We start from the raw sequence: 71,526 nt of genomic DNA, 5'->3' as shown, positions 1-71,526 counted from the left end.
AAGTGTTAGTAATTACTTTTCGTTATTTTAAAATCGATGTCGACTATATGTTTAATAGTTTGCATAAGTGCCTTCAGTATGTAATAATAGATTCATATACTGATGGTGACATGGTGCAGCTCTTTCCGGTCATCTTTTAGTGGTTATTATAATATTTGATGGATATTGATCAATAACACATCAATGTATTTGCAACTCTGTATCTTACTTTATAATTCAAGGTCAAGGTGAAATTATTTTTTTCTTTTGAAGAATTTGTTGGTCCTCTGGTATTTATGTTACTTATACATAAGAAATCAAGTGGTTACTTTTGCTAGGGGTTTCTATATAGTCATAATTGCATTTACCTTTGGTTGGTATGTATTTGTTGGAGTTGATCATCTGCTACAAGCTTGGCCAAGTGGTTGAGACTTGCTGTGAATAAATGGGACAATATCATTGCTGGTAATAAGGTGGAAGTCTGGGGCACGAGTTCTTGTTGTCGTGGACTAGTAAGCTCACTCTCTCTTTTGAAGGCGAGGTTTATGTGTTTTTTGCTGTTATGCCCCAGAAGGTCACTCTCTGTTTCTTTCTTTCTTGTATATTATAAATTGTTTAATTCTAAAATGCTTGTATATTATGTACATAGTAAGGCATTATCCCTCTTGTTCATTGCATTTGTTAATTGTGTCAGGAACTATATGGTGGAATGTTGAATAAAGAGTCTTTGGGAGATCGAGCATGGAGTACCAAGCATTAATGCAACAAGCTATATTTTGTTTCATCATGTAAAACGTAACCAGGAAACATAAATGCTTTTTAGTCTATCCAATGTATGAATGCTTTAGCAATGCTCCTTAAATTCAATATTTGATGAATTGATGTATCCCAATGACTTTGGAACAAATGTTGATCATTTGATGGTTTGTATTCAATTTGTATTCCAATTGTTCACTATTAATTTATATCCATTCAAAATTTGGGTATTCACACAACGCAATTATATATATCACACAATGGATTTTAATAACTAACGTCGTTTAGTTTTAATCTCATACAACAGAAAAGGCTAGAACTCAGTTGTCCCAGTTTAAATCACACAACGGAATAATTAAAAAAACGTTGTATGAGAATCTTAACCCACAACGGCATAAAAACAAGTTCTGTTGTGTGAACTGCTGCACATGACTGCTGCACATGGCTGCGCTTGGCATCTGTCGAGTTCTGGGACAACGGTGCAAATGAATATATGTCGACTGATTGCATCTCACACAACGGTGAATTCACCGTCGTCTGAGTTTCATCAGACAACATCGAGATAGACGACGGTGAGTCTCCAAATCACACAACTTTTTTTCGCAGTCGTGTGATGCAGTTTTTGGTGTAGTGTTCCAGGCCTTGCCAAGTTGCCTCCATAATAAGCCTTTCTACACTAGAATAGTGGGTTTGCATCCCACATTGAAGAAAATGTAAATGAGAGAGGTTCCCTTACCTATAAAAGGGACCCCTCCTCACACTTAGAAGTCATCCCATTACATCTCTTGTAATCTCTTTGGACCGCAAGGCCCAAACACAATAGTTAAGCTTTCAAGTGGACGTAGTTTCCTGCTAAGGCGGGAGACAAACCACTATACTTCTCGTGTCTCATTTACTCTCTCTCCTTCTCTAAAGCTAACTAGAGCCATTGGTTCTAACGTTAACATTGGCGCCGTATTTGGGAAGCCGATACAATGGCTTCGTCACTTACCATACGTTAAGTCAGCTTAACGGAGCTCAAAGAATTTTCTTTTCCTTTTGAGTCATCAAATTTAGTCTCTCACTGAGCACCCAACTTCTTTAATCATCATTAAATTCTCTTGGATTATCATCAGCTCCTGATGCAAACATCAATCTTCTTAGGCGGCAACTTGTGCCCAATCACTTCTTCAGCGACAATCTCTGCCGAGGCCAGCGGTGGTAAACAAAAAAAGAAGTCATAGAGAATGGCTTCTCTACATGAAAGGCTTGTACCGCTAGCCCAAAGTTCAAAACATTTCTCTTGAAACCGCTAAGCTCTAGCTCCAACATCCAAAAAAAAAAATTTAGGACACCCAGCGAGTTTGTCCACCACACTAGCCTCCAGCGATAAACATTACCCCATTTTGGCAGTAATCAAAAAAAAAAAAAAAACCCTCAGCTTCCACTCCGATCGAGTCTAGCAAAACCAACCAGCGTTGGCAAGGCTAGCGGCCAATACCCAGCAGCAGGCCTTGCACCGTCAAGCACCACTCAAGCAGCCTTACACCTAAAGTTGAAAATTACTCCGTACACCCACTGTTTCTCTCCCCGCTAGAATAGAGTGGTCAATCAACATCACAACACACCATCAAACGCTCAAAGCTCTTCCGACAACTCATTAGGCAGCCTGCTCTCCCTCTTCTTTGCTAAATCTAATCTGGACGCAGGCCTATCGGGGACTTGAGACCAATCACACAACTTCAACACCGAACATCACCACTCATCAACTCTGGGAATTCAAACACCAACGAGCTGTTTGGGCTCAGTTCCTATGTTCTCCGTCCATGTTTCACCACTGATTTCACCTGCAGTCAGACAGACCAAACAAGCTAAGTCTCGTTCTCTATTCGTTATCTGGTTATTGAACTTCATAACAACAGCATGTGTCTAGACTATGCATGACTAACCAATAACACTTGGGCAAGAAAGAACCCATTTTTACTTGATACCTGGTCCCTGTTGGGTTAAAAATTGCACAAAGTGAAAAATGTCACCCAACGTAATTTCACTCGTATTCATAACAGAATAGAGTTTTAATTATTTCGGGTTCGACCCATTCAAGACAGAATGTGTCTCTTAATTACAATCCCTTGTTACAAGGGAAACTCCCTTTGATTCCATTTATAAAGAACCCAATGTGTGGTTGTTTGTTTTTGCGGCTGCACCCAAATTTTGGAATGGGTTGCCTACGTATCCAGGAAAGGATCAAGCCACTCATAGTTCAAGAGTTCCAATGAGTGAATGACTCATTAGAAGGCTTGGATTTTTGGAATAGGAATAGTTTTTGGGATGCGGTTGCATTTAGATTATTTGATTCCAGATTGCCTACATACCCTTGCGGGATCAAACCACATGTAGTTCCAGCGCGCATTTGGGGTTTAAATGGTATTTTTGGATTTGTGTTTGAGATATTTGTGCGGGTTTAGAGCCCTTGAATTTGCTTTTGGGTGATTTGGAAATGATTTGATTTTTCTAGTGCTTGGGTGAATTTGACTGGTGGAATCAGAGATTCGGATTTGCTGAATTTGACTGGTAGAGTCAGGGATTCGATTTCAATTTGTGGTTGCATCTAGTGGGTCGCTAGATTGCCTACATACCCTATGAAGGGATCAAACCACTGTAGTTCACACATTTGAGATTTAAATGGGTAGATGACCCATTTATTTTTGGATTTGTGTTTGAGATATTTGTGAGGGTTTAGAGCCCTTGAATTTGCTTTTGGGTGATTTGGGAATGATTTGATTTTTCTGGTGTTTGGGTGAATTTGACGGGTCGAGTCAGAGATTCGGATTTGCTGAATTTGACTGTTGGAGTCAGGGATTCGATTTAAATTTGTGGTTGCATCTGGTGGGTCGCTAGATTGCCTACATACCCTGTGAAGGGATCAAACCACTGTAGTTCATACATTGTGAATTTGGGCTTTTCCTTGGTTTTGTACCAAAATTATGTACATCGCTTCTTTTCATATGAACTTATGTGTTATTTCATCGTAGACATCACTTCAAGTTTTTAAAATCGATGTTCTGTGTTTCATGGTAAATTAGTTTACTTTATAGTAAGTGATTTGTACGCTGACAATAGATTACGTTTTCGTGTTTAGAAATCGATGTTCATTGGTTTTGGGTACATCGAATTTGTGGGCACATTTCCCATTTTGGGTTTTGAAGCAATTTTCTTACGAAACCAAAGTTTGAGCATTTTGATGTAGACACCCGCACGGGGCTTCGTCGAATTCGTCAATTGGGCCCAAATTTTGAGGTGGGCTTTGCTTCCGAGTTATGTTGCTTGGTCTACACCAATTATGGCTTTTGGGCCCCAAATTTGATATGGGCACCCGTAATGACCCAGCTGCTTACAACTGCCCCTTGTTTAATCACTTTCTTTCTTCTCTTCACCAAACCCAGACGAACTTCGAAGCATGGGCAAAATGCTCCAAGAGCAAGGCGTACCCCTGGCAATCGATGAAGAAATTTGGACTTGAAGATGAAATTTAATTTGGAGATTGGAATGCACTTGGGTCTTCGACAAAACAGAATTTCCCAGCCTTTAATTGAAGCTTGCAATTTGTCTTGATTGCTTTTCTTTGTGCAAAATTGGGTAAGTAGCTTCTCCATTTTGTTCTTCCTTCTAACTCCGTAGTTCAGGAAACCAAGTGCCGACAACACTTTTATTGTACTTTACATTCATTTTGAAGAAGTGGCCACTGCTTAGGAGCTTGTTTCATTCACGTTGGGTGTTCGATTTGGCTGCCGTGTTTTATCGAACAAGTGCTTTGTGGTATCAATCTTCAGCAGCAAAATCAATTATCCTTCCTTGTAGCTTTATGCATGTTAGCTTTATTGCAGGCTTTAATTTGAAGAAGAACATGTCTTTTGCTTTGAAATTTGATCCGAAACTCTTAGCTCCAGTTTTGACTATAGAAAACCACTTTTTTTTTTTTTTTGGTCTGAGACTATAGAAAACCACTTGCACCTCCTATCATGGCCCGTTAATCATTGCCTTGGAACTCCAGTATGGTTTTCAATTTGGTGCTTAGAAACTGGTCTTTTGGAAGCTTGTTTTTTATTTGCAAAGAAACAAAACTTGCTTTAATTAGGTTTGCTTCTTTTGTCCTTACTTCATGGTGGTGCCATCATGTTCCAACACACTCTGTACAACAAGAAGACATGTTTAAATAAGCATTTCTCTTGATTATGGAAGACCACTGTCAAACTTCGCTCTTGTCTATATTTGGGTTTTGTCTTTGGTGTGTTGGAGAAAACTTGACCATGTGATTATATGCTCCATTAAGTGACTTTCCAAGAGGTGGCTCTGTCACCTTCACTGATGGAGAACGATAGGCCACACATCTCTTTTTCTTTTATTTATTTTTTTATGAACTGCACTCTTGTAACTCTTTTGGGTTTCTTCTTTGACTTTTTTTTTTAGAGCAACCACCGAGCTCATTTTGATTTGAAGAGCAGCAGAGCCAAAGCCAAAGTTTCAAAGACTCTTTGCTCGGATTTTTTGTTTGGACAGTTTGACAGGGAAGCTTTTAATTTGCTTTCTTTGTTTTTTTTTTGTTGTCAGTGAGGATGAAAGAGACAGAGCTTGTGGCTTTTGGGTTAGCTTTGCATCTGCTGGGCTTTGTTGTTATCTGAGAGCAGATTAGGTGAAGCATCGTAGCTTTGGGAGACGCTGCTCCGGTCTAGTCATCAGAGGCGCTACTCTGGCATGGATCATCGGGATGCTGCCCGGCATGAGTTCATCGGGACGCTGCCCGGCATGGTCATCGAGATGCTGCCCGGCATGGTCATCGGAACGCTGCCCGGTATGGTCATCGGAGGCGCTGCTCCGGCATGTTTCAAAGAGAAGGTGGAGCTTGAAGAGAAGGTGGAGCATGGAAAGGGAGGGAATCTCAACCTTTGTGGTGTCTTGGATATCTCTCCGAACTTCGTCTTCCAAGCTGCTTCTTGCCTTCACTGCTTTTCCACCTACTATTCTCCTTCTTTTTTCCCACGCTGATGTGCTTGCGTCCTCCTGTTGTCCTCCCCCTTTTTCTTTTCTCCACATCATGCTTATATAGTGCACTAGTGACGAGTTTGACTTGCATACAACATTGAGAGTTTTAGAGTTCAACTCGAAGTGAACTAGTTGGAAACTTTATTTCCTCAATTTCTTCTTTCTCTTCTGACGTCAAAACTGTAACTTATTTTTTAATTGCATTGTTGGCAAGACTTCTAACAAACCTAGAAGTCCAATGCTTTACAAGCTTGACAATTGTACTTCTTCACAATCTTTTGTCTTTTGCCATAGAAATGCACTAGACGTCAATCTCGTTGTAATTGGATATATGAATTTTTTTCGGTTTTAACAGTCCCCCTGTGCACTAGCCACAAATATTTATGCTGCTTGCACATCATGATCTGCTACAATCAGAAGTACAATTAAACTTGCAATATGCCTGTACCCATACACACATACATACATGCCTTCATTTCTCACGTCTCAAAAGTATATGTAAACTTTATGTTATATATGCAGCAGTAACTAAGCCTTATGCTTGTGCTTGTCCTATATCATGACAACTTGCAAGCATGCAACATGTACACTACCATGCACATTTATACCTAGACACGCGTCCCATGTGAAAAATATTATTCAATTGATATCACTCGTTTCATAATGTATGAATGTGACATCTAGACTAAGCATGCAAGTGCAATTGATGCCGGATCATTGTCATCTAGACTAAGCACCTCATGATATACTTGTCTGTGCACAAATATGCATCATGTAAACCAGCTGTCAAAACCAGCCAAAATCCTACTGGTGCCGCTAAAGAACATACAATGCTTAGGGAATAATCCATATTGCTATGGCAAACTCATGTAACATGACCATCCTTGATTAATGGCTTTATCTCAGAAGCCTAAATTCGCATATAATGCTTGCGCTATATGGTCTTATATAGACTCCAAGGCCTAGTACTTATATGTCGACTTATTGAAAATGTTTCTTTAACATTTCATTGTCATTTTGGAATTCATGTTAGAAGCATATATTTAGTCAATCTAACATGTCCAAATTGCTAAATCATTTTTCTTATGTTAAGTAGAGACAATCACCGAACACTTCTTCGATCAATGAAGTTATTGACCATCCATTATGGTATTTCGCTGGAGCAATGGAATGTCATGCTTGGAACAACTCCTACATGATTTGGGTACTTACATTGATTTCAATTCAAACCCACTTCAATCGGCATAAGATAAGTAACTATATCTCAATACACGCTCTTGCAATTAGAGCTATTGCCATGACTTTACATGCTTTTATTACTTGTAAGCATGCCTACAATATATCACATTTTGATATACATTTACATGCTTCTATGAATTTAGGCATGCTTATCACTTGTACCAATTTTACTAGTACACCTACTATGCTCAAAAGCCGTGCTTCAAATATCCTTAAGCATGTCTACAAAAGTACAAAATGTTATTAGCAACTTCACTACAAGTACATGCTATACACATATGCCATGCTACTATTTAATTGCTACTCAATTAAATAAACTTGTGACACTCACTTAAAACAAACTATGCCATATCTAGAAGCTTGTGAAACTTATGACTTAATTAAACATGCTCGGATAATGACTTGCTTGGGCCACGCCCCGCATGCTCGCACAGCTCCTACCCGCTCAACTACACCTAACTTGCTCGAACACAACCTAACTCACTCAAACATATCCAACATGCTTTAGTTAAGCTCTAGGATCACAATGCTTCATAGCTTTCATCGAGAGCTACTCCCGAAATTTTATTTGGACACCCATCACACTTACCACTATCTATTGTGCATGTTACATGGTCATAAGATCTACATAAATATCACTTGCTATTTTGTTGCCCATACAATTGTCAAACTCTCCCTACTAGAAAAAGACCTAAACGGGTCTAGACTCCATGAGTCTATGGTCCACCACCAACGGCCAAGCGGTAAGGCAACGCCTCATAATGACTAGGGCGGGCAATTTGGGCCGAAGCAACCGAACCGGCCGAGTTTCGAACCGGCCCGAACCGTTTTGGGCCAAAACATCGACTTACTGAAATTCGGCTCGGCTACAGTATGAATATACGCATACCGTCGGTATATCATACCGACCGTATGCATATATATACCGAATATGTATACCAAAGTGTAATATGCATACTAAAATGGCTACACTTTGGTAAGAGGCAAGGCTCGAACCTTGGACCTCTAACACTCCACGTTTGCTCCTAACCACTAGAGCAACTCGTTCTCTTACTATTATAAGCACAAATTTTATATTTATTTTCTCTTAGTTCCTACTATCAAATTAAAACAAAATGGTAAGAGGCAAGGTTCGAACCTTGAACCTCTAACACACAACCTCTGATCCCAACCACAAGAGCAGCTCTTGCTCTTACCATTGTAAGCACAAATTTTTTATTTATTGTAGTTCCTACTATCAAATTAAAACAAAACATAAGCATTCATTGTTTCTCATCTTTTGAGAAACCATCGTTTTCTATGTCAGGAACTCTGGCAGATTGCGAATTCTCTCTTCCCTTTCTTCTTCTTCTTCTCTCTTCCCTTTCTTCCTCTTCTCTCTTCGTCTTCTTTCTTCTGAGACTTGGTAGACTTCATTTGTTTCTTTGTTTTCCTCCTCTCCCTCTACTTCTACTGCTTGTTTTGGATTTAAAACCCCAAAATCCCCAATTCTCAAAATCCAAGAAGTAAAAATCTTGAGTTGTTCCTCCATAGAACACCAATCAGGCTTGCATCTTCATCTTCCGATTCCAGATCCGGCTATCCTCCGGCGTACCGATCTCCAACCAAAATTTTGGTATACCTATTAATTGGCAACCACCTCCGGCGGTTCAGTTTCGGTTGCAAATTTGAGATCGGTCGGTAGCCGGTTGTTGATAATCACGCTCGGTATTCAACCGAATCCATCCCTAATAATGACAATGACCGCTACGCGGCATTGCAGTCAAGCTTTTCTCCTTCGGGAAAGAGTAAAGGGGCAGGTTAACACAGCCCACTGCAACCATTGATCCAGCAATTAACCCCCGACGCTTGGGTATCAAAGATTAGGTTCGATACCTAACACCCACTGCTTATACGCAACTCCCCTCATCAAACAATTTTCCGACCATACGGAGGTCTATAGCCACGAGTGGGGGACTCTTTGGAGGGCCTAGCAGGGGCCCACCCGAAATGGCATAAGCGTTCACTTTGACCAATTCTAGATGGATGACGCACTTGCACTAATTATGCTCACAATAAGGCATAAAGCCACGAATTGGTATCAACCCCACAAGAAAACCCTCCTTGCATGACTGGGGACTTCGGGGACTTGTACATACAGCCCAGTATAATTAGCAATGGTTACATTTACGCCTCAGGTCATCACATTCGAGCTTCCCGCTCACGAGCTCTAACTCTCATGCCTTCGCGGCAACCCTGAGCTTTCACGCTTACGCCTCCGCGGCACCCCCGAGCTTTCACGCTCATGCCTTCGCGTCACCCCCCAGCTTCCTGCTCATGCCTTCGCGGCAACGCCGAGATTTCATGCTCATGCCTTCGCGGGAACGCCGAGTTTTCACGCTCACGCCTTCGCGGCAACTCAGAGCTTTCACGCTCACGCCTTCGCGACATCCCTGAGTTTTCACGCTCATGCCTTCGCGGCAACCCCTAGCATTCACGCTCATGTCTTCACGGCAACCCCGAGCTTTCACGCTCATGCCTCTGCGGCACCTCCAAGCTTCCCGCTCACGAACTCTAACGCTCACGCCTCTGCGACACCCCTGAGCTTTCATGCTCATGCCTCATGGCATCCCTGAGCTTTACGCACACGCTTTCCTAGCATTCTCAACCTTTACACTCATGTCTCCTTGACATACTACATGTTAATTGAATATTGAATTATTCTACCATTTGTCAATTGCCTCAAATTTAATTCTTTTCGCGTTCCATTAATACAAGCGAAAACCAAACAAACACAAGCGTTCGCGTATTCATGGTTCAAAAATTATAAACGCTTGCCTCCATTGCACTCAAGCAACTTACACAGAGCGTAACCTCGTTAAACTCGCGCGCATCACGCATTTATCATATGCAATCTGTATACTCATTCTTAGTATGCTCAAACAACCATATGAGTTCTAAAGCCTATATGTCATAAACGATCATAATCGATAACATTCACATGTATACATCAACATGTATCATGCACCTCGTACATTTATATATGCCAATGCATATCAACGCAACTCACATACGTTGCCCAATACAACAAGCGTTCTACATATGTGCTCTTTTGTCTTTGTTGTGCAGGTTAACGAGTCCCTTCTTGCTTACGGAGTTCGGGGACTTGTAGGGGCTAGGCGCCTCTCGGACGTTACTTATGCTTGATGACATCATGTGTATAACTCCCCAACCAAGAATCTCCTCTTACTTGTGGACTTCGGGGACTTGTACATACCTCCAACAATATGGAGGATTTGCTACATCAACAAGCATAAGTAACACCCTTTTAGTGGGCCCACAAGACATGGTGGGACCCGTCCACGATATACATCTCGTACCTCGACACTCAAGCTACGCCACGGTAGTCAGAAACGGCCAATACCTCACCACAAAGCCACCTTCTCGGCCTTGCCAAGTTGCCTCCATAATAAGCATTTCTACACTAGAATAGTGGGTTTGCATCCCACATTGAAGAAAATGTAAATGAGAGGGGTTCCCTTACCTATAAAAGGGACCCCTCCTCACGCTTAGAAGCCATCTCATTACATCTCTTGTAATCCCTTTAGCCGCAAGGCCCAAACACACTAGTTAAGCTTTCAAGTGGACGTAGTTTCCCGCTAAGGCAGGAGACGAACCACTATACTTCTCGTGTCTCATTTACTCTCTCTCTCTCTCTCTCTCTCTCTCTCTCTCTCTCTCTCTCTCTCTCTCTCCTTCTCTAAAGCTAAGTAGAGCCATCGGTTCTAACGTTAACAATTTCAAATTACACCATTCCACTAGAGCAATTGAGCGTGAAATTGTTTGTAGCTGATCAACCTTAGTGTCTTTCATACTCCCTTGCGGATGTAATCTAACAACACCAGTTTCCGTTTCTTAACCATTTCAAGATACATTAAAAAACATGGTATGTCATTGTTGTGGAACTGTGTGTTCCTTGGCAAATCGGCTATCCGGGGGTTATGCCCATGTTGAGGTGAACAATCTTTTATTAACTATTGTTTATTCAAATGTTGGATTTTTGTTTTCTGTCTGCTTTATTTGATATCTTCACGGACATTGCACAACCAGGAACCTGCCCAACGGTTCAGAGTAGCCACACAGTTCACCAAGGTGGATATGAAGGTAGAGGTGAACAATCTTTTATTATAAGGGTAAACCTCAACATGTGGTTTACGCCCATGTTGAGGTGAACAATCTTTTCTTGACTATTGTTTATTCAAATGCTGGATTTTATGTTTTCTGTCTGTGTTATTTGATATCTTCACAGACATTGCAAAACTATGAACCCCGCCCAACTGTTCAGAGTAGCCACACTTCTCACCAGGGTGTATATGAGGGTAGAGGGTGTAAGGTGAAGTTGGGCTTGCCAGCAGAATACCTGGGTTTGCTACGATACGGATGATAACTCTGTCTCAAATTTAAAGTGCAAAATGATTGCAGATAATGAAGTTGCTGACACAGCAGATGGCCCTTTGGATGCAAAAGCAACACGGGCACGTACAAGCATATTTAAGCGTTTGCACATTGTTTCAATGGACCCTATTGCCAACTTTGTGTTGCCTGGAGCTATCCGTGAGGGGAGCGGGGACTTTAATTATGTCAACGTACATATATGAAGAAATATTTTCCCAGTCCACCTATATTCTGGATTGCAACTGTACATTCTAGCAAATACCTCAACTGCTAAACCTCGTTGGACTACCCAGGTGCCAGGTCATGGGCCGAACCCGGTGCCCAGCAGGGCAGTGCTCAAGATGGGCGACACCCTGGGTGGTACAGATCATGGTCCAGCTTCATAGGGCTAATCAAAGTTCACACCAGAACCCGACATCAGTCTATTAACTGTGGACTCGAGTACCACAACGAGGAAATGGGAAACTCTTATTCCTTGCTCAAGATATATAAACCAAGCTCAACCACCACTTCTTATCTTTTACTATTACTCTGTCAAATTACATACATAGCCTTACTTCAACATCAGATAGGCATAAACCGACCGGCTCGGTTTATACCTCTGACGTTGTGTATTTCCTTTGACAGGATCCCAGAGTTATCTTCATATCCGCCTGTGAGTACTGCATTCTGTCTGGCTACCCCAGAGAAACCAGTAGAAACATTGGTGCCGTCTGTGAGAATCCAAGTAACACTACCCACTTCATACCATGATTGAGCAAGATGAGGCAATGGTACCACCAGGAGCGTTTCCCGGGCGCTTATCTTCACTCATGGCACCTCCACAGTTGAGACACTCAACGTTGGAATTGAAACTCACGGGTAGGGAGCTATGAACCTGGAGGAAGGCAGCAATTCCTTACCAGCACTGTATCCTTTAGGTCCGGTTTCAAAAATGGAACCCATGCAGGCTGAGATTGTAGTTTTCAGGGAACAAAGTCGGCTTGACCGAGAGCAGTAAAGGATCGATCGGGAGACGAGCCTACTCTCGTAGCAAAGGTTACAAGAGTTGGAAGACGAGAACACGGCACTGGCCCGTGCACTAGATAGGCGATACCAACGAAATGAGGCTCTTACCCAGGCCCTCACCAAGGCATCACAGCTAATTGTACCAGAGGCGACTGTGACTCCAGCAACTAAGGTCATAGGGACCCTCGGAGCAGGGTCTTCCCGAGTAAATACTATGGGTCAGCGAATGATACGCATGCCAATCGAGCTGCACTCAAAGAGTCTAAGAGATCAACCGCCCCCGCCCCCGCCCAGAATGGAGCAAGCTGAGCCACCGGTAACCGACTCCAACACGGTGCTCCTTATACAAATGAGCTATTCCCCAGCGGCTCTCCAGGCAAGGGTAGAGGCAAGCGAGAATTGAGAGACAGGCGTCCTCTAACAACTTTTTTTGATCAACTGGGACCTTTCACACGAGCCATTCAGAATGCAGTCCGTTCAAAGGTCACCAAGCCACTAGAAATTGACTGTACAGGGGTGGGGGACCCGTATCAACGTGTGCAGGCTTTTCGTTCACAAATAAGCAATAAGGGATACACATACGAGGTCTGCTGCAACATGTTTCAAGATACACTCTCCGGGGAGGTGATAAGAGCATAAAATGCGACGAATTTATAGTTTAACCATTTACACTTTTGCTTAGTTATTTTGTTAAAAAGATCAAACTAATTTGTTATTTTCTTAGGAGATTTGTGGAGCAACCGTGGAGAAACAGGAGCTCAATTGAGGCAAGTTAAGGATTGATGTATACTAGTGATGTAAAAGATGAAAAACGAATATTTATATGGTCAGAAACAAGAGGGAAAGCTTGTGGAAAAATTCGTGTAAAACAGCTGCCGAGAAGCAAAATATGAAAACTGGAATCTGCCTTATTTTCTTCTGCATTTGGAAGCCATTTTGAAGACCTTTTGAGTAGACTTTGGTAGCAATTCTTGACTATATTTGAATATTAGATGTTGCACTACAATTAGAGTGAAAAAAAGTGGTCAGAATAATTAAGGATGAAGTCAGAAACCTTGCACAAATTAGTCATCTCGAGCAGTTCTCTCCAACAGTCTTATCTGCGAAGCATTTTTAGGCATCTTTTGGAAACATTATCAGAGAGCCTTCTAGAAGGTTATTGTTTGGACTTAAAGAAATGATGTCATAGGGAATTTTAGACCCAAGAACCGTTCAGAAATATTGCTACAAGGTCATTCTACAAGCCCATGAATGTGACAAGAAAATAAGTAAAATCCGGAAATTTCTAACAGACTTTATTTCGAAGACTTTTCAAGGCTGTTTTTGGGAAAATAATTGAGGAGCTTTCTAGAAGGTTTTTGCATGTTTTTGAAGATCAACATCAATACTTTTATCTGCTTAAAAATCAAATTCAATGCTAAGGTGGAATCTATTTGAAAGATGGGCTAAAATGCTACCCTAATTGAGGCAGGAAAAGGAAGTTTCGCCCAATTACCTTTCGTATCTTTTGGCACATTGTTTTGAGACTTATTTGCTGAGTTGTACACATTCTATATGAGCTTACACATTCTATATGAGCTGTGAAGGATGTAGAAGTTGAAGGATTCGGCCCAAGAAGAGGAATTCCAATTGGAGAAGGAAGAACTTAACCTAACTTTAAGAGGAAGCCTTGAACTTCTAACTCCTAAATAAAGGGCCTCCTTCCACATTTTTCTTCACCACATACACACCATCTACTGCCCTAAATCAGAGACCATGCCTCCATACTCTCCCCTCATCATAGCTCACGAAATCCCTACTCCAAGGAGAAGTCATAGATCTCCCATCAGATCATCCTCCATCATCCTGTCGTGCTCCTGCTTTGAAGACGCCTTAAGCTTCCTTGGAGAATATTCAAAGTGAGACTGTGATATCTATTGCCCTCTACGGTTTATTCCTTCTGTACTTTTCGATTTCAATATGTATATGTTTATAGATTTCCAAACTATGAGCGAGTAATTTTCTTTGTTGAGAACTAGTATGAAATCCTAGTTATGTGATGGATTTTTAGCTTTTAAATCTCTTTTTCGATTACAAGGTTTTGTGAATGCTTTGTTTGGTTTTGTTTTATAAAATATTTTATATGTTTATGTCTTAGATTGATCACCTAAAATATGAGCATGTAATTGGAGCTAGTTTTAAGGTGCAGTGTGTTCATGATCTTAAAACACTAAAGTAGTAGAGCCTACATGTTTGGTGAAATCAAACAAATAGAATGCATACTAGGATGGTGTTCCTCACTAGTTTTGTACTAAAATCAATCTTTCCAAAGAGCTTAATGTGTTTATGTGTACTTAATGAGTTAATTTGATAGGGTAGCGTTCTACACCTTGATTGCATATAAGCAAGCTTAGGATGCAGTGCGTTCATGGTTCTAAGTAATTTTGGGAAAAATAAGGCTTTAGCGGCGATTCTAAAGTTCTTGATTGGTTTCATTAACATGCCTTAGTAATTGAAGATTAGGTTGAATTGTCTTTCTCTGATCATAACTAGTGGTGGATTATGAAGTTCTCAATGTCCATACATTTGATTTAGAAACCCTAAAAATTGCAACATAATCTTCCTTTTATTATTGTTTGCATTTTCAAAACCTTAAACCCCTCTTTCATTTAGTTTTTGTGTCAACTTTATTTTCTCTTTTCTTTCTTTAGTTTTTAATAGTTTTGTTCAATTAGCGTAATTTTGAAAGTACCCTCAATTCCCGGACTAAACGATCCTTGCTTATCCTATACTAACAATTGTCTTTTGCAAGGTAATTTTGTGCACTTAATTTAGGCGTATCAGACAAAACCAGCAGATCAAAACGAAAAGGAGAGTAATTAAGAGGGAAGATAGACAAAACTAAAGCCATTTAATGACCTAAGCAATCCAAAAAAATTGATACAACACAAGGATCAGATTTCTGAGGACTTGGAACATGGTCGAAGGAGAAGAGGGAAAGGTATAGAAGTCTCTAGGTTTTCTGCTTGGGACTACTAATTACTTTCATTCGCTTTATATCTTTCATATATACTAAAATAGGGTTTTTTACTTCAACAGTGTCTGAACTCTTCGAGGACTTTTGAAATGATACCTGAACTTTTAAAGTTATCAATGTGATACCTGAACTCATTTTTTCATATCAACATCATACCTGTGGTCAATTTCCGTCACATAATCGCTAACTATGACCACGTGCCCAGCACGTGAGGCACAAAATAAGGGTAAAAGACTAATTTACCCTCAAAAGTATATACTTCAACAGTGTCTGAACTCTTCGAGGACTTTTGAAATGATACCTGAACTTTCAAAGTTATCAATGTGATACCTGAACTTATTTTTTCGTATCAACGTCGTACCTGCGGTCGATTTCCGTCATAGAATCGTTAACTATGACCACGTGCCCAGCACGTGAAGCACAAAATAAGGGTAAAAATGACCTATCCCACTTCCCTTTGTTCTTCATGAGACCCGTCGTACCTTCAGTTCTTCTTCTCCATTTCTATTTCCTTTTTCATCTGCAAAATGCAATCAGATGGGATGATGACATTTCCTAGCAAAATGCAAAACCCAAAGCAAAACTTGAATCCAATTCTCTGATGGACGGACACTGCCGGGGACTCCATCTCGTCAGAGTTCTCCAAGCACAACTTGCACGATAGCTTTGCTTCTCTGAATTTATTGCAGGCCGGAGCGGTGTAGACGGTTTCACGACTCTTGGCCTCCAGATCTGAGACTTGGAATTTACTGGAGATTTCAGACAGAGGGATCAGAGAGAGAGAGAGAGAGAGAATATGGCCGGCAGCAATCCAGTCCTTCTTGTGCAGTTTGCCGGAGATATGACGGAGGCGGGCCACACCGTCGTGGCACTCAGCTTCCTCATCGCAACTAACATCACAACATAAGTTCATGAATTTCAAAAATAGTCCATGTCTTTGTAATTGAATCAAAATCTACAAAAGTGAAGGAGACTGAGAGTCTTTCTCTACAACTCTCTTTATCTCTCAACAGTGGCAAAAAGGCGAAGGATGGTGATAATGGGAGAAAACCCAAAACTGATTTTTCCACGACTGCGTGTCTGTGTATAACTATATCTATATGTATATGATTTATCGAACAATGGGGCAATGATCATTTCACTGATTCCAGCTTCTAATCAATTTGTCCAAAAAAGAACTGGCATTTGGTTATTCGCGGCTGTAATATCAGTACTTAGTGGGAGCATCGGACGAGGTACTCCGGCGAGGCAATCGGCGGCAGTCGGGGCGGGTGAGGAACAATCTGAGGGTTTTACGACGGCGGAGGTGGATGACGGGGCTGGCGGATAGGCTGCGCATGGGGCTTCAGGCGACGACGGGGCATCGAGTGGTGAGGAGTTTGAATTTTTGCAAGGTAGCCATATCGATCTAGCTGAGTTCAATGTGGTTGTAGTCAAGTAGTGCTTGGAAAGGGTTGGGTGGTTGAGAGAGAAGGTGAGATCTGATTTGCGGCCATGGCTTCCAAACGGAGGGGACAAATCAGAGGGAATAAGATGTCGAAAAAGAAAAACAAGAAAGAAAAAAGAAAAAAACATAAAAAACAATACTTTTGAGGGTAAATTAGTCTTTTAACCTCATTAAGTGCCTCACGTGCTGGGCACGTGGTCATAGTTAACGGTTCTGCGACCGAAATCGACCGCAGGTACGACGTTAATACGAAAAAATTAGTCCAGGTATCACATTGATAACTTTGAAAGTTCAGGTATCATTTCAAAAGTCCCTGAAGAGTTCAGACACTGTTGAAGTAAAAAATCCTACTAAAATACTCTCTAGTTCAATATCTGATAAGGCAAAAAGTCACGTATACCCTTAGTAAATCCCTGCAACCAAATCTTTTCTCTCTCATTCACTTCATATCTTTCATATATGCTTACGTATTCTCTAGTTCAATATGATCAATCTACGGACTCTGGGCCATTAAGACACTGCCCATATGTATGGAATTTCCCAGTGGTGGTATAGGTCTGTTTTCCCCCTATATCGGTCTATTTTGAACGGTTTCGACCGCTGTGGGCGCTTTTCTGCCTGGACCTGGGGAGTGAAAGGGCCTGGTTTCTCTTTGAATCCTGCCGATACGGGGCACCAAGAGTCCTGCTATTTCGGCAGCTCAATCCGGGACTAGAGTTCGTGTATTGTTTCGTTCATCTGTAAGAGTAGTCTCGTGTTGAGGTCTGATGCCGGCATCAGGTTGCTGGCCAAGGAGGTGCCGTCAGTGATTGGTTGAGGCACTGGTGGTGATGGGAGGTGTTGTATGCTGTCAAGGAACAAAGGTGAGTTCAGGTACACGAGGTGGGTCAATTGCATGGTCACATCCTCAGCGGCAGTTGTTGGGGTGGCCGTAGCCGATGTGATTGGTGTTGTTACGGCGAGAGCAACCGTGGTTCTTAGCAGGTTGGGCGATCCCGAGACTTCGAGTGCTGCTGGTGTGATGTCTGGATTGGTGACGCCAAGTAAGGTGGGGAATAAGGTATTGAGTGCCGCTCTTTCGAGGGCCGAGTTCTGCTCAATTCTTCTCTGCAAAGTGGCCTGCAGCAACCGGTTCTCGGCTTCCAGCTTGGCGAGTCGACCCTGAGCAGTGAGATGCTGTCTTTGTTCCTGGACCACTCGCTCTCTCAAGTTGTTTACATCCCGGCGCATGAAGTCGTATGCCGCTGCTAGGTCTGGAATTGGTCTACCGGAGCTGTCAATGATCGCGAAGCTTGTGTTTACTGGGGGCATAAAGTCGAGAGTTCAAGCTATCGTGTCCTAGGGATTGTTGTCATCTGCCATTGTAGTGGGCTTGTGGTGCCGCCAGAAGAGCTCCTTCTAGCCCCAATTGTTGATGTAACATCGGGAGCCGCTATCTACAGATATGAAGGGGTTGAACACTCTATCTCAATACCTGTTAACAAAGAAATAGGTCAGAGGGAGACTAGAGTTACCGGTCTCAAACCCTCCGATGCTTAAGTTAGTATCTGTGTATGAGATAAAGATAGGGAAATGTGTAAATTGTAATGGTGAACTTACTTGATTGGGAAGGATTTGCCCTTTGTATAAGTGTTATTGGAGGGGTGCTTATTCATTCTTTGATGTGGGAATGTTTCTCTTTGTATGTCAAGGGCTAGTTGACTGGCGTCTGAAGCATACTCATCAACCTTTGGTGGTCTTTTCATTGCTTTGGGTGGCTATCGAGCCATATATTTCTGGCGTTTGCACCTTTGCACCCATGTGGTGTAAACATATCTCATTAGAATGTGCTATTTCAGGAGCTTCAACCTCCTGAATGGAATCAACAGAGCTATAAGCAGTGTTCTGATTGGGATTTAAGAATTTAGGATAAGGAGTAGAGGCAGGGCCATAATCAAAGCTTCTATAGTATTAGAGGTTATAACTGATAACTTAGAATCCACGAAATATGCAAAAGAAAGAGTATCTGAGCTTATCAATTACCTCGATGTTTTCATCAACATCTTCATCCAGGTCAGGGTCAAGGTCTTCATCAGCAACTAAATCCTCACCATTGATTTCAACATCAGGATGCGGTTGGGGAAGGACAATGACCAATGGTTGAGAATCGATTACAGGAACAACCAGGGATTGAGAATGATCCTCTGATTCAGCATGTAGTACTAAGGGTGAGTCCACACGGCCATAGTGTACAAAAGAAAATGAAAAAAGAGCAGCTTCATCCAGATTACGGGTGGCATCCACGAAAGTAACACCAGGGTGGCAAAACGCAGGATGACCAGCTGGAGATCAAGTCCCATTTATACCATGATCAAAGCGAGATGGTGGAGAGTTGACTACATGAGGAGGTCCTAGAACAGTATTAGGTCCATGAATGCTTGGGAAAATGAATAGTGTTTCATCAGGAAGATTGGCAGGGATACGATCAGAGTCTTGAGTCCTCTCTTGACTACTTTTTGGTTCATATGGGTGACGAGTGATACGCTAAAAACAAGGGCGCAATTTAACCCTGCAAGATGTAGTCGTTAGCAATATAGAGTAAGCAAGGATCATTCGATGCCAGAGATTGAGGGTAACCAATTAATCACAAAGAAAAATAAACTAAGCTATACTAACAAAGAACACAAATCAAACAAACAAAGAAAACTAACTAAAAGAAGAACAAAACACATAATAGGGAAAAAGAGAGAGAAAGCAACGAAATAGAAGAAGAAAAGAAAAATAAATGTTTTGGGGGTTTTTAGGTTTTACGAAAATTAAAGGAAAACAAAGAAAGCAATTTCGATTTTAAGTTGAGAAAAATAAGATGGAGAAAACGTTAGAGACTCGGAAATCCACCACCAATTACTTTCAAACAATGTTAAGTTAACCTAGTGTCAATTACTAAGGTGTGAAAAGAAATCAACCAAGAAATAAGTCGGAGCAGATCATGTCCCTTATTAATGTTTCCCTAATTACTTAGTCTACGTGAACGCACAATAGCTAAGCCTATCAAACATGCAATCAAGATATAGAACGCTATCCTATCAACAACACATATAGTGTCAACATATTTGAAGCATTAAGATCTCATGGAAACGATTGATTATAGAGTTGCAGTCTAGTGTGGAACGCCTACCTAGCATGCTCTTCTAGTTGTTTAAAACATCAGCTTTTGTTTAAAGCCTTGCATACTTGTGGATTAGAAAACAAGACGATTAGGTGAATTATTTTCTAAACCTAGCTCCAATTACATGCATAAATCCTATGTTGGCCACCATAAAACAAACACATGCAAAAGTTTTCAATCAATCAAAGATAAACAACCAATCCACACCAAAGATCAAGAAACTAAATTTAAACAAACATATGTTCTACATAATTGGGGCTTCAAACCTCGCCCCTAACAAAAAGTAACTAGCCACACATTGTCTTAAATTCAACAAATAAAAGCATGAATATTAGATTACAAGATGATAAAAACTGTAAAAGGGAGAGTATGAGAGCCACGAATTCACTTTTAGGCGGCCTTGGATGCAGGCACTCCTTCAAGATAGGTCACGGTAGAAGCTTGATGGAAGATGGAAGATGGAAGATGGATTGCACGGTTTTTCTTCTTGAAGACTTGGGAATTTCGAGACTTTGTGTGCTAGGGTTTGGGTGCAGAAGATGGCGCTGTAGGATGGTGATTTTCAACGTGTTCAGAGCCTCTATATATATAGAATACACAGCCCAAGTTTCCTTTTCCAATTCTGCTTTGAAAGCCTCCCCTAGTTGCTTGAGGATTACTCTACTTGGTGCATAATTAAATGATTTTCAAGCCTTAATAATCTTCCCAAAATCTTGATGAATCATTCTAGGACTCTCCTTCATATTTGCAGCAGCAATAACCTTCCAAAAATTCCCTGGAAATCCGTCCAAAGAAAAATCTCGGCCAAAATGCCCTGTTTTGACTAGGATTCAATTTCTGTCTCTGAAGCTTCCTTCTTGGACAAGGAACAACTTTGTCTTGACAAGTTTCTGGATGGTTCTTGACTTTCACGTGCTCTATGACATCATATCATCTATAATGATCAATAATCTTCTGGAAAAACTCCAAGAAAATTGCCGGAAAAGATCTCCCAAAAAACTTCATGAAAAGCTGACAGTTTCTGCCTTATCGGCAAGCCTACTTTGCGCTTGGTTTCCTACTGCCTCGTTAACACTTTTCTTTGACTTTTGTTGAAGTATAACATCATGTATTTAAGTTTCTCTGGCCCTTACTGGATAGCTGCAGCTGGGAGAATGCAAGAATGTCTCATCAAAACCGTTCCCAGAAAGTTGATTCTGAAACTGCAGTTTTCTACTGTGCAGCAACTGTCTTGTACAATGATTTCTGTGGACTTTCCTTGTAATTTCTGGCCAAATGGTTGATCAATGTTGATCCTCTGAATCAGTAATTCATGATCCATCGCTCCTTTGCTCCCTTTAAGCTCTTATTTCTCTTGAATCACTCCACGAACTACCTTAAAAGAAAACAAAGTTAAAATTAACTTTTTAAAGGAAATAACTAAGAGAAGTGTAAAGGATTGCACTTTGTATTTATCGCATCTTATGCTCCTATCAAATTCCCCCATACTTAGCTTTTGTTAGTCCCTTAGCAAAATCAAAACCAAGAAAATAAAACAAGAACTCAAAAGACTCGAACAAACTATGTCTTCAACATTGTTGTCTCAGAAATCTCTTACTTTCATAGCATCAAGATTAGCATGCAACCAAGATTCAATCATAAGTAATTCGAGAGTTAATTAAAACATATATTCCACATATAAGCATGTAAGACACGGATGTGACAATGGTGATGGGTGGAGCTCAACATGTATCCAACAAGTATGATTCAAACCTCACATGATTTACCACTCTTTCTTCTCTCAGATCAAGGCTAATGCTTAAAAGATTTTTCACTCAAATATATGTGAGAGATGATAATATTTTTGACAAACAAAAAAAAGCTCACATATATAAAGAAAGAAAGGCTATGTTGAAATTTATATATTTTCTTTTTTTCTTTTTCGATCTCATGAAGGATACCAACTACTTGCCGAACGGACCGAACCATATGCTCAACTCTTGTAACCAATCTCCACAGATCAAAGGCTGCCCATCTTAAGGATCGAAGAGGTCTTACTTCAAGGTTGTAATGGGGCCAAGGTTTATGGGTTTAGAGAAACGAAAGGGTAAGGAAAAATCACAAAGTGTTCTAAAAACCTAGTGGAGCCTGCATTGAAGCATTGAGACGTCTTCTTTTAGTCACCAAGGCATCTTGCAATGTTGAACTTCTTGTGTGTCTTTATTGAAGGCCGAATGTCATTGTGTTGGACCCTTGCTTCATTCTAAACTCTTCTTGTAGTCACAACAAGAGATCCAAGTACATACATCAATCCATGTCATGCCTTAGCCATATTTTCATTTTTTTTTTTTTGGGCTAAATATAGATTACTACCCTATAGTTTGAGTCTAAAATCAATTCAGTCCCTGAACTTCTAATTTCAAAAACACCCTTGCACTTTTAATTTTAATCTAATAGGTCCAATTTGTTAGTTTTCCGACAATTGAGTTATTTAACTTATTAATGTGGCTCATATATGGCCTATGTTTTATGATATGGTGTCGAGGTGGCCTGCATAGTCAATTTAGGAGTGAGTCCTACTATTAAAAATAAAAAGTTTTTCAACAATAATCCAACTATAACTTGAACTCATAACAGAATATTAACGAATTGGACCTATTAGATCAAAACTGAAAGTGCAGGGGTGTTTCTGATGAAATTAGAAGTCCAATGACTGAATTGATTTTGGACCTAAACTACAGGGTTGTAACCAGTATTAAGCCCTTTTTTTTTTCTTTGCTGTCCATTCTTCTTTTTCTGTTTTTTTTTTCTTTTTCGGCATATAACAATATATATATATTTTTTTTCTTATGGCAAGGCTTTTACACATTTTCAACTCAAGATGTATGACTTGATTCCCCCACACTTGCTTCCTTCCGTCATTTCCCTTGTAGTGCCTTCAAAATCTTGTATGTCTCTAGAATTAGCTCCACTAAGTCCTTAGAGCACATGCAGCGGTAGACCGGTTGACTAACCAATTGGAGAAAAGAGATGGCTTGGCTGATGCAGCAGCATATAATTGCCCGACTGATTGGAGGGGCCCACTCGCCCGGGCAATCCACTGACTGAAAATTAGCAAATGAATCGCCCGACCGTTGGTGGTGGGCTCCACTGCACATGCGTTGCTGCCAGTAGCCTTTTTTTTTTAATTTTTTTCCTCACCAATCCTTCTGTGCAACGGTTATTTAATCTCAACTATTGGATCAAAGATCCAACAGCTATAATTAATTCACAACGGTCAGTTACTTTTCAACGGTAACTTCAATTTTTTATCTTAAAAAAATAATCTGAAATGTAAAAAAAAATCATAAATTGTTTTTTTTAAATTCTATAAATACCTACTCCTTTACCTTAATTTCTCACATCAAAATTTTCAATAATTTTACCTCTCCATCTTCTTCCTCCATCAATATTCTCTTCATTTCTTTCAATTATCATCCAACAATGGGAGATTCGGGTACCAATTGGTCTACCGACGAGCAAGTTCAATTGTGCGATTCATGGGCGCGTAAGACCGTGTGCCCGATCACCGGCAAACAAATAACTTCCTCAAAGTTATGGGAAAAAGTTCATGCCGATTATGTGCAAAATTGGCAAGGTCCACCAACAAGCCGAACTCCTCAAGCTCTCCAATCTCAGTTTCGAACATTGAAAAGAATTCTCAAAGATTGGCACAATGCACAAATGACTTCTCGTAATCGTATAATGAGCGGAACCAATAAAATGGACGAGGTATTGATTTTTCTCCCGATCCTATTTTGTTATATTATTATTATTATTATTTATGTTTTTAAGTAAAATTTTCCCCATACAAATGTTATATTAATTTTTCGGTTGATTTTTATTGCTTCATTCTTCTTGTTTAGGAAAATCAAACTCACTATATCTTCATGAAAAAACATCCCAAGAAGTTTGATAAATTTGAATGTTGGGAGAAAGTTAAGTATCACCCGTATTTTATGGATCCACCATCTAATTCTCAACCACCGGCATCATATTCGACAGCTAGTTTCTCCGAAAACGAGTCTCCAATTGACTTGGATGATGAAATAGTTTTGGAGACACCATCAAGCTCCATGCCGAGACCAATGGGACAAAAAAGAACCAAGGAAGCAAAGAAAAAAGGAAAGAAGGCGCAAGATGCAGCAGAAAGTATGGCTCTTGCTATTCAAGCCATGGCAGAATCAACTCAAGCTTCTGTTGAGCTAGTGAAGAAAAGAAACGAAGAAATGGCTGCTCACACAAAGAAGGTATTTGAATTTGAAGAGGCGAAAGAAGATGCAAGAATTATGGCCATGGATACTAATTCCATGACACCACAATCAAAGGCTTGGTGGAAAAAGAAAAAGGGTGATATCGTAGCAAAAACAATGTCCGATGGTGGTAGCAGCGGTTGCTACATACCTCAATTCGACTAATTTTATTATGTAAGAGATAATAAAATGTTGCCTAGGAAATCAAGTTTTATTTTTTAATTTTTTTTGTGTAATCTTAATTTCACTTATGTAATTTTAATTTTATGAAATAAAATTTGTATGCTTTGAATAAATTGATGAATGAACCTAACAATAATAAGAAGTATGTAACTCCAAATGACAATAGTTTTATTAATGTTAAACAAATTTTATTCTCAAACATAGATAAACATCGATTAAAAATACAAATAAAACCAAACATATCAGGAAAGCACACAAACATAGAAAACATTGATTAAAATTACAAACCACCATTTATTCAAATCTAAATCCCAAATTGTGGTGGTTCATACTCAGTTACCATCCATGTTCCAATTGTGCATCACCAAATCATCTTGCAGGCACTTGTGGAGATAGGCTGACTCTACCTGAAATTCACGATCCATGAATGCAGGAAGATTCTGTCCATCTCTCCCTACTGGTTCGAAAGGAATAGGTGCTCCAGTATCGGGATGCACAGGCTGGTCATAGACGGTTGCCATTGCTGGATTCATTAGATCAGCTTCTTGAGACTCCATAAATTCTTCCTCAACAAACTCATCATCCACAATCACGTTATGAAGAATGATACAACTTATCATAATGGCTCGAAGATCCTCCAATTTAAACAACCTAGCACCGTGACGCAGTATGGCCCATCGAGATTGAAGGATACCAAAACACCTCTCCACATCTTTGTGATAAGCCTCTTGTTTTTTACAAAAGTGTTTCTCCTCTCCTGTTCTAGGGTTTGATATTGTTTTGACAAAAGTGGACCACCTCGGATATATTCCATCAGCAAGATAGTAACCATTGGTGTACCTTTTGTTACTGACTTCAAACTCAACCAGAGGAGCAGTTCCACCTATGACACGCTCGAACACATTAGACGCACCCAGAACATTTAGGTCATTTTGAGCTCCAGGAGTTCCGAAGAAGGCGTGCCATATACGCATGTAGTAAGACGCCACTGCTTCAAGAATAATAGTTGGTCTACCCTTTCGACCCGAGAAAGCTCCAGCCCAGCCGGTTGGGCAATTCTTCCACTCCCAATGCATGCAATCGATGCTCCCAATCATGCCTGGAAACCCACGGCGTTGTCCTCTATTGAGAAGCCTATATAGATCAGCGGGATTTGGAGGACGAAGAAACCACCCACCATAAAGAAACTCGACTTGTCTACAAAATTTCTTGAGACATTCCAGCGCTATAGAAGCCCCCATCCTAGTGATCTCATCACATTGATCTGCAGCTGCACCGTACGCAAGCATTCTCAGGGCACCTGTCATTTTTTGTTCGGGAAGCAGTCCCATTTTTCCAGTGGCATCTGCTTTTTGTCCCCAAAAACTATCGAAGTTGCATAGGTCTTCCATTATGCGTTGGAAGACATGTTTTTGCATTCTATACCGCCTCCGAAAACCTGCTTCGTCGTATACTGGACGTTCGACAAAGTAATCCTCCAGGAGAAAATGACCTCGAACTTCTCTATGTCTTTCGACATATTGGGCACGGCCAGGTCGTGAACCACGCCCTCTAGGTGCATCCGATAATTGATATTGTGCCACCATCGCAGCCGCTTGAGAGTTTGTTGCTTGAATCCGCTCGAGCTCTTCCATATTTTCACGTTCCCTGTCTAACAACCATTTGTTCAATTCTTCCATCGGAAAGAGGAGAAAAGAGATGTATGATAGATTTGGAAAGAGATGTAGGTGTAGAATGAGAGGAATGTGTGAGCAGAGAATGGAGTCTGAAGTTTATTTACTACCAATATTGAAAGATAAAAAGTTAGGATAAGTACACGTGTCACGTATGTATAGGTTGAAAATCTTATCACATATCCTAAATATATTTTCAGAAGATAACGATATCTGTAATTGACACATGTCCAATGATGATTGGGCGATTATCTTATCAGAAATTATATATATTTTTTGTAAGATAAATGTATCTAAAGTCGACACATGGCAAATGGAGATTGGTCGGTAATCTTATCAATTGTCATAGATAATTTTTTTTTTTTTTATGATAATGATATCTATGTTTTTTTTTTTTCAATCCTTTTTTATCGGGAACAATATTTATACTTGATATACAATTTTATTTGTTTTTAAAATTTATTCATTAATTTTTTATTACATTAACATTGGATGATTAATTTAATTGTTAATTAATTAGTAAATTAAATTATTAGTTTAATGAATTATTCAAATTTGAAGTGTGAATAGTGGATTGGCAGGCAAATTGCCTTTCACTGGTGCATTGTATAAGCTGGAGGCAATTGCTAATTTGAGATGAATAGTGAATTGGTAGTACCAATTTGATTGGCAAATTAGCAATTGCCCTTGGTTCATGGATGCATTTGCTCTTAGAACAAGGGTATGGACATAACTATACTGAGGTTTAAGGGTTAGGATTTTGAAGGTGATGAAAGAAAAAGGTTTAAATGTAGACTCAAAGGGGTTAAACTAGAGGAGTTCCACGACAGGCACAAATATGGTCATAGGCTATTTTTGGCTTTGGTGGAATTTCCTAGGTGCCTTTATCCTTTCCAAAATCAGGGATATGTATTGATAAAAGTTTCGACCAGTATAAGAGCAAGTTCTAGTAATCTCTAGAGTCCGTTAAACTTAATATGTGGCAAGTAGTCAATCAAAGAGAAAGATAATGAGATCACTAAACATTGCCAAGAAAGTAAGAATATCTTTTTCAATAAACACTCACAAAGAATAGCAAATAGGCTCAAATTCTCACAAGGGTTATTATGAATCAAAACTCATCATCAACATGCTCATAATTCTGTACCAAGGTCAACAAAAACCACATCTACTACACAATCATATGCTTTGTATATATCATAATTAACCAAAGAATTCTTTTAACATCATCTCAATATTGTGATCCTCTTTTATCCATAATTTCGGAGATTAAGTTCATCCTAGACAGTTGAAAGGCAACCTAAGACTTGAAAAACAAAACAAAAATCGAAAATAAGACTCAAATTCCCTTCCCCCACACTTGAATCATACATTGCCCTCAATGTATGGCAAATTAAATCAAACAATGCACAATATAAGCGTAAAGAGAGGAAATCAAAAGATTAAAAGGAAGAAAAGTGAAAAAGTGTATAGAAAATCTCCCCCTTGTAGACCTCCCATGCTCACGACCTTTGGAGATGACAACAAAGACCCCAACCTCAAGACCCTAAGGCCTTGACTTCCTAACGTAAGCTCCATGTGAAGTGGACTCCAAAAGAAGAAGTAAGTGAGGGCAGAGAGGGAAGAAATTATCTCGTTGCATCTTTGGAAACCACAAGTTTGTGTCGGCAGCCCATGTTCCAGATCCCATAACTTTTCGATGCAGCGTCAGATGACTGAGATACCACTTGGAGGTGAAAGTATACATCTCTAGCTTTCTGTGCATATCTAGAACACCTCCTAACTCTAAGTGGGTTGAAAATTATAGCCCTGTGAAGTTAGAGGGAGAGCAGGAAAACGAACAGAAAACCTGACAGAGTGACCTTTACCCATTCAAACCTATATACAGGGAGAATCCCGGGTCCAATGAGAGATTTGTGGCCTGAACGTAGTACACATATAGAGCCTTTATTACATATAAAGAACTCCTCATTTGGACCACGGGAAGTATCCCTTGTTTTGCCTTTTAGGTGACACAACTGCACAGTTTTCTGTTTTCCTGGGCTGACCTTGCTGCATTGAAACTGGAACTGGGAACGTATATGAACTCCAAATCCAGTTATGTAAAAACCAACATAAACTAGACTCAGATATCTTTCGATTCATATAAGGAACGTCTTCTGGTTCCATCTGAGCTAAAAACGGCAGTTATCCAAAGTAGACTGATTTGCACGTCCGGACTCTGTTTTTACAAAAGGGACACTTTTCACACTTCTCTACAACCTTACGACCTGCACACAAACTAAAAACATAAAAAAGAACTAAATAGAAAACAAAGAAAGCAAAGAAAACATCCTTTGGGTTGCCTTCCAAGAAGCGCTTGGTTTAATGTCCTTCAGCCAGACGTAGTGAAGGCCTTTAATCCATGGGAGGTGGTGTGTCATGAAGGTCCTCGTCCTCCACGTTGCTCTCCTTAAAGGCTTCGTAATATGGCTTCAAGCGATGGCCATTCACCTTGAACTCATTGCCTGTTTGCTCACTTCAAATCTGCACAGCTCCGTGGGGAAAAACGTAAGTAACAACAAAAGGACCAACCCAACGTGAGTGAAGCTTACCTGGAAAGAGTTTGAGACGAGAGTGAAACAACAAAACTTTTTGGCCTGCTATGAATGTTTTTCCATGAATCATCTTGTCGTGAAAGGCCTTAGTTTTCTCTTTATAAATCCTAGAGCTCTCGTATGCATCATTATGTAGTTCTTCCAACTCATTCACTTGAAGCTTTCTATGAATCCCAGCTTCATCTAAGTCCATGTTAAAGCTCTTCACAGCCCACCAAGCTCGATGTTCCAATTCCACATGTAGATGGCAAACTTTTCCGCACACCAACCTAAAGGGAATCATCCCTATTGGCGTCTTATACGCTGTCCAGTACGCCCACAATTCATCATCTAGCCTTTGACTCCAATCCTTGCGACTTGGGCTAACCGTTTTCTCCAAAATCTTCTTGATCTCACGATTGGACACCTCAGCTTGTCCACTAGTTTGTGGATGGTATGGCGTTGACACCTTGTGTGTCACATTGTACCTTCTAAGCAAGGCTTCAATCGATCTGTTGCAGAAGTGCGATCCTCCATCACTTATGATTGCTCGAGGCATTCCAAACCTAGAAAAAATATTAGATCGAAGAAAATCTGCAACAACTTTGGAATCATTAGTCCGGGTGGCTTTTGCTTCCACCCATTTTGAGACATAATCCATAGCAAGAAGAATATAAAGAAAACCTTGAGATGAAGGAAAAGGTCCCATAAAGGCTATACCCCAAACATCAAAAATTTCAACAACCAAAACATTAGTTAAAGGCATTTGATTTTGAGGTCCTATGTTTCCGGTTCTTTGGCATCTATCACATGTCATTCAAATAGCATAAGCATCCTTAAACAAACTAGGCCAATAAAAACCAGATTCCAACACTTTAAGAGCAGTTTTCTTAGAACCAAAATGACCTCCACAATTTTCAGAATGGCAAAACGTCAAGATATGATTAAATTCACTTTCAGGCACACAACGTCTAATTATACCATCCGCACAAAATTTCCAAAGATAAGGATCATCCCAAACATATTGCCTAGCATTCTTTTTAAGTTTTGCATGCATAGAACTTGACAACGTGTTTGGTATTTTTTTAGTCACTAAGAAATTTACTATGTCAGCATACCAAGGTTCACCTACCTCAATTCCGAAGAGTTGTTCATCCGGAAAAGTTTCCACAAGAGGTATGGCGTCCTCACCATGTACAAGGCAGCTCAAATGGTCTGCAACAACATTTTCACTCCCCTTTTTGTCCTTAATTTCGACATCAAATTCTTGTAGAAGAAGAATCCATCGAATTAGCCTCGGTTTTGCTTCCTTCTTCAAGAGTAAATACTTCAAAGCTGCATGATCAGTATAAATAACAACTTTAGTTTGAAGTAAATAAGATCTAAATTTATCCAAAGCAAAAACAACAGCTAATAATTCTTTTTCTGTAGTCGAATAATTCAATTGAGCATCATTCAAAGTTCAAGAGGCGTAGTAGATGGCATAAGGCTTTTTCTCTTTTCTTTGGCCAAGCACTGTGCCTACTGCATAATCAGAAGCATCACACATGAGCTCAAAGGGTAAGGACCAATCCGGAGGAAGCATGATAGGAGCAGAGGTCAAAAGCTCCTTTAATTTCTCAAACGCAACTTGGCAGTCATCATTCCATTCAAACGTTACCTCCTTTTGCAAAAGTCGACATAGGGGTCTTGCAATTTTGGAGAAGTCCTTGATAAAGTGTCTGTAAAATCCTGCATGTCCAAGAAAAGAATGAAGCTCTCTCACAGAAGTGGGAGAGGGTAAGTAGCGAACAAGATCAACTTTAGCTTTATCTACTTCTATTCCCCCAGAAGAAACAATATGCCCTAGAACAATACCTTGAGTAACCATGAAGTGACATTTTTCCCAATTCAAAACAAGGTTAGTTTCAATGCAACATTTCAAGATTAATTCTAGGTTTCCTAAGCAATTTTCAAAGCTATCACCAAAAACACTGAAATCATCCATGAAAACTTCAATTATTTTCTCAATATAATCAGAAAAAATACTGAGCATGCATCTTTCAAATGTACCTGGGGCATTGCAAAGTCCAAATGGCATTCGACGGTAAGCAAAAGTGCCAAAAGGACAAGTGAAAGTTGTTTTCTCTTGATCCTCTTGAGCTATGCATATTTGATTATAACCAGAATAACCATCAAGGAAACAATAAAAAGAATGACCAGCTAACCTCTCAAGCATTTGATCGATGAAGGGTAAAGGAAAGTGGTCTTTCCTGGTGGTGGCATTAAGCTTCCTATAATCGATGCAGACTCTATGGCCAGTCACGGTTCTTTGGGGCACAAGTTCATTCTCTTCATTCTTCACAACTATTATTCCGGACTTCTTTGGCACAACTTGGACTAGTGAGACCCATTTACTGTCTGAAATAGGGCATATGACGCCACAGTCTAGTAATTTGATGACTTCCTTTTTCACAACTTCCATCATTGGAGGGTTAAGACGACGTTGAGCCTCTCTAGTTGGTTTGGCCCCCTCCTCAAGAAGAATTCGATGCACACAAGTAGTGGGGCTTATTCCCTTGATGTCAGCTAATGTCCATCCAATTGCAGTCTTGTATTTCTTTAGCACTTTAACAAGTTCTTCTTCTTGAGATGGCGTCAACTTGGATGATACTATGACAGGCAACGTTTTGTCATCTCCCAAATAAACATACTTCAAATGATCCGGTAATGGTTTGAGCTCAAGTGTAGGGGCCTGAATCACTAAAGGAAGAGGTTTATTAGTAGATAACTGAATTGACAAAGATGGAGGATTTTTACCTTCATAACGCAGATGAGTTTCAATGGAAGAAACGTCCTCCAATATTTGGGGGTCCAACGTGTTTTGAAGTTTCTTCATGGGGACTATGACACCATCATGGGTGTAGCCAACGCCTTGCTCAATGGTTGTGACCAACGTATCCTCTCATATTGCTTCCAAAACTTTCTGTGCAAGAGTATCAAGTATGTCAATAGAAAAACATGAATCAAATTCAACTGGATACCTCATAGCCTCAAAGATGTTGAAGCCTATCACATCTCCATCAAATTCCATAGTTAGAGAGCCAGCATAGACGTCAATTTTTGTCCTAGCAGTCCGCATGAAAGGTCTACCCAACAAAAGTGGCGTTGGGTTTATGGTGAATTCCTCCATGTCCAAAACATAAAAATCCGCGGGAAAGATCAAGTGATTAACCTGCACAAGCACATCTTCCAACAATCCTTTCGGAAAGGCCTTAGATCTATCCGCCAATTGAATAATTACGTTATCAGTTTTAAGTTTACCTAGACCTAAAGATGCATAAACAGAAAAAGACATGACATTTATAGATGCACCTAGATCTAACATGGCATTCTCAAATCTAGTGTTACCAATAACGCAAGGAATGGTGAAGCTTCCAGGATCTTTGCATTTTGGGGGAAGTTTCCTTTGAATAACAGCTGAGACATTCTCATTCACCTTCACAACCTCCTTTTCTCGAATTCTCCTTCTTGTTGTACAAAGCTCTTTCAAAAACTTTGCATATTTGGGCACTTGTTTTATAGCTTCAAGAAGGGGAATGTTTACATGCACTTTTTTAAAAGTATCCAAAACAGCTATGTCGCTTTCTTCTTGTTTGGATTTAGCAACTCTGTGAGGAAAAGGCATAGGAGAAAGGAAAGCATTAGTAATAACCGGAACTGAAGAGTTAGACAAATTACCTTTGGTTTTTGGTTTTGTTGGGGATTGCAATGAGCTTTCAATCCTGAGCGTAGCAGATTCTGGGATTGCAAGGTCAGTTTCAATCCTGGATGTAGCAGATCCACTTTTATCCTTTTCTTTTGGCGTCATGCTTTCCTTTTTCTGTGTTGCAGGATCTTCTTCCTTGTCATTCTTCTGGACAATGACGTCCTCCTCATCCTCTTGGACAACCTGGTTCTTCTTTGATGCCATAGGGGGGGTCTATGGTGGTCCTTCCACTCCTTGTTGTTATGGCTTTTGTTTGCTCAAAGTGAGGATTAGGAATGGTGCCACTTGGGAGCTTACCTTACTCATGAAATTTTCCCATGAACTCTACTACTTGGCTCATTTGCTTCTTCATCTCTGCCATGTCAGTACCAATGGTGTTGATTTGTCTCTCATGATTATTTTGACCTGCAAGTAAAGCTTGAGTAGACTTCGCTAATGCTTTAATCAATTCATCATTAGAAGAAGAGGCATTTGAATTAGAATTTGAAGTATTGAAGGAAGTAGGGTTTAGAGGAGCTTGAGGCTTTGGGAAAAATCCTGGAGGACGTTGATTTAAGGCTTGAGAAGCTTGTTGGGCGTTTTCATTGTCCCTCCAACGAAAATTTGGGTGATCTCTCCATCCAGGGTTGTAGGTGTTAGAATATGGGTCATTCCTTGGACGTTGGTACTCTTGTTGAAACCCTAGGGCATTGACACCTTCAAAGTTTCCTCCTTCCATGAGTTGAGGGCATTGGTCAGACATATGCTCTTGCATTGAGCACACTCCACATGCCATAACTTGTCCCTTCATTCCCTAAGAAATAATAGAAGTAAGCCTGTTAATTTTATCTTCCAATTGAACCAAAGTACTTACCTCATGAACTTTTTCACGTGTATGGGTGGACTTGGAACAGCCATATTGTTGTTGATTCAAGGCCCTATTCTCAATTAAGACCATTCCAGCTGCAGGTTCCTTGTCAACAAACGATCCTCCAGAAGCTGCATCGAGCATATCTCTTTCCAAGTTGGTGAGACCATCATAGAAGCAAGTGAGCAAGGTCTCATTCTTCATGCCATGTTGAGGGCATTGAGTGATAAGAGTCTTGAACCTTTCATAGTACTCTGCATAGGACTCATCTTGTCCTTGTTGAATGCCACTTATCTTCTTCCTAAGCATGATTATACAAGATGTAGGGAAGTATTTTTCCAAAAATGCCTTCATTATGTCTGCCCAAGATGTGCTGCATCCACTTGGCAACTCATAAAGCCATTGTTTTGCCTTGTCAGCCAACGAAAATGGGAAGGCTTTCAACTTTAAGATTTGCTCATCAGCTCCTTGTGGCGTCATGCTTGTGCAAATGAACTGAAACTCCATTAAGTGTTGATTGGGATCTTCCATAGAGAGTCCATAGATTGTTGGAAGACGATGAAGTAGCCCAGATTTCAACTCAAAGTCAGCTGTTGCTCCCTCAACTGCATCAGGGTAGGTTATACAAGTGGGGATGCCACCTGGTGGAATCACAGAGGTTGAAAGTTGCCTAATGGTGAGAGCCATTGGTTGAGGTGTTGGCGTTGAAGCTTGCTCTTGGAAGAGTGATGAGATGTCGTACACCTCTCCTTCTTCTTTTGGTGAAGACGAGCTTTTTATTGATTCGAATTGTTTTCAGAAGTTCAGGATCAAAAGGAAAAAGCTCGCCTTTTGGATTTTTCCTTGTATGCATAAACGAGTTGAAGTACCTGAGGAGCAAACAAGAACGGCGTTAGAAACCTAAGAAGAAAAACAAAAAACAAAGGGAAATAAATATAAGGGACAAAATTATGAAAGACTAGCACAAAAAAAATTTTATTTCAACTAGAAATCGTAAATCAAGTTAGAAAAGAAATAGAATTCTAATCGTTAACAAAAACTTTCTCTCCAAGTCATTCGGTAACTCCTTTCCAACACGACCAGGTAGGTAAGGAACGATTTTGGTGGAGACAAAGCTCACTTGAGAACACTTCTCGTATCCAGACCAATCCTAGACATTGTGTTGTAATAAGATGAGCCTAGAGGAAGTAGAGATAGAGTCAACGTTAAAAACTAGAATTCCAAAACTATTCAAGTATGATTTACAACCTCTAACTGAAACTTGAATTAAACTAAAAATTAAAATTGTGAAAAATAGGTATTTTTCAATCCCCGGCGACGTGGCGCCAAAAATTGATACGCTAAAAACAAGAGCGCAATTTAACCCTGCAAGATGTAGTCGTTAGCAATATAGAGAAAGCAAGGATCGTTCGATGCCAGAGATTAAGGGTAACAAATTAATCACAAAGAAAAATAAACTAAGCTAAACTAACAAAGAACCCAAATCAAACAAACAAAGAAAACTAACTAAAAGAAGAACAAAAGGCAGAATAGGGAAAAGGAGAGAGAAAGCAACGAAATAGAAAAAGAAAAGAAAAATAAATGTTTTGGGGGTTTTTAGGTTTTACGAAAATTAAAGGAAAACAAAGAAAGCAATTTCGATTTTAAGTTGAGAAAAATAAGATGGAGAAAACGTTAGAGACTCGGAAATCCACCACCAATTACTTTCAAACAATGTTAAGTTAACCTAGTTTCAATTACAAAGGTGTGAACAGAAATCAACCAAGAAACAAGTCGGAGCAGATCATGTCCCTTATTAATGTTTCCCTAATTACTTAGTCTACATGAACGCACAATAGCTAAGCCTATCAAACATGCAATCAAGATATAGAACGCTATCCTATCAACAACACATATAGTGTCAACATATTTGAAGCATTAAGATCTCATGGCAACGATTGCTTATAGAGTTGCAGTCTAGTGTGGAATGCCTACCTAGCATGCTCTTCTAGTTGTTTAAAACATCAGCTTTTGTTCAAAGCCTTGCATACTTGTGGATTAGAAAACAAGACGATTAGGTGAATTATTTTCTAAACCTAGCTCCAATTACATGCATAAATCCTATGTTGGCCACCATAATACATACACATGCAAAAGTTTTCAATCAATCAGAGATAAACAACCAACACCAAAAATCAAGAAACTAAATTTAAACAAACATATGTTCTACATAATTGGGGCTTCAAACCTCGCCCCTAACAAAAAGTAACTAGCCACACATCGTCTTAAATTCAACAAATAAAAGCAGGAATATTAGATTACAAGATGATAAAAACCGTAAAAGGAGAGTATGAGAGCCACGAATTCACTTTTAGGCAGCCTTTGATGCAGGCACTCCTTCAAGATAGGTCACGGCAGGAGCTTGATGGAAGATGGAAGATAGATTGCACGGTTTTTCTTCTTGAAGACTTGGGAATTTCGAGACTTTGTGTGCTAGGGTTTGGGAGAAGAAGATGGTGCTGTAGGATGGTGATTTTCAACCTGTTCAGAGCCTCTATATATATAGAATACACAGCCCAAGTTTCCTTTTCCAATTCTGCTTTGAAAGCCTCCCCTAGTTGCTCGAGGATTACTCTACTTGGTGCATAATTAAATGATTTTCAAGCCTTAATAATCTTCCCAAAATATTGATGAATCATTCTAGGACTCTCCTTCATATTTTCATCAGCATCTAACCTTCAAAAAATGCCCTGGAAATCCGTCCAAAGAAAAATCTAGGCCAAAAAGCCCTGTTTTGACTAGGATTCAATTTCTGTCTCTGAAGCTTCCTTCTTGGACAAGGAACAACTTTGTCTTGACAAGTTTCTGGATGGTTCTTGACTTTCACGTGCTCTATGACATCATATAATCTAGAATGATCAATAATCTTCTGGAAAAACTCCAAGAAAATCGCCGGAAAAGATCTCCCAAAAAGCTTCGTGAAAAGCTGACAGTTTCTGTCTTATCGGGAACCCTAGTTTGCGCTTGGTTTCCTACTTCCTCGTTAACAATTCTGACCAGTTCTTGGACTCTTGTTGAAGTATAACATCATGTATTTAAGGTTCTCTGGAGTACAGCTGGGAGAATGCAAGAATGTCTCCTCAAAACCGTTCCCAGAAAGCTGATTCTGAAACTGCAGTTTTCTGCTGTGCAGCAACTGTGTTGCACAACGATTTCCATGGACTTTCCTTGTAATTTCTGGCCAAATGGTTAATCAATGTTGATCCTCTGCATCAGTACTTCATGATCCATCACTCCTTTGCTCCCTTTAAGCTCTTATTTCTCTTGAATCACTCCACGAACTACCCAAAAGGAAAACAAAGTTAAAACTGACTTTTTAAAGAAAATAACTAAGAGAAGTGTAAAGGATTGCACTTTGTATTTATCGCATTTTATGCTCCTATCAACGAGGCAACATAAGAAAGTTCCGGCGAGGGTCTTAAACAGGGCATGTGCCAAGAGGATGGTCAAAGCGACCACATAAGAAGCAGGCTTCAAAGAGGGTCTCACAGTTGAGGTAGATAAGTTTGAGATCGTTGGAAAACGGGTCTGCATGCAGACGACGAGCTCTTTGCTGAGTACTGGTTAAATCCAACTCCACACAAGCACGAGCAAACAAAGATGTATTGGGGTTAAGGGATTTAAGATCAACCATTCTACAATGGCCAACAACATTAGCAAGTTTAACAACCTTCTCTTCAGTCCAGCAGTGTGGAGGCAACAAAGGGAAATGGACCCAGACTGAGAGTGTAGACAACCTAGAATGAAAGGAACAGAAAGCAAGGGATCATCTTTTTAACTCATATATTTGTTCTTGAACAAACCACGGTTTATTGTTGAGTACATAAATCAAATCCTCCTCAAAATCAAATGTAACTCTAACCCAATCCGAGATTCCGAGCCATAAGGATTGATCTGAAAAAGCCTTTCCAGTTGGCTACGCACCAAGATCTAACATTTTTTACAGGAATGGGTTCGTCAAAAATCTGTCATACCAGGCATCGTTTGCCTTGATCAACAATATCCGTCTCCAATGGGTCATCAAGGAGATCCACTATTGGTGGCGGGGCAAAAAAAGGGATAGAATATTGGCCTCGGTTCAGTGTCTAAGGAGAATGTTGTTCAGGAGGAGAAGGAACGGAGTGAAAATCAGGAGGGGGTCTACTAGATCCCTCACCAAAGGGCACAGGAATGGGTAGGCCTCGTTAATGGGCCGGGTCTTACTATATTTTTAAATAATAAAGGGTCGGGTTGGGTCGAGCTTTATTGTAAATCGCAAGATCCAAGCCCGTCCATATAAAGCGGGCCTCGCGGGCTCTTCCCGGCCAGGCCTTGTGGGCTTTATTTACAAATAGATCTTTAAAGATACTAATTTTTTATAAACCTATATTTATATATCATACGCTCCAAAGAGCAACCTCTATCAATTCAAAGAAAATGGGAAAACCGACGGTTGAATGAGATTATTACAACAAATTATGAGTGTGGTAAAAAATTTAGCCAATTTCACCATATTTTCGAATCTGATCGAACTGGTAAACCGTCATCACTTATATGTCTTCTTGGTTGACCAATGGCATGACGACTGCGAAACATGCTTATTTTTTCACATCACGTTTGTAAATATTTCATCGATGGATGTGCGTGGACATAAGATAAAAATTTCAATTTTAATTACAAAGACGTTGGCCTATACCAATTTGCCTCCTAAAGTTGTATGACTTATACATTGCATTTAAATTGTTGAGGTTCATTCTAAAGCAACCACGAAGTGGAAAATGAATTTGGCTAAATCAACCGCTCGATGGAGAGATTGTAATGTTTTATGGTGGTTGTAAAAAATCCAGTCAATTTGGTTCTCATTTCGAATTCAATCAACTAGGTCAAACTTAGTTACTTTTATAAACCTATATTTATATATAGATTAAATATTTGTTACTTCCTGTACTTTTCTCCCAAAAACAGTTCAGTTCCTCACCTTTTAAATTAAACAGTTTAGTTCTTATCCTCTCTAATTTTCACACAACAGGTCCAAAATGACTATTATACCCTTCACTTCATCTTTTTATCATTTTTCTCTCTTTTTTAATGTTTTTTTTTTCTCTCTCTCTCTCTCTCTGTTTTTTTTTTTTTTTTTTTTGCCTATCTCTCTCTCTGTTGCCGGAGGCGCTCTTGGCCTCAGGTCGAAACCTTCTTCTTCTTCTTCGAAACCTTCTTTTTCTTCAACCCATCATCCCTAATCTATCCAATTAACAACAATTGAGTGAATAGCCCAGAAGTAACACTCCAGAGACTACAACAATTCAAAAACCATCAGCCAAATCTATGTTTCTCATCTGCAACATAACAACCAAAGCCAAACACCCAATCATCAAAACCTGCATTTTTCACATCAAATTTCAAGTCAAACTTCTCTATAACTACAGCAAGTCTTCTACATCACAACATTTCCATCATTCTAATTGCGCATTGTTCAATTACTTGACTCACAATTAGAGAGAAAGAGGCGAAATGCTAAAGAAGGCAAAAGAAATTCAAAATGAATTGAAAAAAGGGAGATGAAGAAGAAAAGTGCTCACGGTGTCAGTGGGCTGAACCCTAATTTCGAAATAGCTGCTCTTGAGGGCCTTCAAATGCCACGGAGATATATCCTCTGCCGCCACCTTCACCTTGCGGCCAAAGCCTTCGACCCATCTAGAAAACCCTCTCTTGTTTTCTGTAGATCCTTTTTTTTTTTTTCCTCCTGATCTTCAATTCAGGTTTGCAGGTCGAGCTGAGGAGGTTGGGGTGGCGAGAGTGTAGAGCTGGGGAGGTTCGGGAGCAGCTTGTCGAGATTTGCGAGAGTCAACTGAGAGAGAGAGAGAGAGAGAGAAGTAGAAACAATAAATAAAAGAAAGAGAGAAAAATGATAAAAAGAGGAAGTGAAGGGTATAATAGTCATTTTGGATCTGTTGTGTGAGAATTTAAAAAAAAACAACGACTAAACTGTTTAATTTAAAAGGTGAGGGACCGAACTGTTTTTGGGAGAAAAGTACACGGAGTAACAAGTATTTAATCCTTTGTATATCATACACTTCAAAGAGCAACCTCTATCAATTCAAAGAAAATGGAAAAACCGATTATTGGATGAGATTATTACAATAAATTATGAGTGTGGTAAAAAATTTAGGCAATTTCACCATATTTTCGAATCCGATCGAATGGTCAACCGTCGTCAGTTGTATGTCTTCTTGGTTGACCAATGGCGTGACGACTGTGAAATGTGCTTATTTTTGCACATCACGTTTGTACATATTCCATCGATGGAAGTGCATGTACATAAGATAAAAATTTCAATTTTAATTACAAAGACGTTGGCCTATACCAATTTGCTTCCTAAAGTTGTATGACTTATACATTGCATTAAATTGTTGAAGTTCATTCTAAAGTAACCATGAAGTGAAAAATGATTTTAGAAAAAAAAATGGAGTTAACATAAATAATAAGAATTTAGAAAAACTAACCGCTCGATGGAGAGATTGTAATGTTTTATGGTGGTTGTAAAAAATCCAGCCAATTTAGTTCTCATTTCGAATTCGATCAACTAGGTCAAACTTGGTTACTTTTATAAACCTATATTTATATATCATACACTCCAAAGGGCAACATTTATCAATTCAAAGAAAATGGGAAAACCGACCGTTGGATGAAATTATTACAATAAATTATGATTGTGTTAAAAAATGGGTAAAATCTTTATATGGTACCTGATCTATCACGAAATGCACTTTTTGGTACCTACAAATTTTTAGGGAGTCTAGTGGTACCTGTATTATCCCTCCGTTAGTCATTTTAGTACTTCCGTCAATTATTCCGTTAAAGTATGGGTAAAATCGTAAAACACCTCTTTTTCATATTTCTTTTACAAATTTTTTATTAAACTAAATGGAAATTATTCTATGCACTGACAGTGCAAATAACTCAACACTTATAAGATGATCTCAACCCTTGATATTTATAATTAATATTTTTATTAATAACCTAATAGTGTATTTAATATAATCTAACCATCCATTTATGTCGGTGCACTGAATCCTCCCTCTTAGACTAGGTTAAAAGAAAGACCTAGAATTGGATTTAGTGAATATCTAGATTTACCTACCATCTTTATTGATTAATCCTATTAATTGTTTGAGAAAAAAGTTATCTCCAAATTAGTATATATTAAATTTTCATAAAATAAAAAAAGTTATCTCCGAAAAGTTATCTCCAAATTTTCATATATTAAATTTTCATAAAAGTACTTAAATTAATTTATCCAAGTATCCTGATAACAATGAAGAATAAATTGGGTGTTATTTCTCTTTTTTTTATGTGTCAAAATACTTTTTAATTATAAATATTCAATATATTTAATTCTATAATTTTAATTCTGAATAAAAAGAATATTTTATCCTTATTATTTTACTCACATGAGTGTCACATAACCGCCACGTAGGTATTTTTAACGGAATAATGGACGGATGTACTATAAGGGCTAACGGAGGGATAGTACAGGTACCACTGGACTCCCTGAAAATTTGTAAGTACCAAAAAGTGCATTCCGTGATAGTTCGGGTACTATATGGGTGACCGTCACTTATAAGTCTTATTGGTTGACCGATGGCGTGACGACCACGGATACGAGGCTTCGGATACAATAATAACACGCACTACATGACAAGTCCGTGAAATTTTTCTTTGATTATTTTGGACACCCGAGCTATTTTTAACAATTTATAGAAGTGTAAAATAAATAAAATTAAGCTAATTAAATTAATTTGTGGGTTTTTATGGGCAGGGCCTGGTGGGGCTTTACAGGCTTTTGAAGGGCTGGGCCGGGTTTTAAATCCCTAAACTAAGCCCGACCCTCTACACACTGAAGCGGGCTTTTGCGGGTTTTTTGGGAGGCCGAACCGAGCTTTTACCCATCGAGCTTGCGGGCCTCCATCGACCCACTTGATCCGCGGGCTGAATGATGAGGCCTAGGAATAGGTCTATCATCATCAGGGGATGAGGGAGGAGAATGGGGTGGAGATGACACAGTGAAGTTAGAGGGAGAGTAACTGGAAAACAGAGACATCGGAAGGAGGAGATGGAAGGAGGGATGATATAGAAACTACATGTGATCATCCAAAATTAATATAGGCGATTCTCTAGACAGCAGACACAAGGCTCCAGAGTATCTAAGAGTAGGAATCATAATGACTGAAGTGCGCATGCCAGAATACGAAACGATCACTGGACAAATGGACCATAAAAGATCGATCGGATGGTGAGGAAATAACCAGAGGCGAAATCGAGAACGCCAAAGAAAATCCGGTAATAGGACCATCATAAATGCTTGGGAAAAGAAGATGATGAAGCCAAATTGACAAGCCAAAAGTGGAAGGTCCAAGACAGAAGGCCGGAGAACACCACAGATTGAAAGAGATATCAACAAAACCATACAGACCAGACAAGCAGGGAACATCAGAAGGACCCAACTACAGGGAAAAACCAATGGACCAAAAGAGAAAACCACCAGATTGTAAGAAAACAGACAAGGTTAATGGAAAAAGCAAAAGATTTGATAGAGGAAACACATGGAATATACAAGAAACAACCTAAAGATTGAGAAGAGTAAGGTGGAAGCTGAATGTGGTCGTGGAACATGGTAGAGAGAGAAGGAAGGTTCTAGGAATTCTACGTATGAAACAACTTTGAACTTGCTATCAAATGGATATGGTCGTGCCCCCCACGTCCACGAAAAAAAAAAAACAGTTCTATAAAGTACAGTAGTACACGAAACATACATAAATAAATTTGATGGAATTATTTAAGCATAATAAAATACAACCTTACTTTTCTACGCACCATCTCCACGACCTCCACCTCCACCTCCACCTCCACAAGCACCACCACCACCATCACCTCCACAACCTCCGCCACCATTTCCTCCACCATAAACAGCTCCTCCAGCTGCTCCACCACAACCGCCACCGCCACCACAACCGCCACCGTCACCGCCACCACAACCGCCACCGCCACCACCACCACCACCACCACAGCCTGTCTTTTTTTTTCCTAATCCACAAGCAAATATAACCATCGATATGAGTGAGAGAGACATAAGAACCATGCCAACCAAAAGATGGCTGCCGGAGTTGTCTGGCAAGTGAAGAACACCACCAACAACAACAAAATAATTTCTAGCCATATTTTGGGTCTCGATGCGTTACAATATTAACTACATGAACAAATGTTGTGTTCAATTACAAGTGAAGAACAGCTATATATAGGAGTATAGGACTTTCAGCATGTACATATCACATCATGTTAATATAATAATATTGAAGTTACATACATGCACCCAAGGGCAAATGCAGTGTTTAAGTTCCAAAGCCGTAGTTTTCAAGTTATTTAAATTGATCGAGACTTCCGGCTGTGAAAAACTGACTAGTTGATTCAAAATTTCAATTATTCAGAACTGAGTCTCCTCAGTTGCAGATACATTTTCCCAAAAATTTTAGTTATTGGTCGTGATGTTGAAGGGTTGAAGCTTAGAAGACTCTATTACAAGGGTTTGATTCAGTGCTGTAAGATTCGAATGATTAATGCAAAATGTCAATGTCACATTTGCTCACATTTTTTTAAGGGTGAATCCAACGACAATGCAAAAGTCAATATGTTTAACACCAACAAATTCCATCCAAGCAAAAGTTATGGATTTCTTAAGTTTGAACTCGCAAGTATATCAATATAACCATCGATATGAGTGAGAGAGACATGAGAACCATGCCAACCAAAAGCAGGCTGCCGCAGTTGTCTGGCAAGATATTGGGACCTACTCCCACTCCATGACCACCACCCACAACAAAATAATTTATAGCCATATTGAGTCTCGATGAGTTACAATATTAACTACTTGAACAAATGTTGTGTTCAATTACAAGTGAAGAACAGCTGTATATAGGACTTTCAAGCACATACATATCACATCATGTTAATATAATAATATTGAAGTTACATACATGCACCTAAGGGCAAATGCAGTGTCGAAGTTTCAAAGCCGTAGTTTTCAAGTTATTTTAATTGATCGAGACATCCGGCTGTGCAAAACTGACTAGTTGATTCAAAATTTCAATTATATCAATAAAAAGGAATAAATAAGATCCACATATAAGAAGATATAATAAAAGAATTCTCTGTTTCATATGCATGACAGATAATCCACATGGCTCACTCACTGTAGCATCAAATCCCTTTTATTAATTTTTCTTTTTATAAACAAAATACAGCTATTGCATCCCTTTATACAAGAATCGCAGTAGAGTAAGAAACTTCAAGTTCAAAGAAACAAAAAATTATTACGAGATTTATAAGAAAATTACAGCATCAGAGATGGGCTTGTCATGTACAGCAGAGTATAGTAACCTTTAAATCTTTTAACAAGTGAAAAAGAAAATTTTATCACCTAAGCCCATCAAGAGAGACATTCAACCAAGGCAAATGAATAAGCTGGTGAGCTTCAGATAAGAGGTACACAATCTAAGCTTCTGGTATAGGTGTAAGAAGTTCCTGGTAAAAAAAAAAAACAAAAGTAATAAAAAATGAGTAACATAAAGAAAAGCTTGTCACCAAAAATGCAAGTGAGGAAGTAAATAGGAGAGCTTCTTCCTTTTTTGTTTTTTTTTTTGGCTCAGAAATAGGAGAGCTAGTGAGCTACTGTAAAGAGAACTACCTCAGAAAACCGCAAACGCCCATGATGCACATTACAAGTTTCCACAATCGTCTCCCACTTGGGATCGAGAGAGGATATCTTAGAAACCAGACTGCTGGTATAAATGCGTGAACCAAGAGACGACTGCCAAGATGAATTCCTGGAGGAAATGGTAGGCAAGGTACGATTTAGCCAAGACTCTGACGGTGATTTTGGTAAAGGATATCCAAAAGGTAGTCGTGCATTGTTGCCCTGGGAACTACCTTGATTACCAAGTTTCACAAGACGTTGGCTTTCTAAATCAATCTTCCCCTTCCTGGCCACTTTCGAGCTGATCAAGGTAATAAGAACTAGGCCATGAGAAATGTCATCAGTACCTGAAGTCTTAGGCTGTTGGGTTTCTAAATCAGTGTTCTCCTCATCAGCCAGCTTCACGCTTGTCAACCTAATAGACTCCTGAGTAAGTCCATGGCAATTTTCTTGATCATCTGAATTCTCCAACTGTTGGCTTTCTAAATTAAACTCCTCTTGGTTGGACACTACTGAGATTGCCAGTTTGTTAGAATCCTTTTGATCCTGTAGAGAACCATTTCTTGTGATTGTTTGCCCATCACCGATGGATTTGCCAGATGAAGACAGAAAATTGGAGTTAGAGAAGTCCAAACATTCAAACTGAACTACTGCCTTCTCATTCACATCCCCCGGGTGTTCAATATCTTCACATGAAGACTCTGCCAATGGAGTTTCTTCCATTTCACCACTTCTTTCAGGAATGCCAAATCATTCCGTTTGTAATCAATAAGTCCCTTTATCTCGCCCTTTATATCCGAGGAAAATGAATTTGAACTTGAAGATTTTACTGTCTGTACAGAATCAACATACAGTGTCTTCTCAACCACAGGACTTCCTAAGCCCGCTTCCCATTCAGCATTCTCACTAGCCAATATTTCCAGAAACCTGCAGTCGTTTCTATATTTATCCGAGCTACTAGTCTCCTTGGAACTCTTAGCTTTCTCAGGAATACCAAGAAAACATTTTCCATCATGAAGGATAGACTGAGAACATTCCCTACGGTAGGGTGGTATGCCACTACCCTGCAGACAGCTGTTTACTGATGACCCATCTAATGTCAGACCATCACTTCTGTTACTGATCTGGTTGGATTCACGTTTCAAATCAATGTTATCTTCATGCAGCCCAGCTTCTTGATCACCACTAATTAATCTTTGTTTATATACACCACTCCCGGCATGCTAGAGAAATAAACAGTTAATGTTCAAAAAAACTTCTTGACCGTATAATAATAAAAGGAAAACATTAAGGAAAAAAATAGAGAAGGAAGAATATCTTTTCTTTAGCTTCAGTGTGAGAATAAGAAGAGTTACTGTGCACCCTACGAACAGAAGAAATGGGTAATTGCACCAGCATTCTCATCCCTGGAACAGGATTAAAAAGTAAATGGAACTTTTTAGGCAAAATCCAGGAAATAACGCATAAACTTTAGCTAAAAATATTTCAGATCCTTAGTAAACATCACCTTCATCCTCACTTGCTTCCCCAGTTATATCTCGAACATAAAGTGGCCTATATTGATTAAATTGATGCTGCTTATCCCCAGTCACTACCTTTCTCACCCTTCTTGGTTCCTCTCTGGAATTGGTTGCTCTCTAGCCACTTGTTGCTTCCTAGGAGCATTATGAGGTGTTTCTGAAGCCATTGCTTTTGCTGCAGGCAAGAACCGACCCATCATGAAATCCCGTATCTGTGGATCTGTTGAGAAAGTTCCAGAGGGTATGATATCTGGACCATCCAGTCCACTTACACTACGGTTCATATAGGCTGATTCAGTTCTAGAAAATGCATCAAGTGCATCTAAATAGGTCTCATCACCATCCTCTGAACTAGTCCTCTCCTCCTTCCCCTCTTTAGATCTTTCATCCTTAGTAGCTACTTTTCTCTCCAAGGCTGAAATAGTTTGAGCACTGGAAAGCTCATTCCCAGTTTGGGATTGAGCAGCTGTTGTACCTTTAGCACCTTTATCCAACCCTTGCTTCTTAAACTTTGAGACCCTTCGAGGTGGAAGCTTTGGTGCAACCAGAGGCCCTTCAAGATCCTGATTTTTGGGTATACTTTCGTCCTTGGGTCTTCCTGGAATTTGCTCCCATATAAAAGGCACAGTTCCCAGATTCCTCACTGGACCTGATTTCAGTTCTGACAACAAGAGGAGGTAGTTTCGGTTGTGATTTAGCTGTCTTCCTTTTGTCATCAGCTACTGAGGAGACAGTTGTCGCTGAGAAACGTCTCACAGATAGAAGTGGCCGGTTAAAATTCAACTGCTTCTATTCCATGAGATTTAGTATCTTGTATTTTGTTTTCCTTCCCTACAAAGCAACATGATCTAATCAGAATGCAGCCCAACGGAAAAAGATCAAGGAAGTAGAAACACAACAGAGGAGAGAATAAACAAGTAGTCCACTAAGTATACTGTAAGTTGTCGATATTTCACTCAAGCAAGTCTATATTAGAAATGAAAGTTGATTCAAGTAAAAACAAAAAACAAAACCAAACCTTGAGACCCTCTTTGAGCATCCAAGCAATTTCAGCTTTGACAAGAATTCCTCAATTTTTGAGGTTTAATATCACACATTCAACAACTGCTAGACATTTTGATCTTTCCATCAAAACAGAGTTATTACTTCTTCAATTTTCATGAAATGCACTTCATTCTTTTGTCTACGTATACATAATAACAGTATCTATTCCATGACATATGAACTTGTTCTATGATTTTGGACCCCCAAGTTACTACCCTGCATTTAAGAACAATAAGCCCTGAACTCATGAAGTAGTGGCATCCTGATATCTTTCCTGTGAACCCAACAACAAAAATAAAGTTAGTATCATTCACCCAAGCTCAATAATTGTGACCAATGTGCCGGTCAACACTTCCACTCATCTGAAAGCCCTGGAAGGCAAAAAGGCAAAAGGCAATGGAACTAAAAGGTTTCACTATTTACCCAAGAACTGGAAAGCTGAATGCAAAAGATTTGGTTTTGAATAAATTGGAATTTCATTTTGCTTCCTTTTATGGATTTCTGAGAAACCCAAATGGAAGGTTTTGAATAGTATACTCTGTGAAAGTGATTGGTCCTTGTTCTTTTGGTCAAATACCCAGAAATAATTACAGCTCAAAATGGACAGAATTTCTAATATTCTGATAAATCAGCAACAATTATATCAGCCCCCATGAAATTCTTGCTTCTTAGCTACACAAAAGGCCCTTAATCCTCCACAGAACCCCACCCTTTTTTTATTTTCACCCACATTACCATGTAAACAAAATTCAAGCTAATCAAGAACTATGCTAAATTTATGCATTTCGCAAGACAAGTCAGCCAGAAAATCACTGCTCACTGCTCAACCATAAATATAAAAGAAAATCAAGAAGAGGAAAACAAGAAGACAAACAAGAAAAGAGAGGTGTAAGTAGAAAGAAAAAGAGAGAAGAACCTGAGATATGAGGCGTTCCCAGAAGAAGAAGCAATTGGGATTTTGGAAAGATTAACAAATGCGAGCTGTGGAAGTCATGCAAACAAAGACGGAGAGGAGAGGTGGGGTGATAATCAATAGGCTTGAAATTCAGAGAAATTTGACGGACAAAGAATAGAATAAAGGGGTTACAGAGAGAGAGAGAGAGAGAGAGAGACTGGTGTGTACGCTTGGTGTTAAATTCCTTTGGCTGGTTTCTATTGATCAGTGGTTTCTATCTATTGCAAATTCTCAAACCAGCAAGAGTGAAAAAAAAGAGGTTACTAACCATCATCAGTTTCTTCTGCTGGAACATTTGGAAGTCAAGATTCGCCTTTATCTACCAGCATAAGAGTATTTACCCTCTTCAAACAATTAACTCCACCTCCAATCTGATTTCAGAATTCCTGAAGTTCACAAAGCCTTCACCGATTGTTCCAGCGACTGAGGCCTCGGAAGCTCCTTCTCCTTCTAGTTGGATTGCTCCGCCTGCAAGCTTTGCAAAGGTGAACTGCAACACTGCATGGTCTGCCCCCAACTTCGCTGGTTTGGGTGTTATTATCCGTGACCATTCAGGATCCCTTCTGGGTGGATTAACTACACCTGCAATCTGCAGCTCTGTGGTTATTGCTGAATCTGAAGCTCTGTTGGCTGGAGTTAACTTTGTCATTTCTATGAACCTGAAAAATGTGAGATTTGAGTCAGACTCGAAAGAAATTATCAAAGACTTGAAGGAGTTGGAGTACTTATCCGATCTTGAATCAAATCAAAAGAGATGCTCTCTGATGATTGTGATTGGGAATGGGTTCCCAGAGAAGCGAATCGTGCTGCCAATACGGCGGCCTCGCTTGCCAGTCGGACGGTGGGTCCTCTGAGATGGGCTAATCAGCCACCACCGTCCCTGTTTCGAGGAACGACGGACTCCCATGCCTCACGCGACGGAGCTTGGGCTTTAGTTGAAATTAAACATTTCCTTCGTTGTATGTTTCTGGGCTTCAGTTCTTTTGCTGGGCTCTTGGACTTTTGTCCCTTGATGAATTTCTTCATTACCAAAAAAAAAAAAAAAACCTCCGGCCGAGTGCAGAGCAGAGCATGCCCGCCGATAATGAAAAGCCAAATTTGAAAATTACATCATCAGTGAGTCCATTTCATCAGTGACAGGTTATGAACAGTGGCGGATCCAGGATTGGAACCTTGGACGGGCTGGATTTCTTAAACAAAAAAAAAATTATATATATATATATATATATATATTATGGAGAATCTCGACGGTGCGAGAGAATTTTATAAATTAAAAAAAATGTACATCTAGTCAGGGGGGGACGTAGTGAGCCTTACCCCTCAAATGCATATCTATACAAAAATAAAAAACAAAATCAACAACAAAATAAACGTGCAATGCAATACAAGAACCTAAACTAACTAAATCTAACTCTACGAGTTCCACAAGCTTCAAACTCTTTGATCACCGATTCATTGTCAATAGATTCAGCATATTCTTTCTCAATGTGAAGGACCATACAATCACCAAGAAACTCATCCTCCATCTTGTTTCTAAGTTTATTCTTAATGATGTTCATAGCTGAAAATGCCCTTTCAGTGGTCGCCGTAGAAACAGGAATAGTCAAAACTAGACAAATCAATCTATAAAGCATAGGGAAAAATTCTGACTTCCTTGATTGAACCAACATTCTGCACAAATCAGAAATGGATTCCAAATTCTGGAACTTTGGATCACTACGCATATCCTTCTCATAATATGCACACTCTAATTCTAGAGCAAACATTTCACTATCAACAAAATCTTCAGGATAATACTTCTTTGCAAGATTGCATGCACCTTCAGTTTTAAAATTACTGAAGTTATCACGAGGATCCAAGGTTGAACTAAGTATAAGAAGTTCAGATGTTTGGTCTGAGAATCTTCTATTCAACTCGCTCAACTGAAAATCAACTAAAGCATTGAAGACATCTATATGGTAATGATGCTCAACTGTAATGAAATCTCTTTGTTGGCAACGACGACCTGTACCATCCTTATAACGAGCATTCATATCAGGCATATCAATATCATGTTTCTCACAAAAAGTTTCAACATTTCTTACCAAGTCATCCCAGCCTTCTTCTCTCATCTCTTGAAGAAATGATTTTGTATGTCCAACAAACTTCATAGCATGTACGAAGTCAAGAGATTTTCGCTGCAATGTCTGACAAAGAACTTCAGTAATTTTCATCAATTTGTGCATTAGAAGCAAGCAGAACACAAAATCAAAAGACATCATAGCTTTAAGAACAGCCACAGCTTCTCCTTGCAATTCCTTGGGTCCTTGCTCAATCATATAATTAAGAGTTTTTTTGGTTGAACTAAACAATTCAATCAAACTCTTAATTGAACGAAAATGTGAGCTCCAACGTGTAGCAGCAGCTCGTTGCAAAGTACAAACTTGATTAGCACCAGTACCTGTTTGAAGTTGGCCACACGCTACCAAATCTGCAATTTCTTCCTTTCTCACAGCTTTTAATGCAGAATGACGCTTAGCAGAAGAATCAACAAAATTCACAATTAAACTTAAACTTGAAAATAATTGCCAAATCTCCGGCACCCCTTTAGCTGTAGCATTCAATGACAATTGCAAGCGGTGAGCAAAACAATGCACATAATAAGCATAAGGACACTCTTCAAGAAACAATGCTTGTAACCCATTATAAATACCTCTCATATTACTAGCACCATCATATCCTTGACCACGCATATTTCTCACTTGAAGATTGTACATAGTAAGTACTTTAGAAATCTCATCTTTAAGAGTTTGTGAGGTAGTGTTAGGAACACTCACAATCTTAAAAAATCGTTCTCGAATAATACCTTGACAATCAACAAACCTCAAAATAATGGCCATTTGTTCCTTACTAGATATATCTACTGCTTCATCAACAAGAATACAATATTTGGAATCTCCAACTTCTTCACGTATCTTGTTCCTCACTTTATTACCAAGAATATTTAGAAGTTGCTTTTGAATTGATGGACTAATGTACTTGGCATTTCCGGGAGCATTTCCCAAAACAACTCTCTCAACCTCAATACTCATTCTTGAAAAAGATTTTATGACTTCTCTAAAATATCCCGCATTCAATGAGTTTTCAGTTTCATCATGGCCTCTAAAAGCAGCTCCTTGATTAGCTAGCAATCTTACACTTTCTATTGAAGCCTTAAGCCTCAATCGATTGTCCTCTATATCCTTACTAGATTTTGACTGAAAAATTGTTTCAATTTGTTTGGTAGGATTTCTTAATAAATCCCATTTTTGCATTGCAGCATGATGGGGAGAATTAAGGCCTCCTACATGCTTCATCAACACATTATCACTACCACAAACTCTCTTCCAAGCCTTAAACCCATCAACGGTGAATGCTGTATGCTGAGAATCTTCAGTGTCAAATAGAAAACAAGGGAAGCAATACACCCTATCAAGAGCAATTGAATATTCAAGCCATGGATTGTCCTTGAACCAAGAAAACTGAAATCTACGTTGTTGACTCCCTTGTTCAGTGAATGGAAATTCTAACTCAGGTTGAAATGGACCCAACAAAACATAGGTTTTTCGAATACTATCACGCTCATTGACTGGATATTTCCATATGGCACAACGTAATCCAGGATCACGTTCAAGAGCGTTGATATTATTTTGTGGTTCAGGAATGGAAGGTTGGGGTTCAACATCAATATTTGGAGAGGATATGGAAGGTTCAGAAACCACATTTGAACTTGAAGACTCAACATTTGTTCTTTTAAACCATGAGTCAATGAATTTTGATCGCTTCGCTTTGGGCTCATGATTTGACATTTTACTCTAACACCTATAAATTAAGAAATTAACTTTGAATTAACTACTTTTCATAATAACTAATTTAACAAAAATAAAAAACCACAATATAAATTATATGAAAGAGAGTTTAATAATAAACCAGCAGTATATGTGTTTTCCAATATCAATAATAACAAGTCCTACATATTGCAGAAAGAAGATGCTTAACCCTATCCATCTAATTCTTTTACCAAAAGCTGGAAATTTCTCATTCTCAACCTATATAATTGGTCCCTACTTTCTTGTTTAGTAATCGATCAACTGATCAAGTATATATGTTTCTCTAACAGTAGCTGATTACTATTATTCTTTCCACCATTCAATCATGAATAAAACCACCTACCCAAATCCACCTTAATTACTAATGCACAATGAACAGAAAGGAAAAAAATACCTCAGAAAGCAGTAGACTCAAATCACTCAATTGCACATTTGCACAGCAGAATGCCATATTTGCTGCAGAAACTCAATTGCACAATTTTAAGTAAACCCACTGAGGCACTGACCTGTTAAGTATTGAAATCAAATAATCAATTAACCCACAACAATTGCACATTTGCACAACAGAAACTCATATTTGCATTTAAACAATTAAACCCACATCACATTTAAACAATTAAACCCAGAACTGCAGAAGTGCAGAACCCAGAAATTGCAGAACCAAGAAGTCGGAGAGAAATCAGAGCTGCATACCAGATTTCCAGACCAAGAGACAACCTTCATTCTTCAATCCATGAAATCATCAATCCAATACAACCTACGAAATTGAATTTCACATCAATCCTTAACCCTAGAAATTGCCCCAAATTGGATTGATTCAATTAAACAAAATCTTACATTCAATTAAACGAAATTGATGTCTTGAACTCTTGATCTCTGAGACTTGAAGTGGAGAAGCCGAGCTCTGCTAGAGTTTAGAGGAGGAGGACTGGAGGCGACGAACTGGAGAAGGAATCGAAGCACTTTGGGGAGGAAGACTGAACTATTGATGTCTTGAACTCTTGATCTCTGAGACTTGAAGTGGAGAAGCCGACTAGCCGAGCTCTGCTAGAGTTTAGAGGAGGAGCCGAGGAGGACTGGCGGACTGGAGGCTGGAGAAGGAATCGAATACGAAGACGCGAAGTGGAGAGGTCGACTCAATAGTGATGTAAAGCGTGCCTAAGCGTATACCTAATAAAAAAAAAAAAAAACTAAGTATATATCTAATTTTTTTTTTGGCCCAAAATTTTCGGACGGGCTCCAGCCCGCCCAAGGCACTATGTAGATCCGCCACTGGTTATGAATCGACTCAATATTTAATTACAGATTTAGATTGTGTCCACAATGAGTAGGCATCATCATTTAGCCCGCGGATCAAGTGGGTTGATAGAGGCCTGCAAGCTTGATGGGTAAAACCTCAATCCGGCCAGTCAAAAAGTCCGCAAAAGTCCGCCTCAGTAGGTAGAGGGACAGACTTGGTTTAGGGGGTTTGAAAACCGGCTCGGCCACCGGCCCAGCCAGCCAAAAGCCCTTAAAGGCCCGCCAGGCCCGGCCCCTAAAAAGCCCGTAAATTAATTTAATTAACTTAATTTTATTTACTTTACACTTCTATAAATTGTTTAAAATAGCTTGGGTGTCCAAAATAATCAAAGAAAAATTTCACGAACTCGTCATGTAGTACATCTTATTATTGTATCTAAAGCCTCGTATCCGCGGTCGTCATGTCATCGGTCAACCAAGAAGACATTCAAGTGATGACAATTGACTAATTCGATCGGATTCAAAAATATGGTAAAATTGGCTAAATTTCTTACTACACTCATAATTTATTGTAATAATCTTATCCAACGGTCAGTTTTCCCATTTTCTTTAAATTGATAGAGGTTGCCCTTTAGGGTGTATGATATATAAATATAAGTTTATAAAAGTAACTAAATTTGACCTAGTTGATCAAATTCGAAACGAGAAAGTTATGGTCAACGGAAGTTTCTGCTAATATTGAAAATCCCTACAAATAGCAAATTTTGTTTTGGGAAATTCATTAATTGGCATTTTCGGAAACTTTCCGAAATTAGAAAAATCCAAACGCTTCGTTCTCTCTCTTTGAAACCCTAGGATTTGTCGAAAACAGTCTGACCCGACCCGACTTTTCCTGCCGATTCCAGCGTTCTCCTACCACTGCACCTACTTAGATCTCTTCCTCTCCTCGGTTTGGTCTTCCCTACTTGGCCTCTAGTGCTAATTCGCAACGAGCACAGCGGTTCGAAGCGGCGAAGTTAGGCGACGGCGGACTCGATGGGTTCTCCCAATTTCAGCGATAGCTGGACGTGAAACCGGCCACATTTTTCTCCTGGAAGCATCCTCTTTTGATCCTTGGTAGTGGTGCTGATCGATTTTTACTGTGGAGCTGCAACTCTCGGTGAACAGTGATTTTTGGCTTGCGGCGGCAATGTAGGCTGAATTAGCTCAAGTCTCAGGTACTAAAGTTGATCCTCGTAGTGTAAACTCCATTTTAGACGATTGGATTAAGCTGATATTGAGTTTGCCATGGTGGCGCATGGGCTCACGTGCAGCCGCCCGTGGTGGCGTGTGGCGGCACGTCCGACCATGTTAAGGGCAACTTTTTACTTCATTATCGTCTACTCGTCGATACGAGCATTTTGATATATAATATGTAAATTTTGGAGATAGTTTGATAATGTTAGAGTTTTTGGAGGTTTCGATTATCTCGGTTTTCGATCCGTGAGGATTCCACCATTTGATCGACTTGTAGTTTTGACATATCAACCCTTGAAGTATTCCAGAGACTTTATGTAATCTTGGATGAAGTTTCGCCTTTGGCGTTACTTATGGGTTTTAGTTCAAATTAGGGATTCGAACTTTAATCGCTTGTGTGTCGTGTACTGATTTGAGACCGTACTTTCCTTAGGTGCTTGACCGAGAGCTTTCTGTAAATTATCTAGATGTGTGAAGGCCCAACAGGAATTTCAAGGTAAGTAATCTCACAATATTCATTTCCGAACGAAGTTACCTTATTGTTTTGGGAGTTATTTATTTAACTGCAAACTATAGTTGATATTAGTGGCATTCCTAAGCGATGACTGTGTGTGTGTGTGTAAATATATATTCATGTGAGTGTGATGTGTTATTATTTTGAATATGACTTTTTGGGAAACAATATCGTGGAAAAAGATGTTTTCTATTGTTTGAAAAGTCTTGAGAGTGGTGTGATATTTTTGAGTCAAGCGTGCCTTATTTTAAATATATTGATCTTTGTACCAAGAGTCACAGATGGTGATTAGGAAAAGGGAAATCTTTTATTAGATTTATGTAACATTTTTAGGTTATGTGCGACTTATTCAAATGTTTGGTTCGAAGACCAGATGGGTCTGAAAATCAGATGTCACAAATGGTGACCAAGGCATGTAATCAGGAACCAAGCCTTTGGCCAGGGGATTGATTACGATCAGTTAGAGCTCTAGTCTATCTGTCATTGTAGCTTATGGGGTTAACGGTAGAGGTTGCTTGAGGCTCATAAGTATGTAGTCTAAAAGAGAGTCTCGAGAGTATTCTCTTTTTTTTTTGTCCACGAGGGACTTTGAATTTCATATTGATTTGTTGAGTTATCAAATAATATGTTTTTCTCACAGCGGTGATTTGTGTTGGTCCTTCTGAGAAAATGACTTGGAGTGTTGAAAGGAATCATGGGTGAGTTGTTTCCTTAGGTTGATTGGTGGTATTATTGTTATTGGTGTGAGTTATTTGATTGATGTATTTGAGTTACTCATAGAAGCTTTCATAAACTTACCAGGTTTGTTGTGTGGTAACCCGGTGCACTATTAGATGGTGCAGGAGTTAATCTTGCAGATCAGGGTAATCGTGGTTGAAGCTGAGGTATCTTGTTAGCAGCTGTACGGGTAGGAAGCAAATTTTGTTGGCTTTCATTGTTATGACTTCCGCTATGTAGTAAGCTCTTAAGAGCATTTACGTTTATTTTGTTGTGGTAATTTAATTCATAAACTTGTGTAATATATGACTCTGCGGAGTGAGCATATATTGACATTGTGCGTTCAGAGTATCAGTATGTACTTGGTTTAAAAAGAAAAAGTTTTTCAGATATTTTATATTGATGGCTGAACCATCACATTTGTATAATTGTGAGAATTATCTTGATTCTTATTGATGTTTAAAAATCGGGGCATGAGACTCTACCCCTTTCTTCTGACCTCTTCTCTCAAGTATTTATAGATATAAAATGGATGACCCAAATTAAGCGGTGTTAATATTTATGGCCCATACCACATCATTTTATTTATTTATTTCTCTTATTTCTTTCTTTACCTTCAATCTTCAAACTTCCTCTATTAATTACAAATATATCGGGTGTCAAGGAAACTATGAAAATTTCTACAAACTCATCTAATTGTTTTTTTTTTTTTTTTGAGATGAATGATGTCAACCTTTATTGGAAATTAGAGAAATTACATGGAACAAAGTTCAGCTGCAATTGCAGCTAATAGAAACTGAGGAGGAAATGAAAAAACCAAACTTGAGAAAAAGAAGAAGCTTGAGAGGCTAACAGGTGTGCCACTTTGTTGGCATCTCTTTTAGCATGCACAATAGTCACATTTGGTTTTGATTCCAGTAACATCAATAGGTCGTCATGCACCCTTCCTAGTGTAGACGTGAGGCATAGCAGCAGTAGTCAGTTGGCGCTGGACCTTGGTAGAGTCAGTCTCTACTACTACCGGTTGCATGTCATGTTCCATTATATAATCTAGAGCAGCTTTAAAAGCTAAAAGTTCTGCATGTTCTGGAGATAATAATTGACTGAGAGGATCTCCCCCGCTAACAATAAATTGTCCATCTGAATCCCTTATCACAAATCCAAATCCACCTTTTCTTGTAGACTCATAGAATGAACCATCAATATTAGCTTTGAGAGTTCCAATTGAAGGAGGCTTCCATTTCTCAACCCTCAGACATCTAGTTGCTTCAATGCTTAACTTTGAATTATGAAAGCGATAATCATTAAGTCGAGACATTGATCTGATCAATACATCACAAGCAGGCTTGCGTTTATCTTCCCAAACTTGACAGTTTCTTTCTTTCCATATACCCCATAGAAGATACATTAAGTCTCCCAACTCTTTGATTGACAGTTCCTTAGCACAAAAACGTAACCAATCCAAAACACTGAGGTTATCAATTTGTGGATCATAGCAGGTACGCTTAAGATAAGGATTGGCATATAAAACCTGTTTCGTATAAGAGCAATTCCAGCAAAATGTAAAGTCGTTTCCATCTCCACCTCACATAAAACACAAGTTTGTGACTCCACATTCACATGTTTCGAAGCTAACCTCTCCAAAGAAGGAAGAATATTGTTGCACACACGCCATTCATGAACCTTTGCTGAGTTAGGCATCAAAGCTTTCCAAAGTTCTTCTAGAAATACATACCCACAAAGAGCTCGAGAAAGTGGACTATAAGAAGAAGAGTGAGCAAAAGAAAAGTGATATGTTGTTTTCACCGAAAATTTGCCATCCTTTTCTAAATTCCATACACATCGATCATCCAGCACTCTAGAGCTCAAAGGGATATGAAGAATAGCTTCTACCTCAAGCAAAGAAAAGAAAGACCTAATAATCGTCTCATTCCATGAACCACTAGTAGAAATCAATTCACTAACCTTGAGATCATCATTAATAACTGTAGAATGTTTTTCTGGCTTGAGAAGAGGCAAACTAGGGACCCAAGCATCAGAAAAGACACGCACCGTCTCGCCAGTTCCAATTTGCCAGTACGACGCTTGTTTAATTAGGTCCCTTGTAGAAAAGATACTCCTCCATGAGTAGGAGGGAGAGGAATGTGGTTCTGCACACCAAAAAGAGCTAGAAGGGTAATACTTAGCTTCATAGATTTTTGCAATAAGGGAATGAGGGTTATTGATAATCTCCAAGCCTGTTTTGCTAACATTGCAAAATTAAATTATGACAAACTTCGAAACCCTAATCCTCCTTCCTCCTTAGGGTTGCATAAAGCATTCCAAGTCTTCCAATGTATTTTCCTTTTGTCTAGGATACTCCCCCACCAAAATCGAGCACACATTTGCTCCAAATCCTCACAAAATTTTTTCATAAGTTGGAAAACAATCATAGCATACGTTGGTAAAGTTTGAGCCACCACCCGGATTAAGATGTCTTTTCCAGCGCCACTCAAGAGCTTGCCTTGCCAATTCTTCAGCTTTTTTGCTAAATTGTCTTTGATGCACTGAAATGTAGCAGTTTTCTACGGCCAACATAAGTCGGGAGCCCTAAGTATTTCTCATGAGAATCAACTATCTCCACCCCCAAAAGGCTAGCTACCTCATCCTGCAGAAACTCCGAAACATTTTTACTAAAAACAACAAAACTCTTGTTAAAGTTAACAACCTGTCCTGAAGCTCTTCCATAGGTTTCCAACACCTCCTGAATCTGAAAACAATCCTCCAGAGAAGCTTGACCATACAACATGCTATCATCAGCAAAAAGTAAGTGATTGACTGAAAGAGCCTCACTACAAACCTCAATCCCCGGAAGTAGTCCTATCGCCTGTTTTTGTTGTAGAAGAGATGAAAAGCCTTCTGCCCCAAGCAAAAATAAGTACGGTGATAGTGGATCACCTTATCGCAGACCTCTACTAGGAGTCACCAAGCCTCTAGGCTTTCCCCGTACCAGAAAAGAATATCGTACTGAAGTAACACAGTGCATTACCATATCAATCCAGTGACGTGCAAAGCCAAACCGCTCCATAACTTTTTGAAGAAAAAACCAATCCATGCGGTCATAAGCCTTACTAAAGTCAAGTTTCAGCGCCATATGTAGACCCCTGTACTTTTTCTTATTTATTTTAAATTGTCGCATATCGTATGAAACTACGTATTCATAAGGTACACAAGTATTCGCGCTTAGGTTAAGACTTTGAGGCCATTTTTAAAGGATTAAGAATTTAGAAGAAAAAAAAAATCTAATTTGGGTCTAGGAAACTATTTTTAAAGTATCGACGCTTAGGACAAGCCAGGAAAATTTTCCCGAAAAGATTCGGTGAAGTGTCGGAGAAATAAGGATGTTTGAAGAGGTATTTTCGGAGTGGGCTTAAGGAAAATTAAGAGAAAAATAAAATAGGAGCAGCCCAAGCCCATTGGCCCAAAAGGAGGGGCATATTCGACTTTTCACATTCATTAAAGGGGAGAGGTATTTAAGGAACACATTCTCCAAACCCTAGCCTCAACCCTCTCATTTTTCACTTCAGCTCTCTCTCTCTACCCGAGAGCTTATCTCTCTTCATTCTCGCAGGAAATCGCCGCCGTCGCGGGAACTCCGATCCTCACCAAAATTTCCAGATTTTCTTCTCTTCATCCCCCCTTTCCATTTCTCCAACCAAAATCAGAAATTTGGCCATTTAATCCTCCAAAAACCCTAGAATCCGAAGCTAAATTGGGGCTTTTTGTGATTTCTTCTTTCCAAGTTCAAATCAAGGTATTATCCATCCTAATCTAGCCTCTATTCCTTCGATCTATACATCTTTCTTATCAAATTCGAGTTTTTGATTTCCATTTTGATTTTTGATTGCATGAACCCGATTCTCCCTAAATCAAGAGGCTAGGCTATGGGTTTGGCAAGGATTTGTGGTAAGGATCCACCCATGCAACCTTGTTTTCGAGTTTTTGGTTGTGATATTGATGTTGGACGGATTTGTAGGTGAAGAAGGCCAAGGAGGAGGAATAGGCCGTGAGTTTTGAAAAAGAAAGGGTAAGGAATGAGTTTTGGACAAACCCTAGAATTTTTGGAATTTATTTGGTTGGTTTTGATTTTGTTGAGCCATTGTTGTGTTGGAAATATTGTGAAATTGGATCTTTGAGGAGAGTTTAATTAGTAGGATTTTTTTTAGTCTAGTTTTCAAAGTGTTGGAATTTTGGTGTTGAAGATTTGGTGATTGTTGTTGTGTAATTTTGGCCAAAAGAAAAAGAAAAGGAAGAAGAAAAGAAATGTGTTTATTTTGGAAGAAAATAAAGAAAATGAAGAAAAGGGTAAAAGTCAAGTTTTTACCTTGGTAAAGTGGTAAAAAGTGAAGAAGGTGAAAGTAAAGGTAAATTCGGTAAAAATGAGGTAAAAGTGAAAGTGTGGAGGTAAAAGTCTTGGTAAAAGTAAAAAGGTGAAAAAAGAGAAGTAAATGGGTAAAAGGAAAAGTAAAACTTTATTTATAATTATTTACTTATTATAAAAGTAAAAATGGGATTGGAATTGGTCTGCTCACTTCATTTCATAGTCCCTTTATATAGGGATAGAGTTACAACGGAAATATTAATTACATTAAATACATTAAATGCTGATTGATCTATAATTGTGCTGATTGATGGTAATCACTGATTCCTTGATTCCCTCTCCGTCAGTTGCTTTGACGAAGGCACACAATATGTTTTTCCTTTAACACTCCCCCTTGTACCAAGTCAAAGACGAAATGGTGCATGAGTTGTTGCCTCACTAAAAACCTTGCCAAGTAACAATAAAAACCCTATGGGACAAAAATACACCTTGGTCGAAGGAAAAGAGCACAACGCACCTTCTACATTTGAGAATGTCATGTGGGTGTTAGACTCCCCCTGACGTCTACACCTCCCCCTGATCTTTACATTAATCAAGTGAGTTTGGAAAGTCTTCGCATTCCTATGCTTTTCACATGTTTCTCAACTGTGGCCTTAGGCAGTGATTTGGTGAACAAATCTGCCACATTCTCCTCAGACCTTACTTGATTCACTTGAATCTTGAGGAGGGTCTGTTGTTGCTGATTGTAGGGAAACTTTGGCGATATGTGTTTTGTATTATCCCCTTGATATATCTTAGCTTCATCTGTTCGATGCAAGCTACATCATCTTCATAAATGCAAGTAGGCTCTTCAATGGTAGAACTCAAACCACTAGTCCCTCGAATATGTGTAATGATAGCTCTTAACCATATACACTCACAAACCACCTCATGTACAACAATGATCTCTGAGTGGTTCGAGGAGGTAGCCACAAGGGTTTTCTTGGTTGATCTCCAAGATATCGCCGTGTTCCCAATGGTGAGTACATAACCATTTTGGGAACGACCTTTATGTGGGTCATAGAGGTACCCAGTATCAGCAAAACCAACCAAAACGTCATTTGGTGTTTCAGTGTAGTGAGTGGCGCTTTCGCCATCAACATTTCCTTTAGGGATTGCAGTTCCATATGCGGTCCCTCTTGTCTCTCTGTAGGGAAAGAACAGTCCCAAGTCAATGGTTCCTTTTAGGTATCGAAGATGTTCTTGATACCATTCCAGTGACGCTGCATTAGCGCTGAGCTAAATCTAGCTAACAAGTTCACTGAGAATACAATGTCTGGTCGAGTAAATTGGGCTAAGTACAATAATACGCTTATTGCACTTAGATATGGAATTTCAGCTCCCAACACTTGTTCGTCATCTTCCTTTGGACGAAATGGATCTTTCCTTGCATCCAAACTTCGACCGATCATGGGAGTGCTAGCAGGATGTGCTTTGTCCATGTTATATCGCCTGACTTTTGGACATATGCAGACTGGTGGATTAATATTCCACAAACTCGGTGTTCTAGTTCAAGGCCTAGATAGAATCGAGTTTTCCCGAGATCCTTCATCTCAAATTCGGATTTCAAGTAGCTTGCGGTTTCTCTTATTTCATCAAGAGTACCTGTTATGTTCATATCATTGACATATACTGCTACAATTGCAAATCCGGAACTTGTTTTCTTTATGAATACGCAGGGGCATAATTCATCGTTCTGATATCCCTTCCCAGTCAAGTAGTCACTTAGACCGGTATACCACATCCACCTGGATTGTTTTAATCCTTAAAGTGAGCGTTTCAACCTAGTTGCAAATGCACTATGTGGTTTAGAGTCACTTGGCTTGGGTAATGTAAGGCCATCAGGCACTTTCTTATATATCTCTGAATCTAGATCCCCATAGAGATATGCAGTAACCACATCTATGAGCTGCATTTCCAATCCTTTGGAAACTACTAAACTAACTAAGTCGCGGAACGTTATAACGTCCATTTTAGGAGAGAATGTCTCCTCGTAGTCAATTCCAGGGCGTTGTGAGAAACCTTGTCCCACAAGGCAAGCCTTGTACCTTAGGACTTCATTCTTCTCATTACGCTTTCTAACAATGGTCCATTTATGTCCTACAGGCTTTACATTTGGTGGGGTTAGCACTACCGGACTAAATACCTGTCTCTTTGTCAGAGAATCTAATTCTACCTGGATTGATTCATTCCATTTAGGCCAATCTACTCTTTGTTGACATTCTGCAACAGAGCGTGGTTCGATATCATCGTGCTCTATGATTCCTTAAGCAACAGTATATATCATCAATGTGTATGGAAGATCTTTCTATCAACTCATACGCACTCTCGTAATCCTTTGAGATTTCTTTGTTCTCTGGAATCATTTCAAACATCGGAGCGTCCTCCAGTATTGATTCATGGACATAACTATAATCAGAGATAATCTCATGAGAGGGATTCGTATCATTGATGATTGGTTTGTGCCTTACTCACCCTCTTCTTCCTTGGGTGACTGTCAATCGAACCAAGTGACCTCCCCCTCTTCCTTGGGGAGCCACGGCCTCAACCACACCTCCACTAAGTGCGGTTGCAGTGCCTCTATCTGCGGCACCGTGCCCCTTGTTGGGGACTTCTAACCTTGCAGGCACATTTGCAGCTGGTATATGTGATCTCGTCACTTTTTCGATATCAGTAAACGCATCAGGCATCGAATCTGCTACGTTCTGAAGATCGATTATTCTTTTCACTTCATTTTCACTTTGTGAAGTGCGGGGATCAAGATGAGACAGAGTGGGGACAAACCACGACAATTCCTGTCATTCCCTTGGAAAATCCTTTTTCCTATCTCCCCCTAACGACGGGAAGACTGTCTCATCAAAGTGACAATCCGCAAATCTAGCGGTAGAGAGATCGCCTGTCAAGGGTTCCAAATAGCGGATAATGGTTGGGGATTCGTATCCAACATAAATACTTAATCGTCTCGGAGGACCCATTTTGGTGCGCTGTGGGGGCGCAAAAGGCACATATACTGCTCAACCAAATATGCATAAGTGTGAAGTGTCAGGCTCATATCCAGTTACCAACTGGTATGCAGAAAATGGTTGGCTAGCTGTGGGTCTTAAACGAATAAGTAAAGCTGCATGCAATATTGCATAACCCCATGCAGATATAGGCAGGTTAGTGCGCATAACCAATGCCCTAGCCACCATCTGTAGCCTTTTGGATGGTGGCTTCTGCGAGACCATTTTGTGTATGCACATGGGGTACAGGATGCTCTACATCGATCCAAATAGATATGCAATAATCATCAAATACTTTTGATGTAAACTCTCCAGCATTATCAAGCATTATAGACTTGATAGGGTGATCAGGGTGGTGAGCCCTTAAACGTATAATCTATGCTAGGAGTATTGCAACATTTCTTGTGGACAATAAAACGACATGTGACCAGATTGTCGAATCATCCACCAGAACCATAAAATACTTGAATGGTTCGCATTCTGGATGGATAGGCCCACAGACATCTCTTTGTATCCTTTGTAAGAATGGAATGTTTTGTTTAGTATCTTTAGCATAGGAAGGTCTCGATCCTGTTTTTGCTAAAGAGTAGGCTTTGCAAAACGAGTGATGTGCCTTTGAAATAGTCAATGAGGCATAATGGGAGGGAGGTAGTGCTTCTGGTACTTCATAAAGCAATGACTGCATTTGAGCAATCCTAGAATCGACACCTTGCAGTGTGGCGGATTTTTCTCCCATTTTTCACTCGAAAGAAGGGATGTCCGTGTGAGTTCTTTAAAAGTACGGATCATCATATCATGACCTCGGTGCCATAGGCGGTCATGCAAAAGCCTGTATGAGTCAGTGTCCCACATTTCATTGTTGGTGACAATATAGGATTCAATGATCCGAATCGTAGTGAGGTACAGTCCACTAGATTGACTCATAAGTTTCTCTAAGATGTGTTTCCTTCCACAGTCATTAGATGTAATATCAAGGTATTCAGTTCCATTCTCACGGTGTGTTTTTACTGGATAATCGTTGGCACAAATAGCTTTGAAACATTAACAAGGTTCGATTAGCTCTTGGTGCGTATAGAACGTTTGTGACTTGAAATGTTGCGCCATTAGGCAACAAAAATTTGGCAGTTCCTCGCCATGTTATTAGTTGTGATAATCCAATCATCGTAGTCACAGAGGAATTATAGGCTATTAGTTCAATGAATAATTACCTATTTCTTAATATTGTGTGGGTAGTCCTACTATCATCTAAGTACTCAAGTTCTCCTCCATTCATTCCTATAAATAAATAGGAGGTATTTAGAAAATATAACTCATATTCTTTAGAGTATTTCTATTTGCGTAGAATGGTATTCTTTTCATTCTAATAATTTTTCTCTAGATGTATTGCTTTACATCTTTATAGTGCTTTGTCGAACCATGTAAATATGTGTATAGTAAATAAATTTGAATAAATTCAGTGCTTCAGAATAAAATTCAAAATTTATTAATAAGCCAACGATAATCAAATCAAGGTCTTGTTCAAAAATCTTATTCATCAATCCATGATTGAAAATAAACTTTAAGACCAAACAATAGTCTAATTAAAAATGAGGCATTATGCCTTCACAACTATCTTTGGAAAATAAAATGAATAAAGCAGATCAGTCAAGATTGAGAACGTACATCCATTGACTTAGCAAGTTCTTCTTTGCCATTGAAGTCTGCAATTGTAAGGTTGACGTTTAGGTCATGACCTTCTTTTTCCATGTAGTGAGCCTCTTGTTCTTTAGACTCTCTATACCTCTTGTAATTGGCTGCTACTCTGTTGTTTGCTTGGCAGTTCTTGTACCAATGCCCAATGAATCCACACCTATAGCATGGTTCATTGTCAACTCTTTCCTTTTTCATCTTGTTTCCATGATCCTCATGTCCCTTTCCACGTGGTGCATGGTTGCCACGTGGGTAGGGATTAGCACGTCTAAACCCCCTTGCATTGGAGTTATTTCCACCTTCATTTTTCCATAATTAGCCTCGGGAATTTTCTTTGTCCTAGTGGGCCTGGCATTGTTATTTAAGAGAATCTCATTTTGTCTCTCAGCCACTTGCAGTAGGCTTATCAACTTATTGAAGGTTGTGATTCTTTTGTTGTCATAATCCAACTGATACTGGTTCGCTAGTACAAAAGCTGAATTAGGAAATGTGGTAAGAGTCTTGTAGATCATATCATCTTCTGTGATTTCCCTTCCACAGAAATTGAGACGTGCCTTTAAGCGCAACATGTTATTGTTGAAGTCATTGACATTTTTATAGTCAAGTAAGCGGATTCCATTCCACTGAACAGCCAGTCTTGGGAGCAAAGTATCGTGAATGTTCCCAAAACGTCCTTTAAATGCATCCCACAGTACTTTGGGTGTCTTCAACTGAAGGTACTCCCAGCGTAGGCTAGGATCAATATGTCGCCTCAGAAAAATTAAGGCATCTGCTTTCACCTTATTAGATAGTTCATCATCTTTGGGATCAGTAATGGTGGCAGTGTAGTCTTTTGCCACAAAGGCAGTTTCCATATCGGAAACCCAACGATGGTACTCAAGTCCTTCTGAGTCCAAGATGTCAAACTCAGGTCGAGTTGGGTCAGCCATCTACATAAAACAAGAGAGAAGATATAAATTACGCAGTCATAAAGACATCCACGTAAATTATTTTCCAAACATATGAATTAGATTTCAAGAACAAGATTCGTAATGGTCACATTTTTTTTTTCGATGCTATGTGAAAATACTTTATCACAGTAAGTGTGTGTATAATGCACATGAATTTTCATTATCATGGCAAAATGGAGTTTGTATGTTGTATAGCATTCTAAAAATAAGCATAACACATTTAAACATAGCATAAATAAACTACATGGCATGCTCAAATTTCACACATATACAATAAATTATATACTATACATAAAATAAAATATAAATAATAGCATAATATAAAGGCATGCTTAGGAATAATTATATAAGAGTAAATAAAATTCACAAAACATGCTCACAATTGCATAATAAAAACATAAGCAATAAAATATAAAGCATGCTTAAACATAATTATAAATCATGCTTAAATATAATGATATAAAACATAAATAATAATGCATGCTTAAAACAATCAAAATTATCTAATTAAACATGCTTAATAACAAAATATATAATCAAAGCATAAACAATAAAGTATAAAGCATGCTTTAAAATCATAAAATAAAATAAAGAAAACATACTTGATTTCGATAAAACAATCCTAGCACACGCGCGTGTTGATGCAGGAGTGCGTAGCGATATTTTTGGGCTTGAGAAAAACTGGGCCGCTTTCTCTTTTTTTTTTTTTCTGGCCTGCTAGCTTTTTTTCTTTTTTTTCTTCTTCTTTTTTTTTTCTCTTGGGCCGTAGGGCCTTTGTTTTCTTTTTCTTTATTTTCTGAGCTGCAGGGCCCCCTTTTTTTTCGGGCCGGCTCTTGCTTTGGGCCGGATCCGCTCCTTTTTGTTTTTTCTTTTATCCTTTTGCTTTTTTCTCTGTTTTTTTTTTTTTTGTCTTAGGCCGCAAGGCCTGTTTCCTTTTTTTCTCTGGGCCAGTTCTTTGGGCCAGGTCCTCCTGGTTTGCAGGTGATCCGTGGTTTATGCAGGCGCGGGCCCGGGCGCGGCTGGGCTACGGGGAGGCAAGGTTGGGCAGCAGCGACAGGATCGCTGGGGTTTGCAGGTCGGTGGTGTGTTGCAGGCGGTGTGCTGCAAGGTTGCTGCTGCAGGCGCTAGGATCTATGGCCGGTGAAGGGTGCGGCGCTGCTGCAAGGTGCCGGGATGCAGGGTGGAGGCGACTAGGCTGCAGTGATCGATGCAGGCGGGGCTGGGCTGCGGCAGATCGGGTTGCTGCAGCGCTGGGGCCGTTGAGGTTTTGTGGCAGCGACTGCAGCGCAGGGATCGGTGCTGGGAGGGCTGCTGCAGGGATCGGACGTGAAGGTATTTAAGACCGATCTAGTCCGCCGGAAGGAAGCACTGTGGCGCTGGGGCGCTATGCCAGGTTGAAGGCGCTGGTGCTTGGCCGGAGAAGAAAAGAACTCTTTTTTTTTTTTTTTTTGGTGGCGGCGGAAGAAGAATAAGAAAAAGTTTTTTTCTTATTCGGTTTTTGTTTTTTTTGTTTTTTGACGGAAAAGAGAAAGAAACTAGAAAATTCTTGGCTATTTGCTCTGAACGTGCTGATAACGTATAAAAATAAAAATGAGATTGGAATTGGTCTGCTCATTTCATTTCATAGTCCCTTTATATAGGGATAGAGTTACAACGGAAATATTAATTACATTAAATACATTAAATGCTGATTGATCTATAATTGTGCTGATTGATGGTAATCACTGATTCCTTGATTCCCTCTCCGTCAGTTGCTTTGACGAAGGCACACAATATGTTTTTCCTTTAACACTGATTTATTTTTAACAAATAAGAAATAATTGTGAATAAAGGAATATTTGGTCAAAAGTCAGAAGTCAAATGTCAAAAGTCAACTTCGAGAGTTGATCAGGGTTGACCGACATCATAAAACGTGAGGTTCGACTAGACTTTGGTCGCTCGGATGGGTGATAGTTTAGTGGAGCGATAAGAACGTTTTTCCTTTTTAAGAAAGAAGTTAGTTTCCCAAATTAGTAAAAGTTGAAAGAAATAATTAATGGCCTCATTGAAATAAAAAAGATTAGTATGCGCGATTACTTAAAGTTGATCATGATGTTTACCTGTATAATTACTTACAAACTAAGTAATGGTTTAGGGAACACGATCGTTAAGGAAGCTTAAGCGGAAAGCATCAGAGTGTGGAATTCGCCGGCATTTTTCAAGTAGGGTGAGCTGTCCCTTCCTTGTTAGAGGCTTTTCGATATATGTGGAATGCTCTAGTATAATATTATGTTTCCTGCAAGTACATTTTTGGTTGTTCATTAGTCGATGCCTCGTGATACCTGTGTTTTCATAACTAATAATTGTTGATTGCGAAAACTGAGGCCAGACTTGCATGTTGAGATACTGTACCCTTTGTATGTTTGTGTTTGTGACCTGAAAGTGAATGAGACCTAGACGCGTAGGTTCTCGAAGGATGACGAACTAGGTCGGTCACCGATTTATTTTAGTTTAGCCGGCAGGTAAGTATCTCGAAGCTCCAAGTTGTGTGAAGCATGCTGCATATGATTTCGTGAAACGAAACAACTATGATTGTTTTTGTTTGCATTTGTTTAACTTGATTTTACAGATGCGCGCAATCTATATTCTAGTAGCTATGTTTTACCTATTAGTTTTCAAACCTAACTACGGTTGGGTCGGCCCCTATTGGGCTAGCGAGGACGAAATGCTCACCCCTACATTTCAGGTTACAACAAGGTCATTCCGAACGATTTGGATTAGAAGTGGGTCGTTGGCCGAGTCCACGTGTTGTTCCTTTTGCTTGAAGTTCTTCCCATTTGGTACTCTACCGATTTACTAGCTTTTCTTTCAATGTTGAACTTTGTGAGGTCCGCCTACCTGGGAGCGCGCCTCACCCTTTGTCTTATTGTTGTTGTTGAACTTTCCTTTCATTTCGGTTATGATATAAGCCCAAAGGCGTCGCAGTGCACTTGCCCACTTTATTTTGAAGCATTTCCCGACTTGTTAATTTGAATGTTGGGTTGTTGATTTAAAGTCTTTTCTTAAAAGTTTTTCTTGGTCTCCATTTTCCTAAAATTTGCATTTTCAACAGGCCTTGTAGTATTAAGTTGGTAGGTCTACGGTATGTCTACGAAGTATCGAGCTCGTATTGGCTTAATATTACGGCGCTGTGGTATACCCATTCGGGCCGCTACACCATACATCCTTCCCCACCATCTCTTTTATTATGAACATAGTGCGCCATCTCATTTGCAACCAAGATGTTGTCAGTAATTAACCTCCCCGGCACAAAAGCACTTTGGAAAGGAGAGATCAAAGCAGGTAGAATAACCTTCAACCTGTTAGCAATTACCTTCGAACAAATTTTGTAAATCACATTACACAATGCAATTGGTCTCAAGTCAGCCATATGCTCCGAATTGCTCACCTTAGGTATCAGACATATGTGAGTAAAACTGATCTGCCTTAATAACTGACCTGAATATAAGAAGTTACACACTGCTTCCGTCACATCCTCACCAATAGTTTCCTAATAATGTTGAAAGAACAATGGTGGCATGCCATCCGGTCCAGGTGATTTGGTAGGGTACATTTGAAAAAGTGCCCGTTTTACCTCCTCACTAGTATGCGGTGCACATAATTGAACATTCATCTCCTGTGTAACACTAGGTTGAATTGTTTCAATGGTCATAGTTATTGCTTCTATATCAACATCCGAGGCAGTGAAGATCTTAGTAAAATAAGAAGTGACTACCCGCTCCATACCATCATTATCATCCAACCAATTTCCGTCTTCATCATACGTACAAGCCTTGAATGGTGTTACGTCTCTTTCTATTTGCTACCTTTCGGTGGAAGAAACCAGTATTTCTATCCCCCTCTTTTAACCACGTAATTTTTTATCTCTGCCTCCTAAAAGCTTCCTCCTAAATCCACTACTCAGATTATCCATGCAGACGATCCATCAAATCTTTCTTCTATTCTTGAACAGCAACCGTGATTGTACAATCCATTAACTCTTCAAGTCTTGGTCGTATCCCCATCATCTGTTGTTGACGCATTTTGAAGGTTCTTTTCTGCCATTTATCAAGTTCCATTCTTGTATAAGCAATTTTCTTAGTTACTTGGAACATGGGGGTGCCAGTGACATCAGTCTGCCAAATTTGTTCCACAAGAGGATCACATTAAGCATGTTAGAGCCAGTGTAGACCCCCGTATATTTTTATATATTTTATTTATTGTTTATTTTAATTTATCGTATAACGTATGAAGTTACGTATTCATGAGGTACAAAAGTATTTGAGCTTAGGTTAAGACTTTGAGGCCATTTAAAGGATTAAGAAATTTAGAGAAAAATCCAATTTGGGTCTAGGAAAGTATTTTTAAAGTATCGAGGCTTAGGACAAGCCCGGAAAATTTTCCCGAAAGGATTCGGTGAAGTATTGGAGAAATAAGGATGATTGAAGATGTAATTTTGGAGTGGGCTTAAGGAAAAGCATCTCATTCACCCCAAAACCCTAGCCTCTTCCTCATTTTCTCCTTTTCCTCTCTCTCTCTCTCTACCCGAGACTCTCTCTTTCTAGCCCTTCGCTGGAAATCGTCTCCGCCGCACCGCCGCCGGTCGCCGCTGTTGCCGGAATCCGGATTTCAACCAAAATTTCCAGATTTTCTTCTCTTCATCCCCTCTTTCCATTTCTCCAACCAAAATCATGAAATTTAGCCATTTAATCCCCCAAAAACCCTAGAACCCGAAGCTAAAATTGGGGCTTTTGTGATTTCTTCTTTCCAAGCTCAAATCAAGGTAATATCCATCTTAATCTAGCCTCTATTCATCCGATCTACATCTATTTCTTCCTAAATCCGAGTTTTTGATTTGGGTTTGTGATTTTGTTTGCATGAACCCGATTTCTCCTTGAACCATGAAGCTAGGCTATGGGTTTGGCAAGGATTTTTGGTAAGGATCTATCCATGCAACCTTGTTTTCGAAGTTTTTGGTTGAGATGTTGATGTTGGACGGATTTGTAGGTGAAGAAGGCCAAGGAGAAGGAATATGACGTGATTTTTGAAGAAGAAAGGGTAAGGAATGGGTTTTGGACAAACCCTAGAATTTTTGGAATTTATTTGGTTGATTTTGTTTATGTTGAGCTATTGTTGTTGTTGGAAAAATTGTGAAAAATAGAGATTTGAGGATGGTTTAATTAGTAGGATTTTATTAGCATGATTTTCTTAGTGTTGGAATTTTGTTGTGGAAGATTTGGTGATTATTGTTGTATAGTTTTGGCCAAAAGAAAAAGAAAAGGAAGAAGAAAGAAATGGATTTGTTTTTGGAAGAAAAGGAAAATAAAGAAAATGGTAAAAAATTGGATTAAAGGAGGTTTTACCGAGGTAAAATGGTAAAAAGTGAAGAAGGTGAAAGTAAAGGTAAATTCGGTAAAAAGGAGGTAAAAAGTAAAAGTGAAAGTGTGGAGGTAAAAATAATGGTAAAAGTGAAAAGGTGAAAAAGGAGAAGTAAATGGGTAAAAGTAAAAGTAAAAATTTATTTATAATTATTTATTTATTTGTTTTTAATAAATAAGAATTATTTACTTATTTATTTTTAATAAATAATAAATAATGGTAAATAAAGGATTACTTGGTCAAAAGTCAAAAGTCAACTCCAAGAGTTGACCATGGCTGACCGACCTCGTAAAACGTGAGGATCTACTCGACTTTGGTCGCTCAGATTGGCGAAAGTTTAGCGGAGCGATAAGGACTTTTTTTTTTAGAAAGAAGTTAGTTTCCCAAATTGGTAAAGGTTGAAAGAAATAATTAATGGCCTCATTGAAATAAAAAGGATTTAGTGTCGCGGTTACTTAAGGCTGATCATAAGGTTTACTTGGATAATTACTTACAAACTAAGTAATGGTTCAGGAAACACGGTCGTTAAGGAAGCTTAAGCGGAAAGCATCAGAGTGTGGAGTACGTCAACATTTTCCAGGTAGGGTGAGCTGTCCCTTCCTTATTAGAGACTTTTCGATATATGTAGAATGCTCTAGTATAATATTATGTTGCCTGCAAGTATTTTTGGTTGTTCATTAGTCGATGCCTCGTGATACATTTGTTTTCAGAACTGATAACTGTTGATTGCGAAAACCGAGGCTAGACTTGCATGTTGAGATACTGTACCCTTTGTATGTTTGTGTTTGTGACCTGAAAGTGAATGGGACATAGACGCGTAGATTCCTAGGGATCCCACGGTGTTGATAACCGTGAACCTCCAGAGGGGGCTATGCTCCTATGTTTGTCGAGGAAAGGTGAG

The 71,526-nt window shown here is 39.3% G+C and overlaps 6 protein-coding genes, 1 long non-coding RNA gene and 1 other non-coding gene across 16 annotated transcripts; 2 read left to right on the top strand and 6 right to left on the bottom strand.

The window, feature by feature from the left end:
* The first annotated feature begins 23,452 nt into the window (after positions 1-23,452).
* Positions 23,453-24,485, top strand: LOC121050705. Its single transcript, XM_040511578.1, has 2 exons — positions 23,453-23,799; positions 23,934-24,485. The coding sequence occupies exons 1-2, from the start codon at positions 23,512-23,514 to the stop codon at positions 24,483-24,485; spliced, it is 840 nt and encodes a 279-aa protein (XP_040367512.1). The 5' UTR covers positions 23,453-23,511.
* Positions 24,486-24,835: 350 nt separating this feature from the next.
* LOC112178478 lies at positions 24,836-26,182 on the bottom strand. Its single transcript, XM_024316619.1, has one exon. It carries the CDS (start codon positions 26,180-26,182, stop codon positions 24,836-24,838), a length of 1,347 nt encoding a protein of 448 aa, XP_024172387.1.
* Positions 26,183-31,696: 5,514 nt separating this feature from the next.
* Positions 31,697-32,704, bottom strand: LOC112178476. Its single transcript, XM_024316618.1, has one exon. The coding sequence runs from the start codon at positions 32,702-32,704 to the stop codon at positions 31,697-31,699; it is 1,008 nt and encodes a 335-aa protein (XP_024172386.1).
* Positions 32,705-32,798: 94 nt separating this feature from the next.
* Positions 32,799-34,034, bottom strand: LOC112178475. The gene is made up of 2 exons (XM_024316617.1): positions 33,354-34,034; positions 32,799-33,293 (listed from the first exon to the last, which is right to left on the bottom strand). Exons 1-2 carry the CDS (start codon positions 34,032-34,034, stop codon positions 32,799-32,801), a joined length of 1,176 nt encoding a protein of 391 aa, XP_024172385.1.
* On the top strand, positions 33,550-33,656 carry LOC112181017. The gene has a single exon (XR_002928631.1). It is a non-coding gene; the product is annotated as a small nucleolar RNA R71 (small nucleolar RNA).
* A 9,594-nt stretch (positions 34,035-43,628) lies between the features above and the next one.
* On the bottom strand, positions 43,629-48,768 carry LOC112175967. 9 transcript variants are annotated; one of them, XM_040510967.1, is made up of 5 exons: positions 47,903-48,768; positions 47,596-47,660; positions 45,623-46,953; positions 44,107-45,521; positions 43,629-43,943 (listed from the first exon to the last, which is right to left on the bottom strand). In XM_040510967.1, exons 4-5 carry the CDS (start codon positions 44,836-44,838, stop codon positions 43,914-43,916), a joined length of 762 nt encoding a protein of 253 aa, XP_040366901.1. In that variant the 5' UTR covers positions 44,839-45,521; positions 45,623-46,953; positions 47,596-47,660; positions 47,903-48,768; the 3' UTR covers positions 43,629-43,913. The 9 variants fall into 9 exon arrangements, with proteins under 9 accessions (XP_040366901.1, XP_024169480.1, XP_040366903.1 ...); XM_024313712.2 differs by having other exon boundaries at positions 45,623-46,466; XM_040510969.1 differs by having other exon boundaries at positions 45,623-45,810; positions 45,908-48,768.
* Positions 48,769-49,031: 263 nt separating this feature from the next.
* On the bottom strand, positions 49,032-51,461 carry LOC112178474 (zinc finger MYM-type protein 1). The gene has a single exon (XM_024316616.1). The coding sequence runs from the start codon at positions 51,459-51,461 to the stop codon at positions 49,032-49,034; it is 2,430 nt and encodes an 809-aa protein (XP_024172384.1).
* A 175-nt stretch (positions 51,462-51,636) lies between these two features.
* LOC112179647 lies at positions 51,637-52,597 on the bottom strand. Its single transcript, XR_002927844.2, has 3 exons — positions 52,320-52,597; positions 52,176-52,239; positions 51,637-51,988 (listed from the first exon to the last, which is right to left on the bottom strand). It is a non-coding gene; the product is annotated as an uncharacterized LOC112179647 (long non-coding RNA).
* Between the last annotated feature and the right edge of the window lie 18,929 nt (positions 52,598-71,526).

The sequence above is a fragment of the Rosa chinensis genome, chromosome 7 (assembly GCF_002994745.2).
Source record: "Rosa chinensis cultivar Old Blush chromosome 7, RchiOBHm-V2, whole genome shotgun sequence".
Lineage (NCBI taxonomy): Eukaryota > Viridiplantae > Streptophyta > Magnoliopsida > Rosales > Rosaceae > Rosa > Rosa chinensis.
This window is presented reverse-complemented; position numbering and strand designations above follow the sequence as displayed.

Excerpts from the sequence above, each read along its gene's own strand:
- LOC112178475 (XM_024316617.1), bottom strand. The coding sequence starts at position 34,034 with ATGGCTCTCACCATTAGGCAACTTTCAACCTCTGTGATTCCACCAGGT. Across the intron at positions 33,294-33,353 it reads CACGTGAAAAAGTTCATGAG|GGAATGAAGGGACAAGTTAT; the intron begins GTAAGTACTTTG and ends ATTATTTCTTAG.
- LOC112178476 (XM_024316618.1), bottom strand. The coding sequence starts at position 32,704 with ATGGCATCAAAGAAGAACCAGGTTGTCCAAGAGGATGAGGAGGACGTC.
- LOC121050705 (XM_040511578.1), top strand. The coding sequence starts at position 23,512 with ATGGGAGATTCGGGTACCAATTGGTCTACCGACGAGCAAGTTCAATTG. Across the intron at positions 23,800-23,933 it reads GAACCAATAAAATGGACGAG|GAAAATCAAACTCACTATAT; the intron begins GTATTGATTTTT and ends CTTCTTGTTTAG.
- LOC112175967 (XM_040510969.1), bottom strand. The coding sequence starts at position 44,838 with ATGGAAGAAACTCCATTGGCAGAGTCTTCATGTGAAGATATTGAACAC. Across the intron at positions 43,944-44,106 it reads GGCGTTTGCGGTTTTCTGAG|GAACTTCTTACACCTATACC; the intron begins GTAGTTCTCTTT and ends TTTTTTTACCAG.
- LOC112178474 (XM_024316616.1), bottom strand. The coding sequence starts at position 51,461 with ATGTCAAATCATGAGCCCAAAGCGAAGCGATCAAAATTCATTGACTCA.
- LOC112178478 (XM_024316619.1), bottom strand. The coding sequence starts at position 26,182 with ATGGAAGAATTGAACAAATGGTTGTTAGACAGGGAACGTGAAAATATG.